Source organism: Psammomys obesus, unplaced genomic scaffold, assembly GCF_907164565.1.
Source record: "Psammomys obesus unplaced genomic scaffold, mPsaObe1.curated_primary_1811, whole genome shotgun sequence".
Taxonomy (NCBI): domain Eukaryota; kingdom Metazoa; phylum Chordata; class Mammalia; order Rodentia; family Muridae; genus Psammomys; species Psammomys obesus.
Genome location: NW_026589826.1, coordinates 60,514 through 131,815, shown reverse-complemented (window position 1 = coordinate 131,815; position 71,302 = coordinate 60,514). Strand labels below are relative to the sequence as shown.

General features: G+C 43.0%; 4 protein-coding genes and 1 long non-coding RNA gene across 5 annotated transcripts in view; 2 read left to right on the top strand and 3 right to left on the bottom strand.

Annotated features, from left to right (window-relative positions):
• Gimap6 (GTPase, IMAP family member 6) overlaps nt 1–4,628 on the top strand; it is a 7,493-nt gene extending 2,865 nt beyond the window's left edge. Inside the window, exons 2-3 of the mRNA XM_055605452.1 lie at nt 275–368; nt 2,384–4,628. Coding sequence (XP_055461427.1) covers nt 275–368; nt 2,384–3,024 — 735 coding nt within the window. The 3' untranslated portion in view covers nt 3,025–4,628. The remainder of the gene's footprint in view (nt 1–274; nt 369–2,383) is intronic.
• Nucleotides 4,629–11,199: 6,571 nt separating this feature from the next.
• Nucleotides 11,200–13,124, top strand: LOC129675434 (uncharacterized). Its single transcript, XR_008719934.1, has 2 exons — nt 11,200–11,456; nt 12,971–13,124. It is a non-coding gene; the product is annotated as an uncharacterized LOC129675434 (long non-coding RNA).
• A 1,015-nt stretch (nt 13,125–14,139) lies between these two features.
• On the bottom strand, nt 14,140–20,492 carry LOC129675436 (GTPase IMAP family member 4-like). Its single transcript, XM_055605454.1, has 3 exons — nt 20,462–20,492; nt 18,688–18,759; nt 14,140–15,858 (listed from the first exon to the last, which is right to left on the bottom strand). Exons 2-3 carry the CDS (start codon nt 18,743–18,745, stop codon nt 14,930–14,932), a joined length of 987 nt encoding a protein of 328 aa, XP_055461429.1. The 5' UTR covers nt 18,746–18,759; nt 20,462–20,492; the 3' UTR covers nt 14,140–14,929.
• Nucleotides 20,493–29,360: 8,868 nt separating this feature from the next.
• On the bottom strand, nt 29,361–34,721 carry LOC129675439 (GTPase IMAP family member 9-like). The gene is made up of 2 exons (XM_055605456.1): nt 34,656–34,721; nt 29,361–30,305 (listed from the first exon to the last, which is right to left on the bottom strand). Exon 2 carries the CDS (start codon nt 30,263–30,265, stop codon nt 29,387–29,389), a length of 879 nt encoding a protein of 292 aa, XP_055461431.1. The 5' UTR covers nt 30,266–30,305; nt 34,656–34,721; the 3' UTR covers nt 29,361–29,386.
• A 17,465-nt stretch (nt 34,722–52,186) lies between these two features.
• Gimap8 (GTPase, IMAP family member 8) lies at nt 52,187–64,871 on the bottom strand. The gene is made up of 5 exons (XM_055605451.1): nt 64,626–64,871; nt 61,246–61,897; nt 59,878–59,920; nt 56,152–56,778; nt 52,187–53,704 (listed from the first exon to the last, which is right to left on the bottom strand). Exons 1-5 carry the CDS (start codon nt 64,712–64,714, stop codon nt 53,028–53,030), a joined length of 2,088 nt encoding a protein of 695 aa, XP_055461426.1. The 5' UTR covers nt 64,715–64,871; the 3' UTR covers nt 52,187–53,027.
• Between the last annotated feature and the right edge of the window lie 6,431 nt (nt 64,872–71,302).

The following is a 71,302-nucleotide window of genomic DNA, read 5'->3' as shown; positions in this document are numbered from 1 at the left end:
CTGGAAAGAGGCAGGCAAGTGCCCCTTAAAACACAATCCATAAAATTGTATGGGCCGGAGAGATGAGTCAATGGATTAAAGTGTTTGCCTCGAGACCTTAACCACTTGGGTTTGACTCCTGGAACCCACTGGGGAAGGAGAAAAGATACTCCTAAAAGTCCTCTAACTTTACATGTGCACTATGGCACATGCAAACCACATCACACGGGCATGCATACACACACATACACAAAGTTATTTACATGTTTTAAAAATGCATTATTGTTTTCTGTAGACAGAAGAGGAAGAAAAAGAAGAAGGTGAACACAGTCCCCAGAAGAAGCCCACACGGCAGCTTCCCCGGGGCTCTGTAGAAGGATTGACAAAAGGTACGCTACTTCCCTAGAAGAGGTGAATCAGAGAAGTACAGGTGCGAACACTGGCGTGCAAAGGAACGTGAGACCACACATTGAGTGTTGGGAGGGGGAGATGAAGGCCTTCGTCACAGGGATTTAACCACTGTAGTCAAAGTAAAGCAAAAAGGCTCTTCTTTACACCTGGAAAAACTAAGGCACTGACAAGTGTGACAGACATAGGAAGTAAGAAATGCCAGCCCCCGGGAAGAGTCTTCACCTCTAAGTCCTCCCTGACGACAGGCTGGTCATGGACGAGATGATATTAACCTTTCCCCGGGCTCAGGAGGTCAGTAGTCCTTGTGTGGGTGACTCGTTGGATCTGACATCTCACACTGGTTGACAGAACCATGCAAGCAAGCAAGAAGTCATCAGTGGCCACTGGAAGGGACTGGGCTCAGCCTTGTCAGACAGTCACCGTTGCCACCTAACCTAGGGAGATGGAATGCAGGGATGCTAGAAACCTACCCCTATTTTCTTTCCAGAAGACATTTTTTTAATGTGTGTGATTCATTATATTTTAACATGATTTTTTCAACATGATTTTTTTTTCTTTATGAATTTGAAGGGCTTGGGCCATTAGAACAAAAAGTCCAGTTATTCTGCCACACAGGGCAGTCACCTATAGTAGGATGTCACCTGTAGCTTTCTTTTTTAAAAATCTCCTTTATTTGGGGTGCTTAGGCCTCTACCTCCCTTCCACCAACTGCACAACCTTAAGTAGGAGAGAGAAAAGGTGGGGAGAGGGGGTCCAGACCCCTTTACTTCTCCCAGCTATTTAGGGTCAAGAGGTTCTTTTAGGGCTCTATACCTATCTCTGTCAACCAGAGACACAGCTAGCAGGCTCCTCCACGCTGCTGTGCCCCAGAGCCTTTCTCTCTGTCTGTCTGCTCTAAACCACCGCACTGTCTCTAGTCTCTTGTCTCTCCAAACTGCTACATGCCACACGCCACATGCCAACATGGAACATCACACTGAACACCACCCAGTCTCTTTATCAGCCTCATATTTATACACGAAGAGTCCTAGACCACACCCCTCTTCATGCCGAACATGGAAGACATTACCAGCTGGCAAAAGCCATGCTCTGCAGGAGACCCGTAACAGTTGTGGACAAACAATAACCCAGATAAAATCCCACACTTGGGATAAAAACAAAAGCATATTTACAAAACTTACAAAGAAACCAAAACTTCCATTACAGTCACTGACATAGGCTAAGCCTTTTTCACTTCTCATGGAAAACAAAGTTAGTCATAACTTGAAAAATCTCCTCTCTGCATCTCATGATGCATTTAGCTTCTAAGTATGAGGTCCAGTGACTCAAACAGGAAACACTCTTTGGCCCTAACTGTGCCTTGGCTAGGCAGGCAGGAATGGACATCCGACTGTCCACACTTAATTGAAACTTCCATGAACCCACTAAAATTCATTTCTATCCCCTTTGGAAAAGCTCAAGAGAGCCAAGGTAGGTGCAGGTCAGCCTAGAGTGCAGGCATGCATACCCAAAGCCCTTGGGTGCTGAGAAGGCTGAGAACACAGAGTTTAGTTGCCTTTGGGAAGGTTAGCGCTCTGTAATCTAATATCTGTCAGTGTCTCCCATGGGGCCCACACTTGGAAATTGTCATTTGCCACTTTATATGGTTTGGGTCTTGGCACCTGCAGGTCCGGGAGAAGGGCATTTCCTTCCTAGCCTCCAGCTCCCAGTTATATTTAAAAATCTTGGCATTTGATTAACTGCTGTTTGGTTGACATCTGAGTCTTCCTTCTCAGGTGATGGCGTTGATGTCCCTCTTGGTAGGAATGTTCACCTCCACCTGTCAGGACACAGGCTGAGAATGTGAGCCTAGGGCAGACTTCAGTGACAGGTGCTGGCCTTTGTCTCTGCTGCCCTGCTCATCTTGGGACATTGTTTCTCAGCTACTCAGATGCCTCTGGTAAACAGAGAGGACAGGTTCTAACCCCATTTCCCTTTTGTAAAACTCCTCCAGGTCTGAAGGAGAAAGAGCTCACCCCAAAGAGACTGCAGCTCCTTCTGGTGGGCAAAACAGGAAGTGGGAAAAGTGCAACAGGAAATAGCATCCTGGGAAGGCAAGTATTTGAGTCCAAAATCAGTGCTAGACCAGTGACCATGACATTTCAGAAAGGGAGCAGGGAGTGGGCAGGGAAGGAGCTTGAGGTGATCGACACCCCAGACATTTTGTCACCTCAGGACCAGCCTGAGGTAACAGCTGAGAAGATCCGTGAAGTCTTGGCCTCACCAGGGCCCCATGCAGTGCTCCTGGTGATACAGGTGGGCCGGTACACCACCGAGGACCAGCAAGCCGCCAGGCACCTTCAGGAGATCCTTGGCAAAGGGATCCTGGCTTATACCATTCTGGTGTTCACCCGGAAGGAAGACCTGGCTGGGGGCTCTTTGGAAGAATATATTCAAGAGAACAACAATAAGAGCCTTGACGATCTGGATGTTGCCTGCGAGAGGCGTCATTGTGGCTTCAACAACAGGGCACGAGGGCATGAGCAGGAGGCCCAGCTGCAGGACCTTATGAAGAAAATTGAATTGATCTTGTGGGAAAATGAAGGCCATTGCCACACCACAGAACTTCCAAATATTCCCAGCAAATCAATTTAACCAAATAGCAAGGTTTGGAGGAGGCAGCCCCTCAGGAGTCCTGGCTGGAAAGGCTGTCCTAGATTCAGATGGCCTCTGAGAAGGCCTGTAGCTACGTGATGGAGAAGGCATCTATCTGAGCCCCGCTTGGCCATAAGCATGGTGTCCTTAGTCAGGGTTCTACTGCTGTGAAAAGACACTATGACCATGGCAACCCTTACAAAAGCAAGCCTTTAATTGGGGCTGTCTTATAGTTTCAGAGGTTTTGTCCATTATCATCCTGGCAGGGAGCATGGCAGCATGCAGGCAGATATGGTGCTGGAGAGGCAACTGAGAGTTCTGCCTCCAAATCTACCAGGCAGCAGGAAGAGAGACTCTGGGCTTCGAAAGGGCTGTTTGAAAAGCTCAATGCTGAGCTCCCCACCACCAAGCGACACACTTCCTCCAACAAGGCCACACCTCCTAATCCTTTCAAATAAAGCTTCTTCCTGGTGAACAAGCATTCAAATCTATGAGCCTGTGAGGGTCATTCTCAATCAAACCAACACAAGGAGCCTCTATCAGCAGCTGTGCCCTGTATCCAGCCTCTGCTGCCTGCTCCCTCTGTCTTTGAAGAGAGCTTGCTGGCCCCTAGGTCAGAGTGTTGGGTGTGGCAATGGGGTGAGGCCTCAGTTAAGGGGGGCAGCTACATTCTGTGTCCAGCTACATAGCTTCTTTGTGCTCCCCCATATATAGTTACAATCCTTGTTCTGAGAATCTCCTGTCTCAATGTTGTGTTAACATTACTCCCCAATTGTCCCCTGCTATGTCAGTAAAGAGGCTTGACAGCCAGTGACCTAGCAGCTGAGAAAATAGGGTTGGGCTTCCTGTCAGCCAGGGGAGGAGGAGGAGGGAAAGTAGGGGATTGAGCAAGATATGGGGACACAGAAATCAGCGTTTGAATTTTTACCCAGTGCACAATAACACTGCTCCTACAGAGGCCCTTCACCTGAGCCAACAACAGAGGGCAATCATATGGGACCTTTGTCCCACTGACATATTTTTATGCTCTGTGTCTATTCTCTGCTACAACCAGAGCTTCTTGACAACAGGACTGGTTCTGTCTTTTGTGTAAACTGCACAGCTGCATAGCCAAGGTAGTCAGAGTTAGTGCAGCCCCGGGGTTGCCATAAACCAGAAGGTTGTACCTTCCTTACGCATGAAGAGGGACAGGCACTGTGTCATTAAAATGGCTGCCCTGTGCAGTGTGCAGAAAACGACAATGAGACTGAAGAGAGAGGCCCAGATCTCCAGTTAGAGTTTTCTTCCCCAAAGTAAGGTATCTTAATAGGTTGTGTTCTACAACCATGTTCTAACCACTGACTTGCTTCTAAGCTTCTGAGCGACTTCTCTGCAGTGGCCACATGTGCACAATGACTAATAAAAACTTTTATGTCTTTCCTGGGGTGGCGAGCTAAGTACATTTGGGCCAAATGTAAAGGACAGACCACCATGCACATGCAAGGGTTACAACAGACCGAAGGTAGACAGGACATGGCAGAGACCCCAAGGAATCAAATCTGAGGGAGCCAACCCAGAACCATCACTTGTGTGCTGTCTCCCCTGCGTTCCACCATAAGCCCCCAATAAAGCCTTATTCTATTGGTAACCTCTTGCCTCTTTATGGTTTTTCTCTGATTTTGGAAAAGAGGCTTTAACCAATTGGTCACCACACTGGCTCTGACGTGCGTGGCAAGTTGTATGCTGGGCTATGGAAGAATGTGAATAGAAACCTAAAATTTAAAAAACGTCACTCAATTCTCTTGAACCATAACAAACAGGTCTCACCGGCACTTCTTTTTTTTTTTATCTCTCTCTCTCTCTCTCTCTCTCTGTGTGTGTGTGTGTGTGTGTGTGCGTGTGTGTGTGTGTGTAAAACAGACATCTGCTGGGTAAATGAGTACAACATATCTTCAGGGACAGCAGAAGGGGAAAGAGGCATGGTTTACCAAAGGTAACAAAGGTTCAAATGGCAACTTAGCAAGTTTAAAGGCAGCATAAAGACTTCATAGAGAACCTGTTCCCTCCAGGTCTTTCTATCTCCCCCTTCTATAAGGTTCCCTGCACTCTGCTCAAAGTTTGACTATGAGTCTAAGCATCTGCTTCAATACCTTGCTGGGTAGAGTCTTTCAGAGGCCCTATGTGGTAGGCTCCTGTCCTGTTCCCTATCTGATTCGCCTGCTCTTTGACCACCTCCCCCTGAGGGGGAAGCAGCCTTACCAGGCGACAGAAGATGACAATGCAGCCCCTCCTGATGAGATCTGATAGACTAAGATCAGAAGGAAGGAGAAGAGGACCTCCCCTCTCAGTGGACTTGGGGAGAAGCATGCGTGAAGAAGGGAGTGGAGGATGGGATCGGGAGGGGAGGAGGGAGGGGCTTATGGGGGGGATACAAAGTGAATAAAGTGTAATTAATTTAAAAAAAAAACAAGGAAATCGTGAAATTTGCAGGCAAATGGTGGAAACTAGAAAATATCATCCTAAATGAGGTAACTCAGAAACAGAAAGACACATATGGTATATACTCACGTGTAAGTGGATATTAGACATATAATAGAGGATAAACATACTAAAATCTATAGTCCTAAAGAAGCTAAACAAGAAGGAGGAAGCTAGAGAAGAGACAGAAACCTCATTCAGAAGGGCAAACAGGATTGTCACTGGTACTTCTTATGGGTCAGAATGAGTGAAATTGGGATAAGAACTGAAGAAGCCAACCTTGACCTAGAAGGAGAACCTTAACCCAGGCTATATGATGTGGGAATGTCTACATCTGTATGGACTTGGGCAGAAAGGCTGAGATGGGGCAGGCCACTCTAGTTACCTCCCATTTTTTCTTTGGGTTCCATCACCTAGTTTTAGATTTAGCTTTGGGAATATTAGAAAGCAAAGGTTGTTTTCATCCTTACAAAATTTCCTTTACCTTGATAGGATGGGGGTAAAGGGAAGGTCTCCATATATAAATGAGCTCTTCAGGAAGATCAGTTAAAAGGGTGAGCAGAGGGAAAGGAGTCTTTAAAAGAAGGGACGCTGCAAAAGAAAACTGACTTCTTACAGGTCATGTATGGTTTTCATCAGCACACAAGCATGTCTTTCTGGAGAGATGTTCCTACAGCTGCTTATCTGCAGGTCTGTGTCTTATCTCATCTGTCTGCCTGGAAAGAGGAACTCCTAACCTCAGTTGCACAGGAAAAAACATCACAAATCACTTCTTTTGGCAAAGGGCAGTAGTGGCCATGGTTTGGAATGTTTCTGGGAAGCACCTGGTAACGGATGCTGCACTTTCTTGTATTGTATTGTATTGTATTGTATTGTATTGTATTGTATTGTATTGTATTGTATTGTATTCCTTTCCACAACAGGAAACAGATTGCTTCCTCTCCCCTGGCTCCTAGCAACCAGATATGATAAATATTTTCACTTCCTTGATCCCCTGCTTCTGCCCCAAAGTAACTTCAGCACTGAGAATTAGGCACAACTAATCAGGTATCTTATCCCCAGACTGAATCATCTACCCAAAACAAGCATCTTCATGAAAGATAAGCCTTGCATTGTGTAATACTATTCCAAGGGTACAATGGATCTGTAGGTGGTGTGGATACATTCTATTACTGAGCAGGGAGGGAAAGGAGTACTGAGCAAAGAGAATATGGGCTTTAAAGTCTCACCAATGTGAAAGAGCTCATTTAGGTAATGACTACTGCAGGACACACAGACAAAATGTGAAGCAGACAGTGTGTCCTTCAGTAGACAGGACACTGTTAATGTCTAATTGTGCCAATAGTAGCCTTTCTAGGAATAAGGCTTTGAGGAAGCTTAAAGGAAGCCACTGTCAGTCAGTGGGTGCCTGGAAAGAAGTGATTTCATGTGCAACCATTGAATAATTTCATCTAAACCTGAATGACAGGTTAAAACATAAACTAGGATTATCATACCAGAAGAAAATTGAACATTTTTCTTTTTTAAATTGTTTTTTATACTTTCATAGTGCTCGCCTATTGCCTTTGTTTAAATCAGTGCATCAGTGCAGTTTGACCTATTGAGAGGCTCTGTATGGTGGTATAGGCATTCTCCAGAGTTTTGTATGGTGGTTGTAGGTACTCTCTGGAAGACAGCTTAGATAGCATGCCAGCTGCCCTGCAGTTCTCTTTGCAGGACTTATACTCAGATGGACTTTTCAGACCACACTTCTGCCCCTCTCCAGTGCTGCTCCCTATCTGTAGACTCTGAGAAGTCAACATGGAAGTCTCAGCTGAGGTAAATCAAGTCAGTTTCTCAGCTCAGGAAGCATCCATTGCAGGGCCATGGTTGGTTCTCCCCATCCATTGTAACTGGTCTAAAACTCCCTATGGCATATGGGGATTGCTTCCAGGCATATCATGTTGGCGTTGTTTGGCTACATCTCTGAGATAATTCACCTCAGTGACTTAGCAGACAAAGGACCTGATTTTGATGTGGCAAAGGGTGGCTCTGAGTCTGTTTGGGACTAAGATAAACGCCATCAGAGACATGTTTTCCTACTCAGTATTCTTTGAAAGCAACTTCTAGCTCTGAATCCCAAGGAGAAAGAGGAAGGTAGCACTGATATGCAAGAGAGCAGGGCCTTTTATTGCCAAGGCAAAGGAAGTGCAGAAACCCACAATACTTCTGCTTTGTTTTCTTGGTCATATGGCTGCCAGTAGCCACAGGAACCTGTGGAATGCAGCACTCGTGTGGGCACTCTGCTTTCTAGGCAATGGTGTAGGTCAGTTCATAAGGAAGGAACGAATGGTGGTACAATAGTACAGTCGACAGTAGGACAGTTGATGCCTATCAGGTGACTCAGCTTGGATTTTTGCTCCTCACACTAGAGCATTCTCAATCTCCCTCCCCCAGATGACTTCTTGCTATAATCCACTGTTCAAGCTAAAGTACTGTTAATTCTACATAGGAGCCAAAGTTGGATCAAGAAATAAATCCTCAGAACATGAGTCTGGTTTCAAACCACACAAGAGCTTATACCTGGCCAAAGTCCCTCAGAGACATTCTGAGTAGAGAGAACTCAACCAAATCACTGGAGCTCAAGGGATGAGCAAAACTGAACTCCACTGTGAGGTCTTAATTCCTGGAGCAACACACAGAGAGATGAAATGTGAGGCACATATGTCTTTAATGGATTCTTTTGCCTTAGCCTTTGGCTCTTTTCCTTGGGAGATGAGAGTTGCTCACATACTGAATGCCTACAGTTCTACTGTACAGATGTTACTTTAAAGTGAAGGGATCTGTGTTAGCGGATGTTAGGTTTCAAGCCTGGGACAAATGGCTGAGATGCCTGTTTAATGCTGGCTGCCAGGTTCTCCCAGCATCCTCATGTTACAGCGCCCTCATGGCTGCTGAATATGGTTTTCTTCTCTCCTCTCTTTGCCCCTCCCCACTATCCTCCCATGACCAGTTCAGTCTGGTCATGTCCATTCTGGACTCTCCCAGATGTCTCTACCTCTGCCAATGTTCTCCCACATATCTACAATAAACCTTCTCCTTCACCACACCTAGAAGCAGTTAGTTATGTCCCTTCCTTCCTTCCTTCCTTCCTTCCTTTCTTTCTTTCTTTCTTTCTTTCTTTCTTTCTTTCTTTCTTTCTTTCTTTCTTCATCTGGTGCTGAAACTGAGAACCAGTCCTGTTCCTTTTTTCATTTTTTTTATTCATCTAAAGCAATTGAAAAATCCATAACAGAAACAATTAATTCTAAACAAAATGCCCACACTAAGAAGGTTTCCATCTTTTGTTAAATTTGTGTTAATATTATACAGTTTAGAAGATAATCATTTCTATATACTTTCTGAGTGTTTTTATGAAGTGAACACTGCATTTCACAAAATATACAGTATTTGTCATGTTTATTTCCAAATACCTGGAAATTTTTGAAATATAACTTGTGGGCCCATAATGCACTTTCCAAACACATGTTTGGGTGTAGCTGGTATAGAATTTCTTCACCATTTTAGAATACCTGACCTGAAAATGAGATCCTGTGCTGGACAGAGAAAAAGGCATTTCCCTTGCTTCAACTACAGGAAAATACCAGGACATCAAAGACATGCTTCCTGGAGAACTCTGTAAGAAGAGGATACACACAAAGGACTGGGTCAAATAAGGCAGAGAGAGCATCTTTTTTGCCCACTTTATTGCTCTGCCTAGCTTGTGACTCTCTGGTCATTAATGGGAGTCCACAACAGGGGCCTGTAGCCAAAGTCTGTTTAACAATCTCCCTCTTTTGCCTACATGGGAGGAACTCCATAACAGACTGGCATAATGAGACCAGAAAAGGCAGACTGTGCCACTGCCCAAAGAAGCCCTTCCTTGGGACTCATAGAATGGAAAAAGGAAGAGAAAATGCAGGTAACTTCTGCTCACCAAGAGCCCAAGGGGGGATCAATTTGTTCTCTGCTTTTAAAAGTATAAATATGAACAGGAAATGTGGTTCAGTGAGTCCCTGGGCCTGCCCAGCAACAAGAGCAGACCCAGCCACTGCCTTTCCGGAGCAAGAGAACATTAAAAAGTTTTTCGTAGCAGAGTTGTTTCCTTTCCTCTGATGTGGTTCTAGCCACACTTCCCATCTGGCACCAGCCAAAATTACTTGCTCATTTTATAATTTTCAATCAGCCAAAGGTTTTGTTTTGTGACTTCATGGGAGGTCTTTCTTGTATAATAAACATTTAAATATTAAGAAGCCAGGTATAGTGGCACACCGGAGGCAGAGGCAGGTGGATCTCTGTGAGTTTGAGGCCAACCTGGTCTACAGAATGAGAAGGACAACCAGAGCCACACAAAGAAATGCTTTCTAGAAAAACACAAAACAAACAAAATTTAAGTATTTTCCCCCAACTCCCTAACACTGAAGCACTGCTTTGTAACATTTCTCCAATTAGCATTTGAACAAATGAGTTCCTGGGGCTTCCTCAGAGCCAGTGTAGGTGAAGCTTGCAAGATCCAAATTTTAGGGAGCAACGCTGTCTCAAGAAAGCAAGAAAACAACCACGAAAAGTAACAAGGGTCTGTGCCTAAAGGTCTCTCTACCAAGCCTGAGGACTTGAGGCTGGTCCCTGAGACCACATGGTAGAAGAGCACCAAAACCCACAAGTTGCCCTCTGATGTCGGCGTCCCCATGCCCCATGTGTGCACACATAAAGGAACACAAGAGGGTAGAGAATGATTGAAGGAGACTCTTGATTTCCACATGAATGCTTACACACATACTTCTGTACCAACCCCCCCCCCCCACACACACACACAAAATACTTGTGAGGAAAAAAGCTCAAAGTAGAACTATGTGATCTTGTTCTATCAATAATGGGCATGTGCCCAAAGGAAGCAAAGCAAGCATAAGATGCAGATCAATATATGACCTCGATTATTATCACCCCACTCCTTCTAGGAGCCCGTAAAAGTATGAATGGATGAAGGAAATATGAGATATACACGTATATCTGCTGAAGAAAGCATGCTGTTTTATTTGTAATAAAATGAATGGAGTTAAGCCAGATGTGGTGGTACATGCATTTAATTCCAGCACTCAGGAATTAACATTCAATAATAAAAGGATTTTTTTTCAAAAGAAGATAAATGCATCGTTTACTTTGTTGCTGTAATAAAATATAATGACTAAAAGCAATTTATGGAGGAACAAGTTTATTTTTGGTTTATGGATCTTTATGAAATGTCCAAAATGGGGAGGAAATTGTGGCAGCAGCTGCCCAGAGGCAGTGAAATGGGACTTGTGGGTAAGGCCATAAACTATCAAGTCCCGTCGCTGGTGATGTACTTCCTCCAGTAAGGCTCCATCTCCCATAATCTCCACAAACGTGTCTCCAACTGGAACCAAGTGTTCAAATGCTTGAGCTTCTGGGGACCTTTCTCATTCAAAAATCAGAATAGCAATAAAATAGACTTGATTGAATTATATAAAAGTAGAAGAAAATATGGATGAAATTGTAGATCATATTCAGTGAAAGAAATCAGACTCAGAAAACCAAATATTGCTAATTTTCTCCCATATATTGAAGCTAATTTTTTAAAGATATATTAAGCATGAGGAACTATATTTAAGAAGAGAAAGGGGACCAGAAGGTGAGCAAAGAGAAGAGAAGATAATGTAGAGGTGTGAGTGTGATCAAAGCATGTTTATTTATATGAGAATGTCATAAGAAAACTCTTCATTTTTGTGTAACCAAAATATGGGAAAAATAAATGTGTAGAGATAAATTCTGTAACTTTATACTCTTTAGGTTAAAAGAAAATGAGTATTCTAAAATTGAAGGTCTGCTGATCGTTAAGAGAGTGAATGTCAGACTCTTACTTCCCTGGGAGCTCTGGAGATATCCACGAAATGAAACATGCCTTCCATCACCACTGACTTTCACTATTCATGGCACTGGTAATATTAACTAATGTACTCAGACATGATAAAGAAATTAGGTAGTGAACTTGTTAGATTTTTGTCAATTTGACCATACAAGGCAGAGTCATCTGAGAAGAGAAAACCGCAGGTGGAAAAAGTGCCTCCATCAGACAGGCCTGTAGGTTAGTCTGTGGGGCATTTTCTTGATTAATAATTGATATGGGGAGGAGGCCCAGCCCACAGTAGGAGGTGCCATTCTTGGATAAGAGATCCAGGATGTATTAAAAAGAAGTTAAGCAGGGGCCATCCGGAAGAGAGAGACACCCAAGTACCTACCCCAGCAATGCCACTATGATAGGGGAGAGGTGGGGGAGAAAAGAGGATGTGTGGAGAAATGAGAGAAAAAGCAAATCTTTGCGCCTGGTGCACTGTGGAGAGAGGTGGAACTGGAGATGTGAGGGTAGTGAGGAACAGGCAGATATGAGGAGCCTGTGTAACCACCTGGAGCCATGGTGATGTCTGGGCCTGAGCTGCTACCAAAGCCATGTCTGGGTCTGTGGCCCTACTGTAGTTGGGGTCTGTACTGATGGCTGTAGCCTGTGTGGCCACCCAAGGCCAACTGGATATCAGTGGTCTGGGTTGCCTGAGACCATGTTGATGTCTGGGACCTTAGCGATGGCAGGGGCCAAACTAATCTGAGTGGCTTTTGCCCCCAAATGAGGCCATGGTGACATCCAGGCCCATGCTGACATCGGAGGACATGTCTGGCTTCATGGTCTTATCACAGCCTGGGTCTGTGTTCATGTCTTAGGCCCATGCCACCAAAGGCCATGTGGATTTTTCTGGCGCTGCCAGCTGAGGCCATGTAGATGTCCCAGCACTGTGCTGAATTGGCCCCACCTGTCACCTGCATTGGGAGAGCTGGCCGTGCTCCTCATCTGCCATGTGTAGAGGGACTCAGGAGAGATGCACCCCTCCACCCTTCCCACTCCCAGCTCTACCCCTTTACTCCCATACTCTACTCGATGCCTGCAGCAGATGAGTGAGCTGGCCCTGAAGGCAAGGATGCAGGAAAACTGGTGGGTTGACCAACTCAGCTTCCACTTAGGCCTAGAGCCAGGGCCTTGAGTTGGTCCACCCCTACATCCACCCCATCTATGAACTGCTAGAGACTGTGAAGGGACTGGTCCTGCAGATGCAAAGCTTCAGGATCTCCATAACGCAGGACAACAACAGGATTCTGAGAGGGGTCCCCCTGAAGACTGATAGCACAGCAGAAGCTGGAGGCCTCAAACCGGACCAGTGACTCATTGCAATTAACATTTGCAAGTGAAGATGTTTGGGCAAAAGGACTGCAGTGTGATACACCATGACACACTGCAGCTTCCACCCTGAGATATTTGTTTGTTGGTTGGCAGGGAAGGGGGAAGTTTGCAAAGGTGCCAGGGGGGTATGGAGGGACAGAGATGACGGGGATTGGTATAAATGATGTGAAATTTATGAAGAATCAATAAAAAGTTTTTCTTTTTCTTTTTTTTTTTTTTTTTAAGTTAAGCAAGCCTTGTACAGCAAGCAAGTAAGCAGCAATCCTCCGTGGCCTCTGCATCAGTTCCCGTCTCCAGTTTCCAATCTCGAGGTCCTGTTCTGGCTTCCCTCCATGATGGATTCTAAGCATTAAGATAAAATAAACCCTTTCTGCTCCAACTTGACTTGGCCCATGGTGTTATCACAGCAAACTGCACTGCCTTCTTGTCACTCCCTCTTACACGATGTCCCCTAGCCTTGGATGCAGCAGTTGAGTTGTGGTGTGTTAAGTAGGGCTGAGCGCCCCACGGTGAGTTGTTCTCTGCATTTTGACTAGCGACCTTCTGTAACAGCCACCTGCTGCCAAAAAAGTTTAGAGACACCAATCTAGAGATACGAAAGAACAAAGTGAGCTGTCACAGGTGACACCAGGAAATGTTGGGACTAAGCACTGAGGATTCCTAGAAACTAAGTGAGGATAATTCAGAAGAAATGGAGTGAAAAGAATAAGAAAATAACTATTGCTGTCTCCATATTAGAGGGAATGCATGCACCAGGAAAATCTCAGAAACCTAAGACAGAATTTCTACCGTAAAATAATAAGGACCCAAAAAGGCTGTGGTCTATTACCAGTGAAAAACTGAGAATGTGGCTCAAAGATTTCAGAGAAAAGAAGAGGATGGGACTAGGGGAATGACTCATTCAGGAAAATACTTGCCATGCATTCTTGAGAACCCAAGCCTGACTCACAGAATCTGTGTAAAAACTTGGGTGTGGTGGCTTGCACTTGTAACCCAGGGCTGGGCAGGTGGAGGTAGGAGAATCCTCAAGCCCGTCCAACCGAATTGTGAATTCCAGGCCAATGAGAAGCACTATCTCAATGGAGATGAGTGGCATTGCTGAGAACCACACCGGTGATCATCCACTACCATCCAGATATGCCCACGTAACTACACACACAGAAGCGTGCACAGACACACACACACACATGCACACATACATATGGACCCACATGCCTGAGAAAAAACAGGAGATGAGGTGCCGTGGTGATAGAGCAACTCTGGTTCAAAAAACAAACAAACAAAAAACAAAACAAAACAAAAAAACCTTTAAACTTTTACCAATAAAAAAAAAATTCATCTCTGTGCTGGTTTAGCACCATTTTTCAAAACAAAACAGATTCCGATTCTGAACATGTATGAGGCAATGAAAAGTTTATTATAACAGCAGCAAGAAAATTAGCTCAGTGGGACAGAAGCAGTAAAGGCTGGGTGTATGGGGGCTCAGGGTAGACTTTGCAACAGCCAGATCATTTCTCAAGGACAGACCTGTCTGTTCACCAAACTGGTTAAAAGGCTGAGAGAGCTCCTAGAGGCATACCCAAACATACCAGTCACTGCGTCGTCACCTACTGGATGGCTATTTGTACTCACCCTGGATCAGTTGACTTTTAACATTTGCTTTGCCTTCAAAAAGCAGGTAGAGAACAATTTAAGGCCATTAATTAAAATGTAATTAAGCAAACTGACTTTCATTGAGAATGGTACAGCCATCTATTGCTGTCTAAACATTACCTCATGCAAAGAAATGAACTTTCTAGTAAAACATAAAAGATAGCCATCCAAAAGATGAATATAGGTGTCTAGACGCTTCAGGTGAAGATTACTCTTGAGAATCCAGAAAAGGATGCCTGGGTACATCTCACCCTCTTTTCTTTGATCTCCTGGGTAGCTTCCTCTGAGAAAGAGAACAAAGCAGTATAAGCAATGATCCATTCTGCTTGGAGTTTCACAAACTGAGGATTGGTCACTTTCTTGTGAGTCGACTGAACAATTAACAACTGCCAATTGCAACATTTCCTTCATTCCTTAGTCCTGGAAGACAGAAACTACAGCATTTGGATATTGAGGAGTAAGTTCTGTAAAGCAGGGTTGTCATGGAAAAATGCAGAAAATACAGCTAAGGTCTACTCTTACAGAGCAGATCTAGTCTTGCATAAACTGACTGAAGAGAAAGGAAGCTACCTCCCATGCTTTTACAATTAATTCAAGTATCATATTTCCATTCTCAACTTCGCTCCTAGCATTTTCTTGTCGCTCTGCAAAGGCAAATTCTGTTCTGGTGAATTCCCGCTCCATACATGCCTTTCTCCTTTCCCTCTCCAATTTATCTTCCAGGTCTCTAATCTGTTCTTCATACTCCCTTCTTATCTGTGCGAGCTCTCTCTCCAGCTCCTTTTTGTACCGTTCTTGCATTTCCAGGGTCTGTTTCTGAATCACATCCTCAGCAGTTTCATACATCTTGTTGGTAAAGCATCTTCCACCATTTTCCCTCACCATGCTCTGGACCAAGTTCAACAGTTCTGTCCTCTGGCCTTCTTGTTCAGCTCTTAAGGCTTTGTTGTTGAACAAACAGTATCGATTCTCAAACTCATGGATCAGCTCTTGAATGCTTCTGGGAGCTGTGTCTAAGTACTCATGGATATCAGTGCCTTCCAAGTCATCCTTCCTGGTGAGCAGGAGAATCATGAATCTTCTAGCCTTCTTTCCAAACATGCTCAGAATCTTCTGTGTGGCCTTATGTTCTTCCACAGTGTAACGCCCCAATGGGACCACCAGGAGCAGAGCATGAGGCCCTGGGGAGGTCAGGGCAACACAGCGAGTAATCTCCTTTCTTGTGGCAGCCTCTGGGACCTCAGTGTCAAAAACACCAGGTGTATCCACAACAACAAGCTCTCTCCCTTTCCAGGTGCTCACCCTTTTCTCACACACCTTGGTTATGGATTTTGCACAAATGCCAGAAGAAAACACTTTCTTTCCAAGAATGCTGTTTCCGGTTGCACTCTTTCCTGCCCCAGTTTTTCCCAGGAGGACAATTCTGAGTTGGGGATTTCCTTCATCTTGTTTCCCAAGATCTAGAACATCAAGGAAACAGAACCAGGTGTGAGACTCAGCCCCCAAGAGAGAAGTTCTGTAGTGTCTCGCTTGTGATCCCCACTCTCTGGATGTGTAACAGCTTTCTCCTTGCTGTCACCTCTGCCCTCTCTGGGTCTGTAACAACCTCTGGGTCTAAATGGCCAACTAAATGGTCTAAAGGAAGGACTTGACAATTGGTACCTTCTTCGATCTCCTTTCTTTACATCCTTCTTTAAATATTATTTTGAGATCCTCATTCTGACCTTTTGTGGTTTCCAAACACTCAGAGGAGAAAACATGAGTTTCAGAAGCCACTTATGATAGCCACCTGACTAACAGAATCCAGAGTGGAACATAAAGTGTGAGTTTGGGCGCATCTGCAGGGACAGATGTATTTTCTTTTGATTTATATTTAAAAATGGCAGATATAGGTGTGTGTGTGTGTGTGTGTGTGTGTGTGTGTGTGTGTGTGTGGTATTTTCTTCTTTCAACTTTCAGGCAAGTGGGGAGGTATACAAATATTAATATAGTCTCCCATGTTGGGGAGCCAGAATTCCAGGATGAAAGAAATACGTGACTGAGGACAGACAGTCTGAGATAGTCTAAGAAAGGATGTGGGGTAGTTCACATCAGCATTTACTTGGCTGCACAGTGGAGTAACCCATCTGAAAGATTTGTTGGCATTGGCTTCTTGGTCAAGGTACCAATGGTAGTTCCTATGCCATAATTAGCCAGTGTTGAGACCAAGTGATGATGACCCATGTCTAGGCTACAATACAGACCTAACCTTCCCCATCCCTGAATGCCTGCCTCTTTGGGATGTCGCGTTGTAGCTCTCCCCAGTAAAGTGTAGCCGGTAAGTCTGCTTCTGACATGCTTTGGAGGACAAGCAACAAAATTTCCAAGAACCCTTAAGCACTGTGGCCTCCCTGCTCCTTTGGCTCCTCTACAGCTTCCATGTGAAGATACTTGGACGATCTTGCTTGATAGTAAGAGCCAGGTAAGATCCCCACCATCCTGGCCATGCTAGACTACCTGACTACATCAGAGCTCCTTAAAACACAGGTTGTGACTTTGTGTGGGGCCACAAAACCGAACATAGGGAGGAAGAGAAACAGTAAAAGATTAACAACAGTAAAAGATTCTAAATGCCCAATGACTACAAATGATTTCAAAATCAAAGCTGTAATGAATCTGTAATATCTCTGATAGCACTTGCCTGTTTTATGATAAAATAGCAACCTTGCTACTGACCAACAATATGAACACTTCATTTTGCTCATACCATTCAGTATCAATAAACACTACCTGAAATATCTTGACTTGGATTGAGACTATTGCCACTTTGTATTGTGTACTTAGTGAGTGGCATTCTTACAACTGATTATTATGAATTTAAAATAGCTATCAACCCTAAAAAATGTTTGAAATGCTCTGTCCTGTGAGGTCAAATATTTAATCAAGACTTACTTATGCAAAACTAAACAAAACTAAACACAACCTGAGCACATCCATCTCACTAGTATGTAAATGTGTTTTTTTAAGTTGAAGAAAGACAATACATTTATTAACTTTAATTTTCTTGTTTACTTTTCTTGTACATGGCATATGCTTCTTCAGTGTTGTTGAAGAGAAGCTGTTAAACACAACTTGTATGAAGTTATAGTGTACAGTGAACTGCTTGAAAGAGGCTCTCACAATGTTTAACATTTCCATTGCTCATATAACTATGTTTTGTGGTAAAAACACTTAAAATCTACTTTTTATCAACTGTGAATTGAGTATGTTAACTCTGTTATGCAACAAGTCTTAAGAATGTACTCATCCTATATAACTGAAACTCCTCATGATATGAAAGGGGCAAATATACTTTAATCTTTACAAAACCTTAAATTAAATATATATATATATACTATATACATACATATGCATATATACATATCAAAATTCAGTTCAAATGTCATATGTTTGACTTGTGATCTATTTTATGTATCTAAGTACCTAGGGTCACATAAAAATTTCCTGAGGACAAGGCAGCAAATGTTTAAGAAGCCCTGAACTGCACACATCTGTGAGTCTGTTAAGACTCTGGCAGGAAAACCCTAGCCTACAACAGGTGCAGGAGTGACACATCTGTGAGCCTATGGGGACTCTGACAGGTGCATGAATGACACATCTGTGAGCCTATCTGCACTCTGACAGGTTCATGAAAGACTGCCCAACTTTAACAAATATGCTTCAAACCCAAGAAATGCTTGACTGATGATCCAGAGAATCTGGAGCAGAGATATGGTAATATTTTAAACTACTATGCTATAAGGTAGTTTAATAAAGGAGCAAAATCTCAGCTGACACAGTGAACATGGCGGTGGAGGACTGGAGTGTTCACTGGCAGGTTGATTCATTTGTTGATCAGAATGAGGCCCCTGGGAGCAGGGACTCAGAGGAGACTCCCAGCAGTGGAGAGACAGGAGCAGGATGGCTGTCACAGGTTCCAAGCTGGCCTGGGCCTCCGTATGAAAACCCATGTCAAGACAAACCATAGAGGGAACAGAAAGAAAGGATGGGAAGGGAGGGCCATGCCAACTAAGGACTGGGCCAGTGGGAGGCCATTTGGTTTCTCCTGCTCGGCCTGATGGACATAACCCAAGAGAACATAAAATCAAGAAATTTGGGAGAGCAGAGACATGAAATGAGGACAGCATAATGGTTTTCTCCTGCCCAAGTGGGGACTAATGGTTATCACAGGAGGGACTGAAGCCCTCCCTGCCTGCTTTCCCACTTCTGCAGTTTGACTCTCCTCTGACCTTGACCCCAGCTCCTCTCACCATGGCTAGTTCTTGACTGTCCCAGGATGGACTCCACACCATGGTACTGGGCTGCCATTGTAGCTTGACTCCCTGAAGATAAAGAAACAACCAATGCAAGTGATGAAAAACAGTGACCCCCACCTCCTATAGCCAACACTAAACTTTCTCCCATGAACTCAGTGCTTTGATTTCTCCTGCCTTGTCCTCCAATGCTCATCACAAATTCTTTTGTTGTTGTTGTTTCAGGCTGTAATTTTTTTTTGCACAGATTTAATTTCTTCCAGCACTTCCTTGTACTGTTCCTGGTCCTCTCCTTCTCTCAGGCTAGTGAGTGACTACTGTAGTCTCTTTTTCACGATATTCCTTCAGTATTCTCAACTTCTGGCTCAGCCCTCCACTGTGGCTTTCATGGGCATCTCTAACAAAGGCTGACCAGGATAGAACCCTTGACTTCTGATTCCCCCAGGCATGAGTTCTTGTCAATCCTCCTTTAGGAAAAGACAGAGATGTGACCAGAGAGGCCACAATCAGAGGGCCCATAGGCAGCCTTTCTGCTGTCTTCATTGTAGAAAAGAGGAAGTAAGAAGCTGTGCTGAAGGCAGTTGTGGTGGCTCACACCTGTCACCCAGCATGATCATCTCTCTCTAAAGGCACGGACCTCCCCTGTGTGTTCCCAAGATCCTAGAAGCACTTTTGTCTCTTAGACCTTTTCAGAACTTCCCCTTCCTGGGGGCACCCTCTCTAATGCCTCTCTCCTGCAGCATTGCCAACCGAAGGCTCAGGCTCTCAAGTTCACTTGTGCTTGCTGTAGCTTCACAGCAGCATTTCTTCATCAAGGACATGGTTGTAAGGTGAAATTGTTCTCTAACATTTAATTGTCTCCTCTTAGACTATATGGCAGGAAACTCTCCAGGGATAAGCACAGCCCTGGACAAAAGTGGGCCTCAATTTATTTCTTAAAGAAGCAAAATGATCCTCTTGGGTCTTTACTTCTCTCTTCATGCTGGTGACCCGTACACATCGTCATCCCTTCCTTGTTAATCAAGACACAGGCGTGCAGAAACATCAGCTCATTCCTAAATCTTCCTGTAACTAATGCCCATTAACATGTTTTCAAACACTGGAGCCACTGTGGTCAAGACAGGCTGGAATGCTCTCCTTTGAAATGTCATGGGCTGTACAACCAGGACCTGTATTTCTATAGGTACTGATTTCATTGACTAAGAAGTCCCCCCTCTGCCTAAGACCAAACATCCAATATTGGCTTCAGAACTGTAGTCACAGTGACTGTAACCTCCCTACTTAGACCCACCTAGAGGGAGGTCAACTCTTCTATGAACACTGGAAAGAATGGCTCCCAAGAGGCAGGTTCTCTAGGAAACAGCTTAAAGGAAAAAAATAACAGTGACTGCTGATCCTGACCTGTATGCCAGCTTGGTGGAGGACATATGACCAGCTGGGCCTGTTAGGAATCTGCCATCACTACCTTCTCCCTGCCTGCTCTCTCCAAGCCAATCTATTCATTTTCTTCCTGGAAGAGTCAAGTTAAAGTTTTTACCAGTGACAGAAAACTTTCTCTGTAGAGAAAGTGCAGTGAACCCTGAAGCACACATGAATTCGTGGGGCTCAACCTTCAACATGGATTACAGCCTAATGTCAGCAGGCAGGAAACAGAAAACATCAACTACAACTTCCAAGAGCAGGTTTGTCGGGAGGTTTACTACACACAGACAACAGACAGGCACCCTTCTCACCAATTTCAGCACCCTACCTACCACCCCTGTTTTCTTACCTGAAAATCTGGGTCCTGTGGCCTTCTCTGATTTTGCAACAATGCTAAAACCAGAAAAGAGAGCAGAGTGGCGAGAGGAAGCCAGGGGGAGGAACTGTGGAAAGAGGAGTGTGTGAGAGACCCACCCACCTTCCTAGCTAGCTGCTCTGCAGAACTTCCTGCAGCCCTCTTGCTCTGTGCCCTCTAAGGGGTACCCAGGGGCTGCTGGTAGCTGCTGAGCATTTGGAATGTGTTAAATCAGTTGCATAAATAGAGCTTTCATGATAGCCGCTTTTCTCAGTGTCAGGGCTTTGTCCACTACAATATGCTCCATCTAGTAACTAATGGGTAGTCTGCCCTTGTTTGGCAGAACATTCCTTAAATACGAATGACAATGACTTAGTTGGCAGTGAATCTCCTGTGTGCTTACTTATTTAAGCCACGGTGCGGGGGGATTCCTTTTCAATAGCACATAATAGAATCTACTTTTAATTTGGATTTTAGACATTTTATACTTCATGTTATTAGTGATACCGTTGGATTTAATGGGACATCTATATCATATCTTCTCCCCTCAGGTCACAGGTCTCATTGCAGATGAGGATATGGAAAGGAGGCAGTGAATATCTGCAGTGAGACAGTGTTTGCTGGACATGGTAAGGTCATTTCACACACAAACATGCACAAACCAAAACCCTAGCACTGATGGGCAAAGGTTCATGAAGTCATGAGCAATGGGCAAATGACTGCAGCTAGTGTGTGTGTATGTGTTTGTGTGTGTGTGTGTGTGAGGGAGAGAGAGTTGTGAAGCTTTTCTAAGAACAGTGGCCCTAAAAGGCTACCCATATGCTAGTAGATGAGCCCACATGCAGATTTAAAAAAAAATGGATCAGAGAGGGTATATGAATTTGAGAGGGAAAGGAGAGGGCTAGAGAAAGAATTAGAGAGGAAACAAAGGGAATGTAATTGATTAAACACATGTGGATACATAAAATTCTCAAACAACAAAAAAAATTATCATCCTGCTACCAGTTTTTTCTCTCTGCAACCTGCTTTTTCTCTTCTTTTCTCTATTATTCTGCCTACTTTGGGACTGATCCTTATGTAATTTCACTTTTGTTTCTTCTTGGCTTATTCAGGACAACTTTCTCTCTCTCTCTTTCTTTCTCTCTCTCTCTTTGTGTATGTGCACGTGTGTATTTTCTTTGGCCTCCATGCATACCTCTTCAACTTGGGACAGTCTCCTTTCAATTCATATTTAAGCTCTCCACATATATACCAGAAGAACCTCATGTCTCCACACTGTTGTTTTCATGTACTTGACATCCACATAGTTTATAAACCCCAAGGGACCACCAACTCTGGATAGTCACATGGGCAGAGTTTAGCAGGAAAAGCCTAGAGTTTGGATCCCTAACATAAACAATAAAGTGATGTAGGGGAAAATATTGAGTTGGATTAGCACATCCAAGAAATCTATCTATAGTTACTTCGATTCTCCAGGTTCATCTGTGAAATCTGCTAACTTGCACAGTCACCACACTTCAAAATGATGATGAGAGAGGCCCTGACAAACCTCAGTTTCTCACCATAGGCCTTCTAAACTCTCTTTTCATCTTCCCATGTACTGCAAAGTTTACTGAAGGGTCCCCTGAGTTTGTAGCCGTAACTGTGGTGCTGGGACTAAAAATGTCCACATGCAATCATAATTGAGAGAAGAGTTTGTGACAGATGACACTGGTCAGCCGTAAAACCTTCTAGCCATATGCCTTTTTCTTTTTTACAACAATTTGTTTTTTTTTATGTTTCCTCTCTGCTATATAAACTGATATTGTTCTTCAATTCTTGTGCTCCTTTCCCAGACTTAGACAAATTTCTGATCCACCTCAAAGTTTTATGGCAAAGAGACATAAGGGTGATTTTTTCATAGCAATTTTCAAGAGATTGTCAACTTGACAGCTGATGTCAGCCCATTTCCCAGAACCCTGTGTCGAAGATAGTTAGTGTTAAATGTACTTGTGTGCTAAAACACTTCCTCCCTTGCTAGAGCTCACTGGCAGAGCCAAATAGTTCTTGAGTGGGGAGTGAGGATTGAAAGAAAATTTAAAAACCAACACACTACACATGGGATCAGTTTTAGAGAGCCGCCAGTAGAAACTATCACACTGATCCCTTTTTATAGTCAAAGCAAAGCACCTTGAGGCAATGAACTGGTTCAAGGAGAAGTCAAACTTGTTTACCTTGACCACCTATATGTGTGATCCTCATACAAACAAAAGGAAGTGAACTTGGCAAAACATCCTGTCTATCCCTGTCAAAACATGCTTTTCTCTGAGAACTCAATAACAAAGCAGCCTGACAAACAAGTGGCTCTCTACACTCCTTGTATCAGCCACAGACATTTCCTGTCCTCTAACCTTCACCTTTTGTCTTAAAAACACATGAGTTGTAGTCATCTTACAGGGTGGAAAGGTTAAAATAGAGGGGCCATTACAGCCTGTAATTAACATGAGATGGAACCTGAAAGAGACTGTGGGGAAGGGTTGAGAAATGGAGAAACACCTCAGGGAGATATCAGCTTGATAGATGGTATTGAGAGTTCTCCTGGGTGTCACTTTGGACTTGTACTGGCCCAAAGCAGAACTTTCCTCTGTCTTCCACCTGAAGAGGAGACTTAGTTTTGGCCACTCACAGCTCAGTCTTGAGTGGGTGTGATGTTTGTACAACATCACAACCTTTTAGGATCATTTGTAGTAGACTCTAAAATGCCTAAACTACTAATAAAATACTTGGCAAATTCATTATAAAAGTTATCAGAATTGTCCTGGAGAAATGGGCCAGTAACTAGGAATGCTGGCTGCTCTTCTTGTGGACCTAGGCTGTCTTCCAGCACGCCTGTGGTGGCTCACAACCACCGTTAGTCCACTTTAGTGGCTCTGACATTCTCTTCCAGCCTCTGTGGGATCCAGTCACACATATACATTCAAGCAAAGCACCTGTACATGTATAAAACTTTTAAGATAATCTGAATAAAGTTCACAGCTGGGAAAGACCATGATGCCATCATTCCCTAAGTAAAGAGATTCTGGAAACATGTGGAAGAGGGACATAGTCTCCAGCTGTGTACCAACTAGTGAACTCAATTGGCTCTAATGTATAGTCTCAAACTCGTGGTCACATGAGCAGCCATACTTAAAATCTGTGAGACACAAAGCAAAAGAAAAAGTCATAAATTTGGAGAACAGATTTGTAGGGAAGAAGGGAAAATGGGAAGTATGGGAGAAAAAAACAAGTATAGAGAGTAACCAGAGTATGTTATATGCACAGAATTGCCAACAAAAATTATTACTGAAAACAAACAATAAAAATATTTTTTATAGAGGAGATTCAAAATGGCAGAATTGATCACACACTGTGACTGATCAGCAGGAAAGCAGTGACTGCACAGAAACTAAGAGACTGAACTGTGTGCCTCAAAACACCAGAAACTGTGTTTCCCAGATGATATCAAAGTAAACTAATAAAAATCCATAAAAAAAACACAGGAAGATACATTCAAACATATTGAGGCCATTAGATAGGCTGGTAGAGAGGAAATGAATAAATCACTCTAAGAAATACAGAAAAATTCAATCAGGTGAACAAAATCAATAAAACAGTTCAAGATTTTAAGATGAAAATGGAAGCAATAAAGAAAGCACAAACTGAGGCAATCCTGGAAAGAGAGAAGTTATAGAAGAAAATAAGAACTATGAGGTAAGCATCTCCAACAGAGTATAAGAGAGGGAGGAAAGAATCTCAGGTGTAGAAGATACAATAGAAGAAATTGATGCCTTGTCAAAGAAAATGTTATCTCTAAAAAGTTTCTGACACAAAACATCCAAGAAGTCAAGGACAACATAAAAAGACAAAACCTAAGAATAATGAGAATAGAGGAAAAAGATTTCATCTCCAAGGCCCAGAAAATATTTTCAACAATATCATTGAAGAAAAAAATTTTCCAATTTAAAGAAAGAGATGCCAATAAGCATACATGAGGCCTACAGAACACCTAATAGATTAGACCAGAAGAGAAAATCCTTCTACCAAAGAGCTGGAGAGGACAGGAACTCCACAAGGAGAGCAACAGAACAAGATAATTTGAACAGAGGGAACTTCCCAGAGACTCATACTCCAACCAAGAACTATTCATGGAGATAACCTAGAACCCTGACAATGCAGCCACTTCTGATGAGAACTGATAGACTAAAATCAGAAAGAAGGAGAGGAGGACCTCCCCTATCAGTGGACTTGGGGAGGGCCATGCATGCAGAAAGGGGGGGAGGGTGGGACCGGGAGGGGAGGAGGGAGGGGCTTATGGGGGAATACAAAATGAATAAAGTGTAATTAATAATGATAACAATAAAGTAAAAAAAAATAATCAAAATATTAAATGTACCAAACAAAGAAAAAATATTAAAAGCTGCAAGGATAAAAGGCCAAGTAACATATAATGGCAAACCTATCAGAATCATAGCTGACTTCTCAACAGAGACCATGAAAGCCAGAAGTGACTGGACAGATGTTGTGCAGATCTTAAGAGAACACAGATTCAACCCAGACTACTATACCCAGCAAAACTCTCAATCATCATAGATGTAGAAAACACTATATTCCATGAAAAAAACAAATTTAAACAGTACCTATCCAGAAATTCAGCCATACAGAAGATATTAGAAGAAAATATCCAACCCAGGAAGATTGCCTATACCCAGGAAAATGTAGGAAATAAATAACGTCACTACAGCAAAACTAGAAGTAGACAAGCACCCAAACACATTATTACACCAACATCAAAATAAACAGAATGAACAGTCATTGGTCATTAATCTCTCTCAACATCCATGGTCTCAACTCTCCAATAAAAAGACAGAGACTAAAAGAATGGATGCATAAATAGGACCCAACATTCAGCTGCACACAAGAAACATACCTCAGCCCCAATGATAGACATTACTTGAGAGTAAAGGGCTGGAAGAAAGTTTTCCAAGCAAACAGACCTAAGAAGAAAGCAGGAATAGCCATTCTAGTATCTAATAAAATGCACTTTCAACCAAAATTAATCAAAAGAGATGAGGACTATGATACTTCATAGTCATCAAGGAAAATTCCACCAAGATGACATCTCAATTCTGAACATCCATGTCCCAAATAGAATGGCACCTGCATTTGTGAAAGAAACATTAATAAAGCTTAAACCACATTCATTCCCACACATTAACAGTGGGGGACTTCAACACCCCACTCACATCAAAGGACAGGTCAATGAAACAGAAGCTAAACTGAGAAAAAATGACACTAACAGATGTCATGAATCAAATGAACCTAACAGACATCTACAGAACTTTACACCCAAACACAAAAGACTATCCATTCCTCTCAGCATCTCACAGAATCTTTTCTAAAATTGACCATATAGTGGGTCACAAAGCAAGCTAAACAGATATAAGAAGACTGAAATAACACCTTGTATTCTATCACACCATGATGGACTAAACAACCAAACTTTGGCAGAGTGCAGGGAGTCATAGGAAAGAGTCAGGGGATAGAAGGATCCAGAGGGGACAGAAGCTCCAAAGGAAGACCAAGAGAGCCAGTAAATCTGGGCCCAGAGATACCTGCAGAGACTGATATGCCAACCAATGACCATGTGTGGAGAGGACCCAGAACCTCTGCTCATAAGTAGTTCAATCTCCATGTGGGTTCCCTAGTAAGGGGAGCAGGGGCTGTCTATAACATGGACTCTGTTGCCAGCTCTTTGATCATTTTCCCCTGTTGGGGGTCCTTGCTAGACTACAGAGGAAGAGGATGTAGGCAGTCCTAATTAGACTTGATAGTCTGGGGTCAGATGGCAGGGGAAGAGGGCTAATGGGACTAGGGAAGGGGGTTAGTGGGAAAGAGGGAGGGAGGGGTCTATAATCAAGAACCGAAGTGAATAAATTATAAAACTAAAATTATATTAAAAATAAAGTGACAAGAATTATAAAAAAATATTTTTGTTATTGACCATTTTCAACCAATAATACTTAAAATATCCTCGAGGTATAAGAATGGGCATGAGTGAGACTTTCTGAAAATATTCTGTGCATTTGTTCTGCCATATTTTATTTCTGTTTAACAACATATCAGAGATTTCAAAGTGAAGATAAGTTGGCTTATAGAAACTACATGGTAACACTGTGGTCAAGCACCTATTACATACCACATTGGCAAAACACCAACAAAAGTGATCAGAAAGCTCTCAAGACTATAAAATTGAAAGTGTCTGTAATAATGAGATGTTTGAACAAACAGTTTGAAGACAAGAGTACAGTGGACAAGGTACCGACATCCAACACAAATCCAGACAGGCTGGAGGTGATAGTGACAAAGACTGGACCACAAAAGGGGCCTCAAGTTCAGAAATGCCAGGTAAAAAGAACTAGGCTACTAGAGGATGAAGTTGGGGCTTGTCGAAACAGCGGGCCCCAAAATCCCCTCGGCCCCCTAATTCAGAGTACTGCATTTCATCTTCTCCTAAAACAATGGTCAGAGGGTTCTTTTGTGAGGGTTAGAACATTTCTTGAAAGCCTTGCACATCCAGTACTTGGGGTTCATTGCACATGGTCATCTGTGTCTGCTCTGGCACCTGTAGTGGAAATCTGAGGCCCATGACAGAGCTTCCAGCCAGCTTTCCTAATGACTAATTTATTTTAAATCAGTAAATGAGGTGTGTGTGTGTGTGTGTGTGTGTGTGTGTGTGTGTGTGTGTGTGTGTGGCCTCTGAGTGCAGATACCAGAGGAGGGCAGAGGTACTGGATCTCCCTGGAGCTGGAGCAACAGGTGGTTGTGAACAGGCTATGGGAGCTGGGAACAGACTTTGGATCCTCTGTAAGAGCAGTGCAGGTTCTTAACTGCTGAGCCATCTTTCTAGCCCCTAGTAACTTATTCTGAGATGAAAAGGCAAGCAAGCAGAACTCACATTTGAAGGAAGACTGCAACCCAAGAGAGATAAGGACAAGAACATGTAGCCCTGAAAGAAACGGCCATCTCAGGATTCAAAAGTGAGAAAAACTGACCATGCATACTATCATTTGCAGTAACGTGGATGAGTCTGGGAGACACTATGCTAAGAAAAGACAAATACTTCCCCATCTAATTTTCACATACAATCTAAAGAGGCCAATTAGTGATTAAGGGATGCTCAGCCACATTCCACAGACACATCTCCAACAAAACTCCTGTACCTAAGGCTCAGGGAACATATCAGAGGAGGGAGCAGAAAGTTGTTAGAGTCCGAGGACCAGGAAATCTGGTGTGAGAGTGTGTCTCCTAGAAATGACAGGAAAACTTCATCTATGATAACTCAACAACATGTAGTACCTGAAGAAGACCTCAGCAGGCATAACACCAACAGAGATGCTAACTTAGAAGGGGGAAATCTCATGAGATCCTGTCCCTCATGAGAACCACATGCAAGTAAGCAATGCTGCAGCAGGAGAAATTGTGTCCTCAGGGATGAACAATACCAAGTGGTCAGCACCACAATCTAAAAACACAAGTGCTAGTAAATAGACTGAGCAAGTTGTATTTACATATTCATGTATACATACCTGTGTTATGATAACAACTAAAGAAAAGGAGGCAAGGAATCTGAAAGGGGGCAAGGAGGAACATGAGGGGGTTAAAAGGAGGCAATATAAGGGAGAAATTATTTTAATTACAAAAAATTTTAAAAGTCAGTTGGGGATAGGGTTCATGTCTAATAATTGCCTCAGTTTAATTATATATGTGTGTGTGTGTGTGTACTACATATATATGAAAGCCACAATGTCCACATTCAAAGTAAGAAGTTTTATTTATCAATTATGCCTTAATCAATCAAGAAATCTAAGATATTGCTATAACCACCCTTAGAAAATTCAATGTACTACATTAACAAATTATGGCAAATTATAAAGAACCCGCAGAACTTGATGATAAGACCTTATTGCTAAAGACACTTATACTATGTTTGTGAGATATGAAGAAATTAGACTGGAACTGATCAGGAAGCTTCCTCCCCACTGGCTAGCTTTCATGTTGCTGAAAATTGCTATGTAGGTTGATGGGGAAGAAAAAAAAATCATCAATATCCTTAATTATGTACAAACCTATAAACTACAGTGCCAAACTGTGCCAACCTACCAGGCAAGTGGGCCCACTTGTACAGTGCTGATATGACTATTATGGGCATAACCAAAGGCTTTCTGATTGGATTTAAGGCCCTATTTCATAGGAGGGAACTCATGTGTGGTACTGTAACCCTAATCAAAAACCCAGTGCTGGGGAAGCCACAGGCCACAGTGGAGACTCCCTAGTGTTTAGCTAAAATTGACATGACACTAAACTGCAGTCTATTTACTTATACCCACAGCAAATGCTATTCTTACCCTCCATCAAAGAAGCCCCTCTTTGCAGAGAATACCAGGGAATGCAGAGACTCATGCCTGCTCAAAATGATGAGAACAAGTGATGACTGAGTGCTCAACCCTAAAGGGGACACTTACACCACTTCTTTTAATATTCAGGAAACAGTCATTACTGTCATGAGCTCACAGTAGCTATGTTCCTGCCAACAATTAGTCACCAGATGGATGGAAGGGGAGGAGCTCATGGGAACCTAGTCCATCCTGCTCAACTGGTAAAACTACTGCTGGAAAAGGTAGAGTCATTGTCCTCCATTGTATTCCTTCTGGTGAGCGCACTACACTCTGATAGATTATGCTAAACTTGTCACAAACATGGACCTAGCTAAATTTTTTTGGATCCCAAAGCAAAAGATACCAAAACAAAAAGATATGAATGAAATTAGAACACATATGTGTGTATGTATCAAATTGTCAAAGAACAAATGCCAGTAACAAAAAAAAAAAAAAGAAATTTACATCAAAGCACCAACTTGTTCCAAATATTTGAAAGTATTTTTTTTATCTTTTCGAAAATATATGTAAATATATCCTTTTCAGCTGCTTCCTTTATATTTCTCATTTTTTCTTCATAATCTCTCCTTGCAGAATCAATTTTTTCTATCTTTTCTTTTTCTGATTTATTAGCATATTCCTTTTCTATTTTGTCAATTTCAACACTGAATTCTTGAGCATAAGTTTCCATCAGAATCCTTTGATTTTTGTTTAGTGTTTTATCTATGTCCTGATATATGTGGTCAGAAAAGTAAGACCCTCCGTTTGTGTCCACCATGTTCTCTATCAGTTCCACCAGCTGCTGCACTTGGTCTTCTTGCTCAGCCGCACCTGCTTTGTTATTGAAGGCCAGGTAGCGGTTCCCACACTGCAGGATGATATCATTTACCTTTTCTCCTGCTTTAACTAAAAAGCTGTCAAGGCTCTGATCTTCAAGGGCATCTTTGTTAGTAAACAAGATAATCATGTACTTCATGGCTGCCTTCCCAAAAATACCCTTGATCAAATCAACAGTTTTCTGCTCTTCCTCAGTGTAGCGGCCCAGCCTCAGAACCAGGATAATGGCATGAGGCCCAGGGCAGGAGTAGAGGACACAGCGGCTGATTTCTAAACATGTAGTTGTCATGGTCTCCTTGGTGTCAAAGAGCCCGGGAGTGTCGACCACAACAAGGACTCTCTTCTTCCATGTCCTGGATGCTCTCTGGCAGGTCTTGGTAACAGCATGGGCAGCAATCTTAGACTCAAACTGGCGTCTCCCAAGGATGGTGTTTGCTGTAGCACTCTTTCCATTTCCGGTTTTCCCTACCAGAATGATCCTCATATTAGTGTTCGCATGGCCAGCCATGTTGAGGTAAGCCGACTCTGAAGATCAGGAGTGCAAGTATCTTAAGGGACAGAAGGAAAAGAAAATAGCCTATTAGATAAGTGGGAACAACCCCCAAACCTTCCTTTTTTGCCTTCCCTCCCTGAAATTTTGCAATGTTCTATTGTCTTTATGCATCTCTACAGAGACACAAAGGTGAAACATTACTATGGAGGAAATTGAGTAATTAAAGTTTCTCCACAGAAAAATCATGCTCTATGTGATTCCACAGGAAAATGCCACTGGCATGTGTATAGCAGTGTTCACATAGAGGTCAGAGGATGACTCTGTGGTTTCAGCTCTATCCTTCCACCTCATGTGGGTTCTGTGCATGGAACTCCAGTTGCCAGGCTTGCATAGGAAGTACCTCTATATGCTGAGCCCTCTCATTAGCACCCACTCACCCAGCTTTCAAACCTTTCATACTTTCAAACCTCTGATAATCTGGATGACATTTAGACTGATCTTGATAGCATGGAAAAGCTATTCCTACTCTTGTTACCAGTGTCCCTGGCAATATTGGAACAAGTGTGCCTGGGCCAGTCCAGTGCAAGGTCTGAGACTGAGTGCAGCCAAGTCTCTACTGTGCCAAATACCTGAAAGCCCAGCCAGGAAGAACAGTGGGATGAGTATAGTGTTCAACAATTTGCTATATATTTTGTGACAATCTAGGAGAGGCATTCAAAGACTCCAAACATAAAGAAACAATAAGGAAGACTGAAGCAGGTGGATCTCAATGAGTTTGTGGCCAGCTTTTTCTATAGAGCAAGTTCCAGGACAGGCAATGGTACATAGAGAAATTCTGTCTTACATTAAAAAAAGAAAGAAGGAAAGGAAGAAAGAAAGAGGAAGAAAGTGGAGTTGCTTTGTATCCAGCCACTTTGCTGAAAGTGTTTATCAGCTGAAGGAGTTCTCCGGTTGAATTTTTGGGGTTGCTCATGTATACTATCATATCATTTGCAAATAGTGATACTTTGCTTTCTTTCCGATTTGTATCCCCTTGATCTCCTTTAGTTATCTTATTGCTATAGCTAGGACTTTAAGAACTATACTGAAGAGATATGGAGAGAGTGGGCAGCCTTGCCTTGTCCCTGATTTCAGTGGGATTGATTTAAGTTTCTCTCTGTTTAGTTTGATGTTGGCTATAGGCTTGCTGTATATTGCCCTTACTATGCTTAGGTATGTGCCTTGTATCCCTAAGTGAAGAATCCCAGAATCAGAAAGACACACACAATATATACTCACTTATAAGTGGATATTAGACATATAACATAGGGTAAACATACTAAAATCTGTATTCCTAATGAAGCTCAGCAAGAAGGAGGACCCTGGGTAAGATGATCAATCCTCACTCAGGAAGACAAACGGGATAGACACTGGAAGAAGGAGAAAACAGGAAACAGGACAGGAACCTACCACAGAGGGCCTCTGAAAAATTCTACCCAGTAGTATATCAAAGTAGATGCCGAGATTCATAACCAAACTTTGAGCAGAGTACAAGAAATCTTATGAAAGAAGGGAGAGATAGAAAGACCTGGAGAGGACAGGAGCTCCACCAGGAGAGCAACAGAACCAAAAATCTGGGTCTTTTTTAAGACTGATACACCAACCATGTACCATTCATGGAGATAACCTAGAACACCTGCTCAGATGTAGCCCATGGCAGCTCATTCTCCAAGTGGGTTCCCTAGTAAGGGGAATAGGGACGGTCTCTGACATGAAATCAGTGGCTGGCTCTTTGATTGCCTCCCTCTGATGGAGGAGCAGCCTAGTCAGGCCACAGAGGAAGACAATGCCAGTCCTGATGAGACCTGATAGCCTAGGGTCAAATGGAAGGGGAGGATTGTTGGGATACATAAGCAGGCATCTCTACAGCCAGCCCCAAGGGACCTGACAAACTGGATATCAGGCATCTGTGAAGCCACCTATGGACCACCTGGAACCATCTGCATATGCTCTGGGTCACTTTATAAGAGAACTCAAAGCTCCTCCTCTCTTTCTCTCCTGCCCTGACCAGAGATGGTCTCTGTGACCTTTTTCCCCTTCCATTTTCCCTTCCCTTTTCAATTCCTTTCCCCCATTCCTTAATAAACCTCTCACGTGGAACCAGTGGTGTGATTTGTGAACCTGCCATGTAACTCTGTTGCACAATCCTAACAAAGAGAACCTCCTCAATCAGTGGACTTGGAGAGGGGCATAGGAGGAGATGAGGGAAGGTGGGTAGGATTGGGTGGGAATAAGGGAGGGGGTTACAGCTGGGATACAAAGTGAATAAACTGTAAAAAAATAAACACAATAAAAAAGAAAGTGGAGTTGCTCATTCCTCTGATTTGACAATTACAGAGTTTAGTATGTCTTTAAATATCACTAAAATCAGAAATATGTTCACTTATCACATGTTACTAAAAAAGAAATAAAAACCCAGGACAGTTAAAACAATCCTGAATAAGGAAAGAACTGGTGGAGATATTGAAAGAATAAGATTAACTTTGTAACCTATGTTTCTTTTAATTGCCTTATAACTTATATTTTCAAGTTTAAGGCTCATGTTAATTAAAGCCTCTTAGTGCTTCTCCAGAGAACAGAGGAATGTAGAAGTTCCTGACACTGGCCATCTGTGAGGGCAGAGATAAGGAAGAGAACAAGCGGAGACCTCCACTAGGTGGAGAAAATCACTGGCCGGTGCCTGTGAGATAAACTTTGTTTGTAAACTGGGCCAAATGGCCCCAATCCTTCTCCTGAATAGCTCCTAACCTTTGACCAAAAGCCTGCAGCCCCTACTCCTCAGAACAGACACAGTATGAGTTAATCACCCTCCCATCTTTAACTGCAGTTATATCTCATATGGCAGGAAATTTCAAACTGACTTGAAGATCATATACTCCCCAGATATTTATGGCAGGGCTGACCGGACCTAAGGGTGCCCAGAACCAATTATTTTAAAAGTCAAATACTGCATCCAATCCTGAATTGCCAGGACTGCAACCCCTAAAAATTCCCGCACCTTTTCCTTTAAAAAACCCAAGGCCTTTGTCTCGCAGTGCCACTCTTTCCTGACCAGCAGGGGTGACCCCTTTGCAGGATGGTTAAAATAAACCTCTTGCAATTGTATCAATTTATCTAGTCTCCTAGATTCCCTTCATCTACTTCCTCCTGGAAATTAGGCTCTTGCTGGGCTTAACAATATCACCAGCTCAGAGCTACAGCTCTGTAGCAATAAATGAAAACATCAAGCAGGAAGGAAACCAGGGCTCTGAGGCACAGGCAACTGCAGGTTCACCCTAGGCTAGGCTGTGCCTTCAAGGGCAACTAATCTGACCTCAGCAGCCCTCCTCCATCCAAAAGCTACACATGCAAATCTGTCTGTTGTACAGGGGGGAGAAGTCAGCACACTGAATTCTATCTCTCCTCTGCCCTGGATGACCAGGCTACCTAAGGCAGTAACATTCTGAGGTAAGAGAAGTGACTTAGACTGATGATCTGAGTTGTCCCCCAACCCTGAAGACCCTGTCTTGGGGACAGGGAACTTTCTATGAAGGTTGTCAGGCTGCACTCTGTGTCCTACAGTAACAGCCAGCTATGGCTGGAGCACAGTGCAATATGCTAATTCATCTCCCTACATCCCTTGGCCCCACCACTCCAAGCAGCAGTGTAAGACCTGGGGTCTCACAGCTCAGGAGTTCAAGATCGCGCCCTTCCCAGAAACTCTCCCATACCAAGACTCGTTGCAAAAGCAAGAGGTTTATTAACCATTGTGCAATGGGGTCACCCCTGCCAGTCAGCAAAGAGGGGCGCCCAGAGACAAAGGCCTTTAGGTTTTTAAAAGAAAAATTGTGGGAGATTTGAAGTTGTAGTCTTGGCAATTTAGGATTGGATGAGGAAGCTATAAAGTAAGATAATTGGTTAGTTTTAGGTGCTCAAGCTTGGTCAGTCCTGCCAAGTGTGGATGCAGCTGCAATTTAAGGTGGGGGTGGTTAGCTCATCCTTGAAGATTAGGGGCTTCGGACTTTTGGCTGCAGGTCAAAAGCTACTCAGAACAAGTCTGGGTTCATTGCTAAGAAACACTATCTCAAAGACAAGGGTCTGGTCCTTTTTTTTGCTGAGTGAAGGTCATTGCTTTCTTGCCTTTTTTTATATCTGTCCTAACAGATAGGGTCACATTCCTCCATTCTCTGGAAAGGTACTAAGAGGCTTTAGCTTAACCTGAACCTAAAACTCAAAGTTACAGGCTTTAGAAGACATACAGGTTACAAAGCTAGTCTAACCCTTTCAGCAGCTTCCTTCCTGTGTTTCTTCAGGCACAATTCCTCCACTCCCATGGATGCCCCAGCCCCTCTGCCTTTCACTGCAAGCTCTCTGCAGTCAGACTCACCTACTGCTTCTGCAGGAACTGGCGAGGGGTCAAGGTCTTGTGCTTCTGCTTAACTATAAAGCAAAAATGCCTGCAATCCTCAAAGCCAGCAGGTCAGGAAGTTCTATGGGTGGAGCCAGTGAAGACACTGTTTGCTTTTAAAGAAACTTAAACACCATCCTGTAACTTAATGGGGGCTGTAGCTTTGTCAAGTTGAGGCCTTTTCTTTGTCTGTCTGCTATAATGTCAAGAACTTATAAATGTTTTTCCTGTTTTGTATTATTTTTTTGTTTTTGACATTACAGCCTTAATGTAGCCCAGGCTAGTCTTAAACTCACTATGTGTTGAGGGTGATCTTAATTCAAAGCTGAGACCCATGCCCCAGACTTGCCCATGCCTCAGACTCCTCTTAGCACAGCAGGAGTGGGCAGCTCCCTACCCAAATCAGGCCTAGGCCTACTCAACTCCATAGAGACCAAGGCCACCTCCTGTTAGAGTCAGTTAAGCTTCTGCATCCTGCCAAAGAACTGGCTTCTCAGAAACCACCTGACTGGCAGTCTGCTAATCTGACTGATAGGCTTGGAAAGCCCCAGCCCCAGCTATAGCACTTCCTCCTACATGCTTTGGTATTTGAACTGGTGAGTCAGTAGTAACACTGGCCTGTCTTCCACCAGGTCAACATATGTAAATTAGGTGCACTTCCTCCCTTGTTCCTTTGTCTCCCCTCCCTTGACTTGAGCTATATAAGCTAGCCTGCTTACTTCAGGAAGTGAGCTCTCTCTGGAAGCAGTGTCTGGGGTGCTCATACCTGCCACACTCACCACAGACCCTGCTCCCAGCCTCTCTGCATCCTGAGACTGCCCATGCACAATGGCTAACTGAGGTTGGGAGACTCACATCTGGCACTGGCACTGGGACCCTCTGGGACACTAGGAAGAGGGACAGTACTCCCCTCCAAGGAGCGTTACTGTTTGCCCTTGCATCCCCCTGGGGGTCAGCTGGTTCTTCCTCCTTTTTACTTTCCAACTATGAGGAAGGGGCAACTGACATCTTTTGGCTGGGGCTACTCCCTGGCATTGACTGAAGACCTTCAGTCCTCTAGTCAAACCCTGACAGCCCTTCAGACATCAGCAACAACCACCTCTCTAAATCTCTGAAAGAACCCAGTAAAGCAAGGACCAGTAAAGGCCATTAGAGCAGCCGCAGGTTTTCTTCAAATTTTGGGCAGGCTTGCATGCCAGTCTTGGTTGAATCTCCTGAAATTCCTGCAGTCCTGGAAATGTTTCCCCTTTGACTGAGCACTTGTTTCCATCCTTCTCTGTCATGGAAAATTTCACTTCTCACCAGGAGTCCCAAATTAGGGGTCTTCAGGCCCTCCTCAATCTGCAGGGGTTAAACTCTACCATAAACAATTATCTTCTGGAAAGAGGTCCTACAATTAGCTCCTTAGATGATCTCCAGCAACCCCTATGACACCCAGTTCTGGCGACTTACTTCTCACCAAGATGAGAAGTCCAAGAAGGCCTCCAACTCCTTCACTATCACTGCAGCCACATGCAAGGTGTGAGTACCTCTCAGACGGAAATTAAGGATGAAACCTCTTACTATCAGAAATGATTCTGACAAGGAGAGGCCCAAAGGTCACCCCATGGCAGACCTCACTGACCTTGAATGAGCTACTGAATATACTAGACAGAAAGTGACCCCTAACCTCCCCATACACACTCCTGTTTGCTCCCCACTGTTCTCTTATGCCCCTCCTGCCTCCTCCTCTAAGAACATGCATAAAATTCTTGAAAGCTCCATACCTTCACACCCCCATCCACTACCCAACAATTATTGGAGATTAGAAACTCCTTCAGACTTGTCCATTATGAAAATAAGGCCTTGTTACTCCCTGTTAATGTTCACCTTACTCATTCATGGCCCCTAGATTGATATCCCTATTAGGCCAATGATTTAAAAGAGCTTAGATAAGTGTTATGAGAAGGTGGTATTCATGACCCTTGGATCAAATCCATTTTTATGAGCCTTTGTGCCTCCCTTAATAAGTCACAGGTCTGGCATGACATCTGTCAATCCTTCTTGCCTAGGATTGTCCACTGTTCTTTCAGTGGGAGCCTTTATATAGGGATGAATGCCTCCAACAGAACAAAAACCCAGAATCAAAACCAACAAAATATCCTTTGGGGCTTTGATGAGTTTTTTTGGCTAAGGTGATTTCTGAACAGGAGCAGAACATGCTATGCAACCTCTGAAGTACTTTGATCAATTATACCTTTATGCTCTTCAGGCCAGGGATCTAATAACCTCCAAATCAAGACAGGCATTTCTTGATTCTCTTCTTCTGGCAGAAACCAGAAGAAGTCCTCTCTGACTTTGTTCTTAGAAAAAAAATGAGCCTAGAATGCATGCTGTGGGACCCTACTGTTAAGGTCAATGTCTGGCATTTATAGATAGCTGCTGAGCTTAGTATAAGACTATGAACTCCCTTTCTCGGTTGGGTTCTCTCTCCACCTGATCTGGAAAACCCTAGATCTTCTAGGGAGTGTGACATAGCCTTTAGGGAGATTGCATGCCCAACCTTTTATTTATATATATATATGAAACCAATTCAGCAAGTACCTGGGGATTCCTGGATACATCTGCCCTATGCTAATGAGATGTCTTGGTGTCTTGGCCTTCAACTAGTGACCTTTAACTGTACCTGGAATTTTTACCCCACCCATAGGATAATTAAGTATTGCTTTCTCCCTCTAACGAAAGGTCTGTTTTGTCACATGTAAATCAAATATTCCTAGCATCTTAGCCCCAGCAAATAAAAAAAAATTCACCTTTAAAGCTCCTTCCACTGCCCACGGGCTATAAGTCACTGATTCATGCAATAAACTCTCTCTCTCATTCCATTTCTCTACCATGACCATCTGAGACTCACCATTTATTCTGGGGAAGGAAAGGCTCCCTGAAGAAATGCTGCTGAACACTGTGACCTTGGCTTCCAATCAGGCAGCCATCCACCTGGATGCTGTGAGCTTCTGAACCAGCTGGTTTGACTGCCTGTCAGTCATCCGCATGCTCGTGTTCCGCTGTTCCGAAGGTTCCGCTGTTCCGAAGGTTCCGCTGTTCGATGGCTCCGCTGTTCACCAGTGTGCGGAACTGCATCAGCAGCCCTTGAAGCCACCCCATCCCTTAAGCTCCGTGCTCACCAGACCTGCATCCCACCGGAACTCCATCAAGCTGGACCTGTCTTCCAGTCAGGTTCTGGCTTTCCCCTGCACCCCTTCTGCTGATACCGGGGCTTAACTAAAGGACTGTAACACCGCAGTATCACCAGAGGCTTCTGTACGCCTGAGTTTCCACTGCTGTCTGGTACCAGCAATCTTATTTTAAAAGAGCCAACAGTAACACCCAGTGGAAAACTTGTTTCCACCTCCCCCGGTGAGACCAGGAGCCTGGCCAAGTGCACAGGCCTCACCCTGAGTGCTCTAGACATTCCTGAGAGAAAGAAAACTTTTGACTTCAGGGGTTCCTCTGCTCCTGTACTGACGTAAACAGAGCCTGGACTGGCCTTCAGTTTCCTGCATGGCAGCCCAGCACTGGGAAATGCAGTATGATAGTCAGGCCCCAGGAGAGGCCAGGCTACCACTAGACTCAGAACCACACAAAATGCCTGATTTTATGGCTAGACAAATCTTCCATAAAAGCATAATTAGAGAAGGCGTGACCTTGGAACACTGGCTGGTATGTCAGGGTTTAAATAAATGGACATCATGAGGAATAGATAGTTGCCATTCAAGATATTGGGATGCTTTCCGGAAAGGCCAGTTCCCTTGCCCAGGCCTTTGCAATGGCCAGTAAAACAAAAGGAAAATGTTTTAAATGCAAAAAGGAGGAATGCTGGAAGGCCAAATGTCCTCACTCCAGCTCATCTAAGGGCTTGAAAGCTGTCCCTCCTAAAACCATCTGAGCCTGATGGTATAAGGGATTCCACTGGAAAAAGAATTGCCTTTCTATATTCAATAAAGGTGGTAAGCTGTTGTTTTTAACTAAATTTTAGTTATTCGGTTTTACCAATGAAGACACTGGAGCCAGATGCTGAGATGAAAGCCTGCTAGCTCAGAGAGGCAGAGAAAGCACCCAGCTGATCTTCAGCTGATTACTTCCAAAGGAGAAAAAGCCTTCTTCCCCACAGCATCTCCCAAACCCCCTCAATATAAATGTTCTCTCCCATCTACCCCCTGTGCCTTTCTCTATCCTTCCTCCTGACTTTCTCTTACTCTGTATGTTTTTTTCTATTTTTACTTCTTGTCAACTGGCGGCTTGCTCTGTCTCTTGACCTAAGGTTAATTTTATTTAATCCTGTTTCCAATACTCAAGCAGAAAGCTATTGGATTAAACATGTGTGCTAGGGCTGAGCTACACCACAGCTAGAAACAGGGTTTTCCAATAGACAACACAATGTTGGGGGTCACAGAATGATCAAATACCCTACAACATTTCCCCCTTTTCTTTTCTTTCTTTTTTTTTACATTCAAATTAATTACAGATTTTATTTATTTTTTATTTTTTTATTCTTTTTTTAATTTTTCTTATTAGTTTGTTAACTCTGTATCCCATCTGTATCTCTCTCCCTCATTCCCTCCCCAACCCCACCATCCCTCCCTCATCTCCTCCCTGCCTCTTTCCAAGTCCACTTGTAGGGAAGTACCTCCTCCCCTTTCATCTGTCCCTCTTTTATCAGGTATCTTCAAGACTGGCTGCAACGTTCTCTTCTGTGGCCTAACCAGACTGTTCCTCCCTTGGTGGAGAGGTCAAAGAGCCTACCCTTGAGTTCCTGTTAGAAATAGTCCTTGTTCCCCTTACTATGGGAAATCAATTGGTTACTGAGCTACCATGGGCTACATCAGAGCAGAGGTTCTAGGTTAAATCCATTCATGGTCCTTGGTTGAGTGTCAGTCTCAGAAAAGACCCTGTGCCCGGATATATTTGGTCCTTGTGGAGCGACTATCCTTTCCACCTCATAGTAACTCTCCTTCTTTCATATGATTCCCTGTACTCTGCAGAAGGTTTGGTTATGAGTCTTAGTATCTGCTTTGAAACACTGCTAGATAGAGTCTTTCAGGTGCCTTCTGTGATAGACTCTTGCCATACTTTCAATGCACATCTGATCTGTCTTTCTAAACGAGGATTGACCATCTTACCCCGTGCCCGATTTCTTGATTATCTTCTTTAGGTGTACGAAATTCATTATGTTTGTCATATCTTATAGGTCTATATAAGCGAGTATATACCATGTTTGTCTTTCTCCTTCTGGGATATTTCACTCAGGATGACCTTTTCTAGATCCCACCATTTGCCTGCAAATTTCATGATTTCCTCTTTTTTGATTGCTGAGCAGTATTCCATTGTGTAAAAATACCACAGTTTCTGTATCCATTCCTCCATTGATGGACATCTGGGTTGTTTCCAGGTTCTGGCTATTACAAATAAAGCTGCTATAAACATGGTTGAGCAAATGTCCTTGTTGTGTTCTTGAGCAAATTTTGGGTATATACCTAGCAGTGGTATAGCTGGGTCTTGAGGAAGCACTAATCCTAATTGTCTGAGAAAGTGCCAGATTGACTTCCAAAGTGGTTGTACCAGTTTGCATTCCCACCAGCAATGGAGGAGGGTTCCCCTTTCTCCACAACCTCTCCAACATCTGTTGTCCCTTGAGTTTTTCATCTTGGCCATTCTGATGGGTGTAAGGTGAAATCTCAGGGTTGTTTTGATTTGCATTTCCCTGATGGCTAATGAGGCTGAGCATTTCTTTAAGTGTTTCTCTGCCATTCGATATTCCTCTACAGAGAATTCTCTGTTTAGCTCTGTTCCCCATTTTTTAATTGGATGACTTGGTTTGTTGCTTTTCAGCTTCTTTAGTTCTTTATATATACTGGAAATTAGTCCTCTGTCAGATAAAGGGTTGGAGAAGATTCTTTCCCAATCTGTAGGCATTCGTTTTGCTTTGATGATGGTGTCCTTTGCTTTACAGAAGCTTTTCAGTTTCATGAGGTCCCATTTATTGATTGTTGCTCTTAGAGCCTGTGCTGTTGGTGTTCTGTTCAGGAAGTTGTCTCCTGCGCCAATGAGTTCTAGGCTGTTCCCCACTTTTTCTTCTAACCGATTTAGTGTATCTGGTTTTATGTTGAGGTCTTTGATCCACTTGGACTTTAGTTTTGTGCAGGGTGATAAATATGAATCTATTTTCATTTTTCTGCATGTAGACATCCAGTTGGTCCAGCACCATTTGTTGAAGATGCTATCTTTTTTCCATTGAATGATTTTGGCTTCTTTGTCAAAATCGAGTATTCATAGGTGTGTGGATTTATTTCTGGGTCTTCTATTCTGTTCCATTGATCATCCTTTCTGTTTCTATGCCAATACCATGCAGTTTTTATTACTATTGCTCTATAGTACAGCTTGAGATTGGGGATGGAGATACCTCCAGATGATATGTTGTTGTACAGGATTGTTTTGGAGATTCTGGGTTTTTTGTTTCTCCATATGAAGCTGAGAATCTTTTTTTCAAGATCTGTGAAGAATTGACTTGGTATTTTTATGGGAATTGCGTTGAATCTGTAGATTGCTTTTGGAAGGATGGCCATTTTCATGATGTTAATCCTACCATGAGCATGGGAGATCTTTTCATCTTCTGATATCTTCTTCAATTTCTTTCTTCAGAGACTTGAAGTTTTTCTCAAACAGGTCTTTCACTTGTTTGGTTAGTGTCACCCCAAGGTACTTTAAGTTATTAGTGGCTATTGTGAAGGGTGTTGTTTCCCTAATTTCTTTCTCAGCCCTTTTGTCTTTGGTGTACAGGAGGGCTTATGATTTTTTTGAGTTGATTTTGTATCCTGCCACTTTGCTGAAGCTGTTTATCAGCTGAAGGAGTTCTCTGGTTGAATTTTGGGGGTCGCTCATGTATACTATCATATCATCTGCGAAAAGTGACACTTTGACCTCTTTCCAATTTGTATCCCTTTGCTCTCCTTTAGTTGTCTTATTGCTCTGGCTAGGACTTCAAGTACTATGTTGAAGAGATATGGATAGAGTAGGCAGCCTTGTCTTGTCCCTGATTTCAGTGGGATTGACTTAAGTTTCTCTCCATTGAGTTTGATGTTGGCTATAGGCTTGCTGTATATTGCCTTTACTATGTTTAAATATGTGTCTTGTATCCCTGCTCTCTCCAAGATTTTAAACATGAATGGGTGTTGGACTTTGTCAAATGCTTTTTCAGCATCTAGGGAGATTATCATGTGATTTTTCTCCTTCAGTTTGTTTATGTGGTGGATTACATTGATGCCCTTTTATTTTCTAAATAAAAAAGAAAGATTTTAACTCTAACCCTGTAAAACTACTTAAAATAATTTGGCTCTACATTTTACCTTATTTTTTAGTGTTAGTGGTAAATTAGCAAGTGTTTTGTATGTGTAATCTACCATCCTTTTTGTTTTATTCTGAATTTGTTCCCTGGTAAATTTTAATATTCCAATATTAATCAAACATGATGCTAATTTGCCCACTGTCATTATTTTCAATGTTTTGGTCTGTCTTGTCTGCACTAGCTACATAAGATGTGATGTCTTTGCTGAGTTTTTGCTAGGTCTTGCCACTTTTATTTATGCTTTCCATGACCATTATGTCTTTGCCATTTATCTCCTAGTTAGTGTTTTTCCATTTTGATGACCATATAGCTATACCATTGCACACATACCATGAACTGGGGAAGAGAGATTTTTCCTTTGCTTTTCTAGGTGTTTGTCTTAAAGCCAATTGTGCTGCTCTGATTTTGTGGTTTCCTCCTCAGTGTTGACCATTCCATCCCCTAGCTGCTCCTTTCCTTTTGTTTTTGTTCCATCAATGGTTGACGAACCATCAGTAAACTATAGGTTAACCAAATGTTGTGACCATTCTTTTGGGTCCAACAGTTCAATAGGTGCCTTTTTTGAGGGAGCAGTGAGCAGTTTAGGGAATGAGATTATAGGCATCCGAGCTATTTCCTCATTGCAGGAAGGCACAGAAACCTTTGCTACTACATCCTGGTCATGAAGGAATTTAGACGGGTATCAGTTCCACTGTAATACCTTTCTTTCCATAGCTAAGCCTGGAGGGACTCTACCTTTGAATGGATCCAATCCATTATTGTAATGGGCATCCTTATGACCACTGGGGGTTGGCAATGATTGAGTATAGGTTCTCCACGCCTTGTAAAATGTCCAGATTTATTTCTCAAAGAAATAATATTTATTCTCTGTATTTGAAAAGCATTTGCAATAGAAGCAAACTGGTAAGTGTTGGTGGACTCCTTTTGGCTTTATGAAGAGTTCCCAGTTGCCAATTCACTAATAAATATAATATACATAATTAGAGTATTATCTGATTCAATATTGGTCAGGTTTGCATGCCCAGAGATGAGCTTACCAGTAATCAATGAAGCTGCTTTTTGTTCCTGTCCTCATTGGAAATTAGCTGTCTTTCTACTAACCCTATAGAGGGTTTTTTTTTTAAATAATAATCTGTAAATATGGTATGTAATTTCTCTAGTGTGCAAACATAGCAATTAGGAGCTGTATCTGTATGTTGTTCCTCGGTGGCAGGGTTAGAGGGGTGAGAGGTGTGTGCCATCATCACTTTGTTCACCTTAACTCTAGAATTTAGAGATTCCCTCTTTCTGCTGAGATTAAAGGCCTGGGCTACAACTGCCCTGTTCAAATATTTTATTTTATCTCCAAATCACTCCAACTTTTAGAGAAAACAGGTTTGAACTGTAGTAACCCCTTGAATTTACTTAAAATATTTAAAATCTCTTAATTGTGTTTTCAGTACCAAACAGCACTACAATTCTTTTCTTCTTTTGTAAGAAGAAAAGCTGAAGTCAAAGAAGGCATGGACCATGTGGCAATCTACAGTCTAACATTCTAATATGGAATTAAGAAGTATGGTTTAAGAGAACCCATTTTTCCTTTCGTGGCAGTAAGGTAAGTGTGCCTTTGGTAAATTGTCATTCAGTAATCTTATTTTGTTTCATGCTTGCTCAAAGAAAAAGCATCTGTTAGTCTTTATAAGTTAGTTTGGACTGAATGATGAAACTCGTTGATGAACAATTGCTTCTCTTTATTCAGAAACTCTCTCCTGTTAGAATCTAATCTTTATCAATTTTGATGGTAACCACAACCTTTCTTATCCTGTGGAAACAAATACAAAATATCTTTTTCAACGTAACACATATCTTAGTTTCCATTCTGAGGTCTATACATCTTTAAAATACACAGGCTGATTTAATTCAACAGTTCTTTTTTTCTTTTCTTTTTCTTACAATCTGAATGGTCTGTGACTATTCTTGATAATACCTTTTCATATTTTTTTCTCAGAAGCATTCTTTATTTTATGGTTGGTTTCTGAGATCAGAGGAATGTTAACCTGTGTGTTCTGTTGATGCAACAAATCATGTCTGCATAAATTCATGGGTAATTAGCCACATAGAGCTTTAATTTTGCTATTTGTACTTCTGGCCCTATACATTTGACCCATATTACACTTTGTTTTACCAGAGATAAAGTGCCACTCCCTAGAAGCTGAATATTTACCTCCCAAAAAAACCCATTTTGGATGCCAAGATTTTGGTATAGTTACTGTTACATGTGTTCCCATGTCCCTTCAGTTTCAATGCCATTTATTTGTATTTTTAGCTTTGGTTTCTGATCCTCTATAACAGTTCGCCAAAATACTTTTTTTTTTCTTGTCTCTCTTGAATCTTTTGCTTTATCTACTGAAGCTGTTCTGTCCTTGATTCCATCTAGAACATTGTTGTTTTTAACAACAGGCATTGAACCTTTTAATTGTTGTGTGGATGAGATTCTCTGGCGCTGACAGGGAACAATTGAGTTGAAGTTGATATTGGGGGCTTCCAGAGGCCCTCTAGGGTCCCAATCGCAAAGGGTTACCTTAGCTGTCCTTTGTTGATCTGCATTCAGTAGTCCAATGCTAGCCTTTGCCACGTGTTCTGCATGCTCCAGAAGTCTGGGGCCTTCTTTTTTAACTATCTCTAGATAAAACAGTATCTAGGAGTGCCTTGCCTATCACCCCTTTTCAAACGACCTTGCTTACCACAGTTAAAAATCTTACATTTTGATTTTGCTTAAAACTTTTGAAAATTACTTCTCCTATCAGAGTGGATCCAATGCCAGCTGTATTTCTAACCCATTCATCTCCTGGTGGTGATCTTGCCTTTAAAGGTCTGATCCCTCGTTTGTACTAGGAGTTATCATTTTCAGAAGCCAAGATTTGATTAATATTTGTTTAACTTCTAAATCTGATACTGCTCTATTTAAAGCTGACGTTAATCTTTGCAAAAACAAGAAAAATCAGTGAAGGCTTCTTTTGTATAATTTTAGTAAATAACTCAGACCTCTATCCTGATTTTTCAGCCTTGCCCCAAGCATTTAAAGCTGCTAAATGACATAGCACCAAGGTATGATCATCAGATTCAAGCTGCAGCATATTGACCTTCACTTAGCAACTGACTTTTGGAAATATTAATACCTCTGGCCCTATCTTTTTGTTCCATGGCCCAAGCTTCATCTTTCTGCCATGTTCACAACTGTAACTGAAGACCAGCTTCCAGTATGGCTGTTGCCAATTCTTTCCAGTCTTGGAGGATAATTCTCTTCTGAGTTGCACATGAATTTAATAATATCTGCTTCACATGAGGTGAATGCATAGCATATGAAATGACTGATTCCTTAAATCTCCTCCCTGTTTCTCACAGTTATAGGTGATTTCACTAGCTCTCATAATGTCTGAGAGTGGAAGCAGGCGCAATCGTAGATGACTAGATTAAGCCTTGAAATAAGGATTTCAATTCCAGGGGCTGGGGGTGTGGTTCAGTGGCTAGAGTGTATGTATAGCATGAACCAGGCCCTAGGTTACCTTCAGCACTTCATCAGACAGATATAATGGCATATGCCTATAATCTCACCACTCAGGAAGTGGTGAAAATCAGCCCAAGCCATTCTGAGCTAGGTTGCTAGTTCAAGGCTAGCCTGGACTAAAGACATCCTGTCTAAGAAAGTCGGGGGTGGGGAGGAAATGACTGCCATTCAAAAGCCCTCTGTAATTCCCATCCATTTGAAGTAGGCAGAAAAGCGTTTGAGGGTGAGCAGGTGATGAAGCTGGCGGGCTCCTAGGGGTAGCCTCCATCGTGATCAGTCAGGGAGACTCTTGAGAGAGCATTGTTATAGGAAAGTAGCTACAAATCAAAATGTGCCTTGGGGGAGACTCATGCTCAGAGACCTCAGAAACCTATTATGATAGAACTTCTTCTGGGGTCAAGATGTCACTCTCGTGTGACAAGATGTCTTATGTCTTGACTTTAGACCTAAGACAGTGAGTTTTGTAGTGGAGACATTTTGCCTACTGCCACACTGGTAAGAATTCCTCTAGCTTTAAGTCATTAGGCTTCCTCTGAACTTCCTGAGCTCGGCTCTGAAAGCTGGGACACTTCCAGAGGGCTCTGGGAAGAAGAAGCCTATGCTCACTGCAGGAACAAAAGCAAGCAGTGGGGGCCTCTGAGAGCCTGGTCAGAGGAAAGGCGAGTCTGCACCAGGGAAGGAAGAAGTACCTGTGGTGAGAGAAGCGAGTTGTACCAGTGGGTGCTGAATAAGGCAAGCTGGCAAAGGAGGAGGCTGCTCTCAGCAACAGGAAAGGGGAGCACACCTAGAAGGTGTGGCTTCACACTGCAGCATTTTAAGGGCGCCCTGTGTTTTAGAGGGTCAGTTAGAGATCAGCAGCAAAAGCAAGGCAGCTTTGCAGGGCAGGCATTCCTATGGAAGATGATGCCTGTCCTCTGTGGGTCAGAAAGATGCTTGCTAGAAGTACTTGAGGCAAACAGTAACAACAAGAAGCATATCACAGACTCTCCAAATACAAAACACCAAAAAGGAAAGCTATTTCTGAGGTGGTGTAAGATAGTCTAACCTGGGAACTAGTTGAAAAGTGACAGCTCTGTGACCATGGCCTCTTCAGCTCCAGGCACAGTGGTGTCTCTCAGGAGACACTAAAGGACACCAACTTGGTCTTTGTGCTCGGTTAATGTTCTTCCTAAACCAAATTGTTCACGGTCCTCTGATTACTGATGGCTGTGACTTTTCTTATTCGAATAGTGACGGGACAAAGACAATAGATTCCCAATCTGAGGTTTCTGGTCCAACTGCATCAGAGACACCAGTAAGCAAGAAACATTTACTAAACACACAGCTTTGTAATGGCTGTGGAGAACAAATATAAGGCATGAGAGAGGTCGAGTTAGGAGAAGCAGAAGTTCTTGGACAATGTAGGCTATCCAGTGAAGCCCTGCTCAAAACCAATAAAACAAACAAACAGAAAAGCTTTAGAAACATGTTTACGCATCAGAATCTCTATGAAAATTATTTTAGTTGTCCATAGATAATTCCCAAAGACATTGGCTTGGAAGCTCTGCACTAGACAAATTTGGAGATGCCACATGGAGATCCCACATCGTTACATCTTACATATTCGACTTTTTCTAATAGCTCAGGTTTTATCATCTATGAATTCAACTGTTTTCAAGCAAAGCTCCTGGCTTAGCTAGGCACATCCTGATGTGTCTGTGCACTGGAGAAAGTGCAATGCTTTGACTGGACAGTGTTCCTCCTTGCAAACCTGTCCAATGTCCACTCTAAACTCTGATGTGCCCATGGCATTTTGGATCCCTTAAAGCACACTTTCACATTTACCTTTAGGACAGGAACTCCAAGGTTCTGCTGGATTCTCGTTCTTTGCTCTGAATCTTGTCTCCCCACCCCCTACCCTCACATTTCTTTTTCATATCTGGTGTCATTTATTAAAGTTTGGTAGTTTCCACATTCAAAATAGTTAATGACACAGGACTATGAGGTGAGTCCTACTGAAGACTTTGGAGAAAGAGAAGAGGTGTAAATGCAGACTGGTAACTTAGGTAACCTTAGGTAACTCCCTAAGGTTGAGTGCTAACATTGGGTCCCTAAGGTTGACAGCCAGAGGCAGGCTGTCAATGTTTCAATAAGCCCCCCCCCATATTGTACCCGCTGGAGGGACAATGAGAATGAGTGCATCACTCAGCCTGAGCTGAGACATAGAGGTGGACTCTCAAATGACAGAGAAGCACACACTGAAGAAGGCCATGGTCCTAGGATCATGGAAAAGAAAACTGGAGAGATGCTGGTCTGCTTTCAGCTGTAGTTGGCTGGGTGAGATTAGGGGAGAATGAGGCTGGAACAGCAGAGTGACAGAAAGTGTGAGTTTGTGCTCACGGACTCCTGGAATCAGGCATCTATGACCAGGGAATGCTCAGCTGTGTCAATGAATGTGAGAATCAGGCAAGATCACATCGCTTCCTGAAACCTCGGACCTGGGAGAAAGAACAGAGGTGGGGAACAAGTGCTAGTCCCCCCAGCACACACCACATCCAGATGTGTCTAGACAGGACAGCTTTGCTTGAAGACACTGCTCAGAGTTCTGTCTGTCCTCCAGTCCCACAGAGGGGGCGTCCAATTCTCTTCTTCCTTGTTTCCCAGACATCTTCGGCTCTGAGGACCTGAGAACCAACCCAGCGTTCATGGAGACTGCCTGCTGCTTTGTGCTGCTGGTCGCCCAGGTGGGTCACTTCACCTCACAGGACTGCCAGGCACTAGCTGAGGTGAAGCGGGTGTTCGGGGAGCAGGTGATGGCTCGGACCATGGTGTTCATGTGTGAGGAAGACTTGGCCAGAGGCTCCCTGTAGATTACGTTAGCTGACCCCCAGGACCAACTTGCCAAAGTAGCAGAGATGGTGGAGGCATGCATGCAGAGAGCCCTGTGCAGCAGGCTGCTAACCTAGCTGGGGGAGTGGCAGAAAACCCAGAGGACCTCTTTGAAACTTGATGTGGCTGTCCTGCCAGGGTCCTCTGTGCTGTCCTATTCCCTGTCCTACTGGACCCTACCCAGACCTTTACCAAGATCAGTGCTGCCTGACAGATTACAAACCTCCTCTGATTAGTTTGACCCATCCACTGATGATCATCTAGTGTTTATTTTGCATCTCAGAACTTGAAGACTCTTTTCCTCCCTCCCCTACTAGAATCATTCAACTGGAACTCTCAGCCAAACCCTCTGCCCCCAAGACTTCAGTTTAGCGACTGAAACAGCCTGCCCTCTATTGTTTCCTCTTTTCTACTGACCTCAGACTGCCCTTTCCTGTCATGGAGTTGTCTTCTCTCCAGAAGAGAGAGGAGGAGGATGCTTTGTTCTCCCACCCTCTTATCCCCCAACTACCTAAGACTGTTTGCGGTGTGAGGCTTTTGCTCAGACTTGTTTCTGTTCAACTTAGCCCTTTCATCTGTGGGAAGCATAAGCCACCAACACCATCTGTGAAAACAAGGTAGTTAAAAAAATAATAAACAGGAACTCTAAGGGGCTGAGGGGAGAAATGTGTTATGCCAAAAATAGCTGTATTTTAACATGCAAGAATGGAGGCCACCAGAGTGTCTTAATGTACGTCATCCTGCCTCTCCTGGGATGTGAGACCTGAGGCACACTTATGTCATCTTAAGGAGAGGATAGTGAGGCAGTGGGAGAGGCTAGGCTAATGGTGTCAGGACAAAGGTGGGCTGACAGGATGGAAGCAGGAGTCTTTCCTGAAACAGTGACAATTGTATTTGAAGTAGCAAAAAAGGACTCATAATCAAGTGGCCTTGAGATTCTTCTAGATTGTTTTCAACCTGTACGTCTCAACCATCAGGAAACACACGTTTCTGATGGTCTTAGGAACCCAACCATAAATTTATTTTTGTTGCTGCTTCATAACTGTGATTTTGCTGCTGAGCTGTGTCTCCAAAGACCACCGGAAATATGTGTCTTTTGGGTGGCCGTGACCCACAGGTTGAGAACTGGTGTTCTAGAGTCTTCTTGCTCGTAGGTTCATAGGCCATACTCCCTTTTAAGGATGTGGCAAATTTTTAAAGCCTCTTTAAGCTATATAAAAGCCAGCATCTTCAGGGTGATTTTCTCAGGGCAGGAAGAGAGAGAAGTGAAGCCAAAGGGAATTGAGGAAGGAGAGAAGGATCTCAATGTGAAGAATAAGCTCAAGCCTTGTGTATCAGCACAGCAGACAATGACACACCTTTCACTTCTTGCACTCTTTGTTCAGGAGAGATCTACCCTGTATGGCTGTTCTGCAGCACAGCGCATGACTCCGTCTCATCCAAGTATTTCAGCATCAGTACTTCTGACATTGAGGATTAGGTGGGCTTTTGCTATAGAGGATCACTCAGTGCATTGTCCAATGTCCTCTATGAGCTGATCTACTCCTGAATTCTACCTTCTATACAACAGGAGCATCACAAGAGAAATGTCTCTAGGAAAGGTTTGATGTTTCCTGCAGGACAAAACCTGCTCCCATTTGAAAATCACTGCATTACAGTGATGCTATCATTTTCAAGAGGTAGGATGGACAATAGATGGTCAGAATTCTGATCTTGAGAAAGTGTGAGAGCAACTCAGACTGCCAGCTCAAAGTGGACCCTTAATAAGGATGGGTGCTGCCTATATAGATGCAGTAGACACCAAAAGGAAGGCCTGTGCACTGCTGTGTCCACAGCAGGAAGAATACCTTGAGAACCAGAAAGCATCAAGAAAAGGACACATCTACTATCATTGGCAACTGCCCACTGTAATTTGTGCTTCCAGTGTCCAAGCTCTGTGGCCTAGATTTTCCAGCTGTAACAATTAATATTGATTACCAGCTTGACAGGATCTAGACTCATGTAGCGACTAACCTCTTGACATAATGGTGAGAGAGTATATAGACTGGGATGAGGTGGAAAGACCCACCCTAACATTTTATTGGCTGGGGCTTCAGGTTGAATAAAAAGGGGAAAGTGATCTGCCCACCACTGTTCGTCATTCTTTGCTTCCTAATCACAGTGGAGATGTGAGAGTTGCCTCCCACTCCTGCCACGATGCCTGCTCTGATAGTAATAGACTGTACTTTCAAACTATGAGCCAGAATAAATTCTTCTTTCTCTCCCTTCTCCCTTCCTTAGTTATTGTTGTCATATGTTTGATCACAGTGAAGGGAAGAAGAAATAATACAGTCCCATTGAACAATGAACTATGGCTGCCACCTGGACACTGTGGCTTTCTTGCGTTCACAAACAAGGAGTCATGAAGAGAAACCTCATCTTGGTGGGGTCACTGGACAGAGAGAGAAGTCATGAAGCTGTGCTACAGCAGGCACAGAGAAATATATGTGGCTTTCCACCCCAGGGCCAACTGCCCCTAGGAATGGGCAAAGGTAACTACCTCAGCCTAGGAGGATTAAGGTCCCAGGAGCTCATTCTAATCTTCAGCAGTGGTGACTTTGTCACACTAACAGAAAGTACCAAGATGAGCAAAGTTGAAAGCAGGTGAAGAGTTGGGGAGGAGGGTAACTGGAGCCAGCTGTAGTCAGAGACAGGTGAAATGCAGTGCCAGAGACTGCAGTTCAGCCTGGAACTCTTTCCTCAGTTTCTCCCAGGAAAAGGAGAATTCTGAGAGAGGAGATCCCTAGACATACGTGGGCAGTGAATGTTCATGGAGCATTTTAACTAGCAGAGGCAGCCTGAAATGTTCTTCAGAAGGAAACCTGTTACTCAGCTCCCAGGCATACAGCTAGCTGGGAGTCAGCAAAGGCAATGTTCTCAGGCCCCGCCTCAGCTTTTAATATGAAGCCATGCTCTTCCCAGGAAGTTTCTAGTCTGTTGTGCTCAGCACAACAGAGACCTTAATACATCTTCAGTGCAGGACTCATGTCTGCCCCGTCTGCCCAGAAGAGCTCCTTGTGGAGCTATTATGGGCTTTGTTAGCTTCTTGCCCCTCTACGTGCCCTTCAAGAGAACATGGTGCTATAGCCTAAAGCTTCCCTGGATCTGCTCTACTCACCCCTAATCTGTTCTCTATAGGTATCACCTCCTTGTAAACCTCTAACTCAACTGTCTCTTCCCATGTTCTTCCCAGAGCAACTGGCACAGCGTTATTGCTGCCCCACCCAGAAACCAACCTAAAGGTCTTCTGTAGTGTACGTTAGACCCTGCCATGAGAATATGCCACACTGCTTATCCTGTGCATTCCTCATCTTGTCCAGGTTCTAGTGTCACTTGCTCAGCCTGAGGTAGCTAGCGAGGCCGTGTGAACTGCCCTCAAACCAAAGGGAACCTCAGGGCAGAGGCACAGCTATCACCTGGGCCTGAATCCTCTTGGTCCTGCAGCTGAGACTCTCCCCACTCACTTTTTCTGGGTATAGGAAGATATCTAGGGCAAACAATCCCAGAGCTGGCAAATGTTTGTCATACAAGTGACTGTCACTAATTTAATAGACTCTCGGGCACCAGAGATGAGAAAACTCACATTGGTCAAAGTACATAAACATTTCAGTGGCCTCTTCATGAAATTAGAATCTTTTCCTAAATCAGAAAAAAAATGCCATCAGATGGAGAGTATAAAGTCATAATCCAGTTCATCTTTATTGTCTGATTCAACTCAATATTTACACATACATTTTTCGAGAGATTACAGTGTTAAAAAGTATGGGGTATCCAATGGTAGTTGGATCACTTCTTAGCCTCTCAGCTAAAATAAAGTATAATATAAAAAATATACATTAATTCTCAGACTTTACCAGTAGATTAATATTGAAGGTAACTAAACACATTTATCCTCAATGGACATATGAAAGCAGCTGATCTTTAAAATGTCTGACCCTTAATAGACTTTTGGAGAAGATTTCATACTGTTCATTTCACCTCAGGAAACTTCCAGTAGATCTTCTCAGCCATGTACTGAATACCATGAAATAAATTTCACATACCAGTGAAGCTGGGCACAAAGACAGAATGATGTTGGAATGTTGATGCTCACATCCACTTTCTGCCATGCCCAAGGGCATGCTGGGCATGCCTGTGCTGTGTGTGTGTGTGTGTGTGTGTGTGTGTGTGTGTCTGAATACCCTGGTTCTTGGGGTACTGTCTTATTTGGATCAATATTGATCTGAGCCTTGGCTATTGTATCAGTCCTGACTTTATCTGAGCAACACTGTTGAAGTGGTTTTGACCCTTAATATCTTGATATTTAAGACAATTTCCAAATTCTCTACCTTATTCTCTTTGTTCTCTAATTCCTTACTGCTTGGCCTCACTTGACAATTTATTTACAAAATTCCTATATCCAACATGAGACACATTTATCCCTCAGCATTCAAAGTTATGAACTTTGTCCTGCCACCCCTATGCAACCCACCTCTGTCTAACGGCATCCCTAAATTGTCCCAGGACTTTTAACTGCTCACTTGGGCTCATTGTTTTGATGGCCTAGCAATTTGTTGGCTAGTGTTGTTTTTAATTGATAGCCAAAATTCACCCATGAAAATGGATGCTCCTCATATGTCTTTCTGAGACCATTGGCTATTGTCAACAGATTTTTCACTTGGGTTTCCCGGTTTTGACCAGTTTCTTTGTTATTAAAAGCACAAACTCGCCCCTTACACCTTTTGAGTATTCTTCTAAGGGCTTTGTTCTTTGTGTTATTAGTATAATCATGAAGGTCCCCATCCCCTAGATCTTCTTTCCGTGTAAACAGAACAATCATATATTTCATAATGTCAACGTGTTCTTTAAAAATGGCCTCCAGTTGCTCCACTGCTTCCTCATCTTCTTGGATGAACCGTCCCAATTGGAGTACCAGCACAAAAATCTTCATGCCTTCTTCACAGAGAGACAGACATTGGATGACCTCCTCATTTAATCTGGAAGGATCCTTTTGAATATCAGGCAGCTGGATGAATGATGGAGTATCCACAACCACAATATCCTGCCAGTCCACTGTGGTCCTGTCACTCTTAATTTTACTGGTGACTGGCTGAGCTCCGAGCTGAGAGACGAAGGCAGTTCTCCCCAGGATAGTGTTCCCAGTTGCACTCTTTCCAGTCCCACTCCTTCCCAAGAGGATGATGTTTAAGAGTTCTGTTGCAGAGGAAATTGGAAAGAACTCATGACTATGGGATGATACAGAACTCATCTTTCCAATTTGCTCAGAGCACTAGTCTCATTGTTAAGCTCAAAAGGCCTCAGCCAGCAGGTTCTCCCCACACATGAGTCTGGCTTCCCAGTTCATGTGGCCTAGGAACGCAACATTGGGTCCTGGACAACACTCTGCTCAGTGCTCATCTATAAACATAACATGTCTCCTATCTTTGAATCTACTCAGCTCCCCTCTCCAGTACCTCTTCTTAATCCCTGGTATCTATGAGAAACAATGGCCTTATCTTTGCCTCTTATCTTTGCTGAGTCTAGTCCACACATTTCATTTCTATCTTCTGCTCCTACTGTGACTAAGTCTCCCTACAGCTAACACCTGATAACCATAAAGTCTTTGCAAAATGTCTTTGAAGTAGTTGAAAATCTACTCTATACAATTGGATTTTCAGGGGAAAAAACCAATCATATTCTATCAATGGATAACCTGTAATGTCGGTTGTCTCATACTACAATTCATTAAAAGCACGATAAGCCTTATTGCATATTTCTCTGAGGAGCCAAAGAAACTCTCTGGTTAGAATAAATGTCCAATAACACTGTTCTTTGTGGTTTGGGTGTTGGAGAAGGTTTCCTATAAATGGTATTTGCAGGTGCTGAGATCTCACTATAGTTACTCTTTTGGGTGCTCTGATACCTTTGCAGTACTTAACTGTGTCCTTCTCAGAGGACCTCTAGCATCAATTCCTTGTCAAGTCACTAATGTCTGCCTCAAACCAAGAGTAGAAAAGCCCATCTTGCTCTTCCTTCCATGAACAACTGGTGGGCTACTCATGCTGAACCAAGTTTCAGAGTTTTGCTTAAAGGTCAAAATAGATCAATGATCTGTACCAACATATGCACACACATGTGAGTGCACATGTGAACACACACACACACACACACACACACACTTAGGCTCCTGCACTCATGTCATATGTTCCAATCCCTGCTTCTGAGAAAAAGACTCAAGCTTCTCTGAGATCTGATCCAACCTTCCCATAGTTTGAAGCCCTCTTTCCATCAAGAGGCATGTTCAGCCTGTCTATTTTTCTTGAAGTTGCCCGCGTACTGTCTGTGGTGTTTCCCCTTTCTTCCCAGCCATCTAAACCCACCTATTCTCTAAAACATGTTTCAAATTGAGTATCTAGACATGCTTTCTCTTGGCCCTCCCACTTCCCTGCACTTCTTTAGGTGGCTCCCCAGTACCTGGCCCTCCTTGGGGAATGTGAAAGGGTCTTGGGTAAGAACATCTTAGTCAGAAGAGAACAGATGAGTAGAAATGGGAAAGATCTCAAATGAGGTCAATAGAACAGGGAGAACTGAGAAAATGGGCTGTCCTTTCTCAACAGTTAAAAGTTGGGATCACCTCGCCTAGTGCCACATGGTATCCCTCTACCACAAACATTCAGACTCTCTGTCCTTGTTGTGTCTTAGCTCCTAAAACTCTTACTCTATTTGTTTCTTTTACTTTCTTAGTGCATGTATATAAGGGTGTTCATGTATGTTTAAATGCAAATGTGTGTTCAGGAATACATGCATATGCATTGGGATGCATGGAGAGGCAAGAGGACAACCTCAGCTGTCATTCCTCAGCCAGAGTCTAAGTTGGTTTTTGATATAGAGTCTCTCACTAGCCTGGAACTTGCTAAGTAGGTAAGAATGGCTAGCCAGCAAGTCCCGGAGATCCATCTGCTCCCAGCACCAGAGTACAGCATTTACCACCATGCCTGACTTTTTTGACATGGGTTCTGGGAATCAAACCTGGGTCTTTATGCTTGTAAGGCAAATGAGTTATCTTCCAAGCCCTACTTAATGCTTTATTATAGTTTCCCATCTCCAGAGCAGTGAAGAATAAACAATCCAGAAAAGGTTCTGAGTGAAGAGAACAGAAAAGCAAACCAATGATCTAAAACTGTCTTTGCTGAGCTGAAGGCTGAGTCCCATCAGCAGCAGACTGGAAAAGCAAGAAGACTGGGAAAGGGTTCCATGCAGGAGAGGTGGGATAAGGGTCAGGAAGGAATTAAAAACTGTCTCTGAGAGTGTACATTAAAAACTCATAACTTTCAGACAATTTGAAGATGAGACCGTGGAATACATCTACTGGTTGGTTTGAGATAGGGTCTCATATAACCCAGGCTGACCTTGAGCTCATTACTTTTCCAAGATCTTGAACTTCTGGTCTTTCTGACTCTACTTCCCACATGTTGGGGCACCCACCACCATGCCAAGTTGTTGACATACCGAAGGTCAACCCTAGTGCATACTGGGTAAGCACTGCCCTGAGCTACAGACCCAGCCTCACCCTTTTCACATCCTTCAGAAAGCAATAGCTCTAGATTGTACCTTATATCCCAAGCACTGAATATAAAACAATTTTCTATGCTCAGCCATACCTTTCTCTCTGAAGATGCAAGGCTTGTTACCATTGTGTTGCACCATGCTCTCAATGTTGTTCAGGAGTTTGTCCACCTGGCTCTGCTTCTCCTCTAGAGTTGCCCGGTAGTTGAAAGCTGTGTATCTTTTTTCAAATTTAAGAACGAGATCAAAGAGAGCACTCTTTTCCTTTATTAACGTATCTAGAGCCTGATCTTCAAAATCTTCTTTCCTGGTAAAAAGAATAATTGTGAACTTGGTGAATTTTTTTCCAAAAATATGTTTGATGATACCAAACACATTGTCATCACTCTTTATGGAAGAGCCCAGTGGTGTCACCAGTAGGAAGGCATGAGGACCAGGGAAGGTATGCTTCTTGACATCAGACTCATTAAGCTTCCAAGATGAGATCTCTGGAGAATCAATGATCAGAAATTTCTTCCCATTCCAGATCCTGCTGTGCGATGTGAAGGTCTGGGTGACCTGATGCTGCTCTCTGAATCCAGTCTTGAAGGCCTGGTTCCCCAGAATGCTGTTTCCTGCTGCACTTTTCCCAACACCTCGCTTCCCTATGAGGAGGACCCTCAGTTCTGGCACCTCTGAATCCTGATCAGGTCCTGTGATCTGAGGCTGCCTCTTCTCTGGACCTGTGAGACAAGAAAAATATAAAAAATAGATACAGTGTCTCCTCCTACAGTTGAGTACAGATATGAACAGTCCTAGAAGATCTCATCTCAGAATCCAGTCATCCAGGTAGAAACAATGGGAAGCAGGAATGAACTAAGAGGAATATGGGAAGTCCATTATTTTCCAGAAAAATAAGTATGCTAAATTGAGCTTCCATTGAACCTCACCCTTCAAAGGTAAGTATTATAGCATGAGGTTATTGGCTAAGGCAGGGATGTGACAACCTGATTATAAAATGTCCTTACTCTGTGTTCATACAACAAAATACTCAGTTGTTGGCTCGGGTTTCTTAAACATGTATGAAACTCAAAAGCATGTTGAGTAGAAGAAACCAGACACAAAAACCTACATTCTGTATGGCTTATCTTAAGTTCAGAATAGGACAAATTAATCTCCGTTCCTAAGAATCTGTGGAGGGGTTGTCTATGGGAGGATGCTGTAAGAAACTAGTGTTCTTCCACAGAGAAGAGGGCATTATTTCTATATTAACTCTCTAACTAACAAAATAAATGCTTCACCGTTTGTGTTTACTGTTATGTTATTTACAATAAAATAATTATCTATCGACAGGTAAATGAAGAAAATGTGATATGGAGTCGAGGGAGATAGCCCCATTGCTAGATTTGCCCTGTAAGCTTGAGGATTCTAGGTCAATGCCCAGAACCCATGAAGAAAATTGGAAATCCAAGCATGGTGGTGCACAGTTGTAACCCCAGCACTGCAGAGGGCAAAGACAGGTGGATCCCTAGGAGCACTTTGGCCAGATATTCTAGTCTACAGGGTGTTCTAGGCCAGGAAGAGATCTTGTCTCAATTAAAAAAAAAAAAGTGCATGGTGTCTAAGGTGGCACACAAGGTTGCCCTCTGCTCTGAACATTTACAAATATACAAATATACATGTTCACACCTACCTACCCATATCCATGTGCACATATACAAGTGAGAACACTCACCCACAAATGTGATGTATATACATACGTACGTATATATACACGCATATATAAGATTAAAATGTATATATACTGTATATATTACAGTATAATTTGTCTGTAAATAAGAATAAAATTATGTCTGAATAGAAATAATAACAACAAGGAGTTCTTGTTATGTCCTTTCGGACAAATTTTTCCCTCTGACTCTCAGAGCACACAAGAGTAGAATGCCCCAAGCTGTTGAAAGGACAAGAGAAGATGACACCTGGACACCTACTAACTTGACAGGCATAGAGTAGCTGTGAAGGGTTTGTGGGAAACGGAAATCTGAGTCGGGTTTTGAATCCTGCACTCCCACACTTCCTCCTTGCTCTCACACTTTGCACACACAGCTCCTTCCCCTGCTGACCATTCGTACTGTTTATTCAGGTTTCCACACGGAGGTGACTGCTTCTGAAGGGCTCCCCCTTCATATACACAATAGAATATTATTCAGCTACAAAAAAATAAATGAAGTCTACGGGCAAATAAATGAAATGGGAAGTATTGTAATTCAGGCCAAGGAGGCTGCAATTCTGCTTGTTTGACATGGAGCTCCCATGGAAGCAGAAAGTTGGGAAGGCTCGTGGGGGCAGGTTTCCTTATAGAGTCAGGGTGGTAGAACATGGGTAGAAGAAAAGTAGATAAGAGTAGAGAAGTTCAAGGAAGGAGAAAGTGTGCATGATGAGGAGATGAGGGAGTGGAAAGAGGATCAGACAAAACCCAAGGGCTGTGAAAAATACCTTACACACCTACTGTCTTGTAAACTCTCCCCAGGAAAACACACACAAAAAATCATACTATTCCACTTGTTATTTCTTTCAAATGAAGGCTCCTTCAGTACAGGAGAACCCATATAGTTCAGGGATAGAAGCAGGTGCTGAGGAGGAAGGTCTGAGGATGTTGTCTTCTTTCTTAGCCTGTCATCAGTGAAACACGGTAAAGGCAGCACTCCCAGACCATGACCATAGGCAGCATGTTTGATGCAAACTGAGTCAACAGTTACGAGATATCCCTCCACTGACTGAAAGGACTGCAGCAGTCTCTCTAACCTTACCATCCTGAGCGAAAAGAAAACAACGACAACCATAAAAATTCCTGGCCCTGAAATTACTCCCACTGCTTACTACCACCCAGTCCAAAGACAGCCTGGTTTCCTCAGAATCACCGGATGCAGCAAACACCCCAGTGAGAGCCCCTCCCAACCCTGGCCTGAGGTGCCTTCACTGACTTTGCTTAGTCACATGTACGTTTCTGAAGGTTTGTACTAAAGGGCATTGGCTGTGCTTTGAATCCCAAGGTCTGTAAAATCAGTGCATTGATAAGACATTTTCACTCTCTTTTCTTACAAAAAAGAACGCCTTCCGTGGCCACTAGTGTGCCTGCCAAGATACTACAAGCTGTCCACATGTTATACATATAATTTTATATACGTTGAGGACTGAAGTACATGTATGCTATTTCCTAGCACACGATGCCAGCTTCAATTACTGTTACTATCACTAAACTTCATAAATTACTTGTTTTTTACGTTGTGGAGCTTCAAGAGGAAAGGACTAGACCTTGTCTGTGAGAGTCATTGTGAGATTTCCTATTCTTACACAGGGCTGATCCAGAAATGAGCCAAAATGCATCTGTGACTTCATAAGCCTTGCATACCCTCACTATAGGCATTCTGTTTACTATTGTGCAATGACCTGTGTTGCTGCATGGTAAACACAAACAATGCGAGTCAGTACAAAGATGCTCTGGGCTGGTGCCATCCATAAGGAGTATTTTTTGGTCCCCATCGAGAATACTAGACTCATGGCAAGGAAAAAGAAACTGAGTTAAAAGGAAAGCTGTGGAAAACAAAGCTGGCCCCACAGACCCACAGAGGAAGTCAGGGACACCCACAGTGTCCATCACTGTGACTGCCACTGCTATTCTGACTCACAGGAGTCCTTTAGGAACAGGTACAAATACTCACACAGAACAGGTCACCGTGGACATTTTGTTTCTGATTTGTTAGTTTTTCCACTTTACTCTGGCTGGGCAATGCATTGAAAGGATGTAGATATGAATCTAAACGTTTAGGTGACCAACTTACCACACAGATCGTCTCCTTCACATGTCCCTCTATTCTCACAACCCTAGAAAATAAAGGGGAGAATAACACACACATGCTAAAAGAAGATAATCTTTTCACACAGTAACAAAATGGAGATACAATTGGAGACAGACTATCTGCTGTTTAGGGCGTGGTCACAATAAGGTCACAGTCCTAGACTTCCTTTGTGCACCTGGTCAATGTCACTGACGTTGTTGGATAGAGATGGAGGTCTTTCCAGTACCCATTATTCCCTTGCTGCTCCCCAGGATGGGTATGAAGCCTCTGACATGAAGCGAAATGGCTAATACCTCAGCAGGTGTGGAAAAATCAAACACTTAATTAACATGAAAACAATACCTTTCAGTCTTGCAAATGGGCTATCCTTAGAGACTTCCTGCACTCTGTTCTAACCTCATCTCTGTTAATGCCCAGGCCAACCAGAAAAACCTGCCTTTGCTTCCCTATCTGTTCTCACCAACGTCGTTAATGCATTTGAGTCGCTCTCTCATTGTTTCAATGTAAATATGCTATGCATAACATAAAAAAATAATAATCTTCCATATCCAACTCAGAAGAAAAGTGACAGCCATTAGTGCTTACATGTCCTTCTATATTTCTGTGTTTATACAAATATGCACAAACATCCACGCACACAGGAGAGACTCATCTGGCTTCCTGTTCAGCCATCTGCGTGGTATCATGAATTTCACACTTGCATTAATATAGACGGAGCTACCCCACTCTTTTCAGTAGGTACAACCTACCCTAAACTGTGGATGCAACCATTCTCTGTGAGTCATCAGTGTAGTCATCCTCTCACTGATGGGTCTATTTCTGGTTTTGCTACTTTAAAAGACACTGTGGTAAGAATCTTTGTACAGGCATCTATCTGTCTATCCAGCTGTCTACCTTCCCTTTGGATTGTGGAAATCCTTAATATTTTTAAAGATTAACTTACCAGTTTTATTTTACACGTATGAGAACTTTGGCTACATGTATGTATGCAAACCATGTTAAGCTCAACTTCTCCAGGCTGACACTCAAGTAGTTTGACGGCTCCTGTTACTCTAGAGCAGTGGATCTCGACCCTTCCGGAGCTGCAACCCTTTAACTTATAGTTCCTCATGTTGTGGTGACCCCCACCATAAAATTATTCTCATTGTTACGTCACAACTGTAATTTTGCTGCTTTTATGAACTGGGATGTATCTGACATGCAACCCCTATGAAAGGGTCATTCAGCCCCTGAAGTGGGACGACCCACAGGTTGAGAAACACTGCCCTGGCGCATCTCTAAACAAAACACATCTGTAAACACAAAAGATAGAGTATTGATTTGGGGTTATCTTTCTCCTACCAGTCCTACCTGCACTCCACTGCCTTCCATTTTCAAGGGCACGAAATATGGCCCAGGGTTTTTTGCCATCAAACTCTTGATCCTATCAAGAAGCCGGAACACCTGCAGTTCCTGCGTCTCCTCGTCTGCCTTGTTGTTGAAAGTACAGTATCGACTTCCAACATTTTCAAGCAACTCCTTAAGAGACTTCTTGCTGTCGATGTAGTCTTGCAATGAGTCCTCACCAAGCTCGTCTTCCCGAGTGAAGACCACAATCATGTGTCTGTAGGCTCCAGGGCCAAACTCATCCTGGATGCCCTCAATGGTCTTTCTGTCCTCCTCTGTATAGTGGCCAATGGGAGTGACGAGGAGCAGCGCATGGAAACCATCAGCCGAGAGCTCCAAGATCTGCTGCAGGATCTGAGGCCTAACCTCCGTACAGGCCAGTGAGAAAAGAGGCGGGGTATCGATGACCGTGACCCACTCCTCTCTCACCAACACATTCGCACTCTGGCACCTGTTGGTTACCACAGGATCACTGAACTTGGACTCGAACACGGCTTTGCCCAGAATGGTGTTTCCTGTGGCGCTTTTGCCTGCACCATGTTTCCCTAGAAGGAGGAGCCGCAGTGTGGATGGTCCCTGGCTCCAGCTGAAATTGTCCTCCTGGCTCCTGCGGTCGCTGTTAAGACAAGAGCAGCACGTCAGTGCTCCATCCATGGTGAGTGGAGAGGGGACAGCAGGAAAGCTGTCCTCCTCGTTCCCTGTGAATTTAAACTGCTGGGTTGGGAGGCAGCTCAATGGCTGTACTAGCACAAGGCCACTGGTAGCACGAGCCTGTGATTACAGTCATAGAGAGCAGCAGAGACAGGAAGTCCCCCTGAGCTCACCAGGCAGCTAGCCTAGCCTACAGTATGGACTGAACCAAGTGCTCCACGCCTTCTAGGCACTCTACCCCTCAATTCCAGCCCCGTGATCCTGATTATAAAGTCTGGTATTTATTCCAAAGGACTCCGGTATACTCGGAAAATTTTAAGGAGGAACACAAAATCCCCATAAACTCATCTCAGAAGTGGCTATTGCTAAATGTCTGTTTACTTCGTATAATTCCAAAAGCTAGGACAACATGTTAAGACTTCAGGAGTTATTGGGATAAAATGAGTATATTCTGTGTACAATTCAGATACAAACTTGAGGTCTAGAGGTAGAGTTTTGTGATTTTGATGCATCTCCAAAAGTTAGAAACCTCATTCAACATTCAGCAGTATTGAGGGACAAGACCTAAGAAAAGATGACAAGAGCATGGGCTTTTCATCCCTCACAAGCACATCAGTGTCATCTGGTGGCAGTGCTTCCTTAGTAAGTATGAGGGGAGTGATTCCTTAAGTGAGTGTGAGTTTGTAGGGTGGGAGAGATGGCTCCTGGCTTCGGTTCCCAGCACCCACAGGGTGGTTCACAACCATCTGAAACTCCAGTTCTAGAGGATCTGATCCTCCCCTTTGGCACAAACATACCTGCAGGCAGAGCAGTCATACACATGTTTTTGGGTAAACAAAACTTTTTATAGTGAGTTTGTATGCCTCCTGCTGCCTCTTATGCACCCACCGTGCCCTTCTCCCTTTCAACTCAGTACAACACAATATGAAGGCCTATGCCAGGGATGGGCCCCTCTACCTTGGACTTCCTAGCTTCAGATGTTTGATGACACCATGTCAAAAGGCACTAAGACAATCCACCAGGCCATCAAGTAGATGGACAACCAGCCCTTCATCTTCATGGAAGTGTTACACATATGATAAGAAGGGTGATCTGGTTTCATGAAGCAGTACCCCCAATGCCCTTGCTACAACTTCACCACCTTCTCTCTACACGCCAGAGTCTGTGACCGCAGGGGGAGTCCCCTGCAACCAGCTGACATAGCAAAGGAAGACTTGGGTTTCTACATATGGTTCTGTATAACATGTAGGCACCACCAGCAGAGGAGAGCTACCACACTGGCCCCATCTTGGGCATCTCATGATGACAGTGTTAGAAGAATATTTTATCCATGGCCAGAATTTTGTGCGGTGAATCTTGTTGATTTCACTAGAAGAAAAAAAAATGGTCAGATTCGCAATTATTACCAACCTGTGAGCTCCAGCCAACAATTTGGCTGGGAAGTATGGATTTAGAAACAACATAGCTGGGAAATCAGTGCTAACTTTGTGTGGAAGAATTGTCTGGAAGGACCCAAGAGAGAAAAAAAGAATTGAACGCTTATCAAAAACTGACTTCAGTAAAAGAAGATCTTGATCACCAAGTTGATAGAATGAACCATTTTCTTGATGGCAGCCTCGTCCTCAGTTACCTAGTCATTAGCCAATGTACTCATGAACAGAGTGGCCACAGTAATGGGGATAGAGGCTACACATGTGCCTGGTTAGATGAAAGTATACAGTACCATCTCCCCGCAGCCAAGATTCACAGGTCGGGAACCCATGGGTAGAAATCAAATGTTTGCTTCTAATCCCCAAGGCCTTAAACTCTGCTGGCACAGAGGTCTTGGCTACAGAGAACAGGATGTTTCCACCAGGAGACAATCATTGGCCTGTACTGGCAATTAAGACTGTACATAAGTCCATCTCTGCCTTCCCAGGATGCAGCCAAAAGTTTCATGAGTTCATCCCCTGGAGATGCTTCTGTGATAGAGGGATTCATCCCACATCAGGGGGCAAGCAGTCACAGATAAAGGAGGTTAGAGAGGCCTCTAGACCCCAGTAGGGAAAGAAATTTAGTTCTAGCCAGTGGGTCAATCAGGATAAGAAAGGGGTTGACCGGGGATGGCCAGTTTGAATTAAATGTAAAGACAAGACTTCCTTCAATGCATGGCTAACTGGATCTTTATGTGCAAGGACTGGGGAATGTTAGAAGAGAGAATATAGAATCTATGTATTCCCATTTGCTTCTCCTGGAGACCATTCGTCCCAATAGCACCTGCTGACTTCCTCATGGGAGCCCAACTCCTGAGACAACCCCCTGCTGGACTCTTGAACCTCCCCATAGGCGGCACTTTTGTTCTCTACTTCCCCCTTGGTTATGAAGCCCTCCCCCACAGACCACCTGGCAGGAAGCTGTTCCACACACCTTCTTAGGAAGCATACTGTACATCCCAGCTGTTTGGAGTGGCACGACACCTGCCAGGGGGAAACCTTTCCAGTGCTCTTGAAGTCAAAGCAACACAGGGCAGTCTGCCTTTCATGGTCCAAGCTCATCACCTCTGCCTTGCGCTCACTGCCTTGTGTGCGTGCACATACATACACACACACACACACACACACACAGAGGGAGAGAGACAGACAGTCAGACACACACACAGAGAAACAGAGAGAGGCACACACACATATGCTCGCACATACACACCTGAAACATACCTTGGTCCTTCCTCCTGTCCTATTGATGTTTCACACCTGTGTGCCCCCTGACTTCTTCCAAGTGCTTCTTGGTGGGGCAAAGTGGCCATCTCTGGCCATAGGCCGGTGGAACTGATTCCCAAAGAGAGCCAGGAGCCACCCAAGGAGAGTCAAGGATTCACCAGGTCACTCAGAACCCAGTCTGTCTGGCAGGAGGATTTCCAAGTGTTTCTGGGAAGAAAGAGGTTTATAGAAGCATATCCTACATCAGCAGAGTCTGAGAATACACTCAGAACACAGGATGAACACGGAAGAGGCTTAGGGAGGGGCCAGTGTGAACATTCAGGCACAGCTTTTCTGGAGATGCCTTGGGGGCCACCATGTGGCAAAAGGCTGTGAGAGCACAGATGTTCACACTGCTACAGACAGAAGATGATAACAGAAAGGCCAGCTTGGGCCTTGTCATAGAAAGCTTCATCTGTGAACATGACACAAATCTAGAGTCATCTAGGAAGAGGAAATCTCAACTAAATGGTTACCAATAACAGACTGGCCTGTGGCCATGTCTGAGAGACATTTTCTTAATTGCTAATTGATACTGGAGGGCCAATCCATGGTGACCTGTGCCACCCCTAGGCAGGTGGACATGACATGTATAAGAAAGGTAGCTTAGCAAACCCAAATTAAACAGCATTGTTCCTTCATGGTCTCTGTTTTAGTTCCTGCCTCCAGTTTCCTCCCCTGGCTTCTGCCCTATGAATTATAACTTGTAAACTGAGATTGAAGGGGCCATCCCTACTGGGAGGTCTCTCGAATTTGGTGTGTGTTGTAAGACATCCAAGGAAAGTCTTCTGGGGTACCGTGAACATCCCCTTTCTCCCCCTCCTGTTCCTGTCTTAGCATTCAGTGCTCCTTTTGAGAATGGGCACAAGCTTAGCATGTGGCTACGACCTTTGTCCTGCCAGTTTCCTTCTTGGCAGCCTACTTATCCAAGGGAGTTGATTTATGGCCAGGTTGGGTTCCTGAATATTTTTCCAGATCAGTTCAGCTTGACCAACCAGATGACTTTTAACTGCAGAGTGAGACCATTGCATCCCCACAGGCAGGAAAGCTTTCTTTCCTTGGGAGCACCCGGGAGGTTAGGGGGAAGCACAACTTGAATTAGAGCAGTAAGGTTGCCTCTTTTTATCCTCCAAAAGCCAGCTTTGGAGTAAATATCTGCCTCTGGTAGAACCTACAATGCAACTTTTGTCCCTCTATTCCCTTACCTCAGGCCTAGAACTGGCCTGTGTTTGGGTCTCCAGACTCTGACCTTAAAATACCATCAAGCCTCTCCCCCGAGCATGTGTGAGCCCCATCTCCAGGTTTCTTCCTGATTTTTCTTATTGACACTACCCAGTTCACTTCTGTTACCTAAGTGGAAATAGCCCTCTCTACTTTGAACTCTTCACCTGCACTTGGCTGTTCTTAATACTTAGGTTAAGATTTGTGTTGTTGGGTCACAAATTTTGTATCTTGGGTCTAAGCATGCACTCTTATTAAATGTAGTCAACTTGTGTGTTCTTTGAGTTTCTTCTCAGAATGTTCAATATTGTCACTCCATGTAATTGCTTATGTGTCATTTTGTATGCAGTTGCAGTGGTTAGCCTGTATCTATGACTTGGGTTTTAAATATTTATTTACTTAGCATGTGGGAGGAACATATGAATATCGAGGTCAGAAGACAGCTTCCAGGATTTGTTTTTCTCCTACCATATTGGTCCTGGGAATTGAACTCAAGACATCAAGGCTGGCACCAAATGCCTTTACCAACTGGGTTATCTTATCAGCACTAATTCAATATGCTTGTTATCAGTATTTATGTCCTGAATGCCACAGTGAAGTATTTGTTAAGTGGTATAATTTTATGATAAAATTTCTCCACCCTCAAAGGGAATTTGATTCAAAGTGGCCTTAAGAGTACATGAGATTTTCAATCAAGATGAGCTACCTAGAAGTTCAGATTACCTGAGCTGCCTGAAATTACCCAAACTGTTGAGCTGCCTACAGGCTGTGAAGTGAGCTTCAAGTTCCAAGCTTTCATTAGCTGTCACCCATGCTGGGGTGGGCTTTGGTGATGCAGCTGTCTTTAAGACACTTTTGATCCTGTAAATAACTCCTCATTCATATGCCTATAAATAACCCCAACAGAACTCACTGGTTCACCCAATTGGCTTCTGGTGGTATCCTTACTTTTGGTCAATTAGTCAGCAGCTACCTATATGGAAGCAAACATTTGTCTCTCAGGAAATAGTATCACATAGCAGGCGGTATTACAAAATGATTCCTATTGGAGTCCCATTTTGCTTTGAGAAATGAGACATAACATTTTAACCTATGGAATTCTGAGTTCTCACAGGACTGGTCTCTCTTTTCTACTCCTGTCATAAATAATAATTGGTACATGAGGAAAGAATCATTCTGTTGGAAGGGAATTCAAAGAGAAGGGGATTCAAAGATAATGTATTTTTTTCCAACATCTTCTATAATGTGATTGTTCATTTACTTCCCCAAACTGTAATTGGATGAAATCCCAAGATAAAATGACAGATCAAATCATTATTCTCAAACAAAAGATACAATTAGATATAGAGGACTAACCTCTTCTAGAATTGTAGCTAGCCATGTAATATGAGATTATAGCTATAGAATCAAACTGGACAAAAAAAAAAAACCCTCCTAGAATTAAAGAATATATTATTCAACTTTCTGTTGGTGTGATAAGATACCCTGACCAAAGCCACTTGGCCTAAAATTGCAGAGAGGATATATGGGGGTTTGAATGAGAATGACTGCCATGCGCTCGTGTTTGAATACTTGATTCAAACAGTTCATGGAACTGTTTGGGAAGGGTTTGGTGGGTGGTCCTTGAAGTTTCAAAAGACATATGTCATTCCTGCTCTGTTCTCTGACTCATGCTCACTCAAAATATGAGTGCTTACAGTTCCTGTGGTCATGTTTTCATTCTGCCATCATAGATTCCAACCCTGTGGAACCATAAGCCTAGTTAAACACTTTCTTTTATAAGTTGCCTTGGTCATGGTGTTCTGTCGCAGCAATGGAAAAGTAACTAATACAGGACATCTTGGTGAGACAAAGCCATAAAGCCTCAAAGTTCACCCTCTGCAGTGATGTACTTCCTCCTTCAAGACTCCACCTATTGAAGGTTTTGTGATTTTCCTAAATAGCCCCAACAATTGGAAACCAAGTGAAACCATTGGAACCAATGCTGAACATATGTAGAATGTTTCTTTTTGCAAGATATGTGAACCCCATGATTGTGAACTGTAAAAATCCTGTTTCTAGTTGTGGTGTGGCTCAGTCCTTGCACAAACCTTTAATCCAAATGTTTTCTGTATACAGGATTAAATAAAGTTAACCCTAGGTCAAGAGATGGAGCAGGAAACCAGCTGACAGGGATTAAACAGAAAGGAGGGATTTTGGAGGGTGTTTAAGACATTGTGGAAGTCAGGGAAACTATTAGGTAATATTAAAAGGAAAGATCTTTCCCACATTAAGGATGGAAAATATAATACAGGGTACTAGGAGTCTGTATAGTGCTACTTTAGATAGCTTGAAAATAGAAGCAGAAAATGAAAATATAATTGACTTCACTGAGATTGATACAATACCAATTATTATTACCATAAGTCTGGTAATTCATATTTTATCCTTAATAAACACAGTGGGTTTTGTGTCAAATATGAAAAATGGATTGATTAGATACAAGCCTAGAAAGACTTATAAATGAAAATAAGAAAAATACTTAGACACAGACAGAATTTAGACAAGAACCTACTGTACCTCTGCATGATTAAACTCAAGAGGGTCTGTTCAAGGTTGTTAGAAAACAACCAGTTACTATACTATGCTATGTTACGCTATGCTATGCTATGCTGTGCTGTGCTATGCTATGCTATACCAGCAGATGATAGGCACCCCCAAGGTTATGAAAAAGTTAAATGGAATACTACAGAAATATTAGATTTGAGCAGATCTAAGGAAATGCTTGTTTTGTATGGTCTGTATTCATCCTATGTGTAGCAGAAATTAAATTTATGGGTAATTCAGTACACAATTATCCCCCAAGACTGGGAAGATTTGGCAACATCAATATTGGAAGCTGGTCCTCAGTTACAATGGCAAACATGGTGGGAAGAAAAAGCTAGGGCTCTAGAGCAATGAATTTAAGCCAGAGGTATTAATATTTCCCAATATCAGTTACTAGGTGAAGGTCAACATTCTGAGTTACAAAGGCAGGTTGAATTTGACAATCACACTTTGGGACTATGCCAATTTAGCAGCTTTAAATGCTTGGGACAAGGTTGAAGAATCAGGCCTGAGTCATTTACTAAAATTATACAAGGCCCCAAAATTGTCTTCACTGATTTATTATTGTTATTATTCTTTACACAGCTTGAGTTCAGCTGTAAGTAAAATAGTATCAGATTTAGAAGTCAGACAAATTGTAATTGAATCCTTGGCTTTTGAAATTCAGAATGCAAAAGGGTGATCAGGCCTTAAAAGGTAAGGTCAGAACCAACAGTTGAACGGATTGAAAATCCAATTGATATTAGATCTCACATCTATGATGCTACTCTAATAGAAGTAATTTCTAAAAGTTTTTAAAAGCTCAAAATGTTTTAATTTGTGGTAAGCAAGGCCATTTGAAAAGGAATTTTAGCAAGGTGTTCCTCGAATTTATCTATCATCTATCTATCTATCTATCTATCTATCTATCTATCTATCTATCTATCTATATTGCTAGAGATAATCCAAACAGAAGGCTTCAGCCTTCTGGTATGCAGAAGGTATGGGCAAAAGCCAGCATTGACAGATCAGCAGCTGACAAGAAAGGTAACCCTGTAACATTGGGACACGCCCAGTCACATTCAATTCAACCTTTCCCTGTCGGCATCACAGAAACTCAATCATCCACAAGGCAATTAAAAGAGTCATTGCTGTTGTTAAAAATAACACAGCTATATGGATGCAATCAAGAACAGAACAGTTTCAGTAGATAAACCAAAATCTTCATGAGAGATAAATAAATAAATAAATAAATAAATAAATAAATAAATAAATGACTGAATGAAAAGATAAATAAATAAATAAATGAGCAAATAAATGAATGAATGAATGAATGAATGAATGAATGAATGAATAAATAAATAAATAAAGTATTTGGCAGACTTCTATAAATGACCGGAGACCAAAGCTAAAAATATAAATAAATGGCATTGAAATCAAAGGTTTAGTAGACACATGTGCAGATGTTAAAGTAATTTCACCAAAATCTTGGCATCCAGATCAGCCTCTTCAGGAGGTAAATATTAAGCTTCTAGGTACTTTATCTCATGTAAAACAAAGTGCAAGACATGTCAAAAATATATAAGACCAGCAGAACAAATAAGAAAGTTAAAGCAATATATGGCCAATATAGCCATGAATTTATGGGGATGCGATTTGTTGTGGCAATGGAAAACACAGATTAACATTCCTCCAATCTCAGAAACATATAGTTAAAAAAAGCTTGTGAGAAAAGTATTAAAAGATATTATCAAGAACAGTCACAGACCATTCAGGTTGTGCATAAGCTGGACACAACAGCTATTGGTCTTTTAAAGGCACCAACTGCCCTACCTTTAAAATGGTTAACTCACAACCTGTGTGCATGAAAACAATAGCCTTTGGCATCAGAAAATTACAGGTACTATGACAGCTGGTTCAGGAGCAGCAACATATTCAACACACTGAAGAACTGATCAGTCCTTGGCATTCTCCTCTATTCGCCATTAAAAGGACATCAGGATGTGGGTCTCTTCCTCTGTTTTCTTTGGCTTCTGGGTGAAGCTGCTCAGATGACAATTATGCTAACCTTCTGTCTGCAAGAATTTCAGCATATTATTAATAGTGTCAGGGGTAGGCTCTCTCTCATGGCACATGACTCAAGTTGGGCCAGTCAGTGGCTGGCTGGGTCGAAGGTTTTATAGATGGGTTGGTGTCATCTTTCTTCTACTGGAAGTCCCTTGTGGCTAGAGGAAGTGGCCATGTCAGGCTCCATATCTTTCGCTATTGGTCTCAAAGCTCAGGGAATCTAATGGAAGAGGGGGGAGAAAGATTGAAAGCGCCAGAATGGTCAAGGACACTACAAGGAGACATACAAAATCAACTAATGTGGGCCCATAGAGGCTCGTAGAGACTAAACCGCTAACCAAGAGCATCCATATGATGGACCTAGCCTCTCCCCACGCCTCCACATATGTATCAATTTACAGCTAGGTCCTCATATAGAACCTCTAACAGCAGGAGCAGGGCCTGTTTCTACCTCTGCTGCCTACCTTTCAATTCCTTTCACTTAACTTGACTGTCTTGTCTTGCCTCAATAGAAGAAGATGCACCCAGTCCTACTTGGTATGCCAAGGTGGGTTGACATCCATGGGAGGTCTCTCCTTCTCTTAGAAGAAAGAGAGGGAAGCATAGGGGAGGTGAAAGGAGGTTAGAGGGAGGGACTGGGAGAAGAGGAGGGAGGGGAAGTTCTGATTTGGATGTAAATGTAAAGTAAATTAATTAATTAATTAAAAAATCTGGAAAATGGAGAATGTTAACAGATTTAGGAGGCATAAACATTCAGCCAATGAGCTAATTCAGTCAATGAG

Excerpts from the sequence above, each read along its gene's own strand:
- LOC129675436 (XM_055605454.1), bottom strand. The coding sequence starts at position 18,745 with ATGGCAGCCCAGTACCATGGTGTGGAGTCCATCCTGGGACAGTCAAGA. Across the intron at positions 15,859-18,687 it reads ACAGTCAAGAACTAGCCATG|ATCTTGGGAAACAAGATGAA; the intron begins GTGAGAGGAGCT and ends TTGATGTTCTAG.
- LOC129675439 (XM_055605456.1), bottom strand. The coding sequence starts at position 30,265 with ATGGCTGGCCATGCGAACACTAATATGAGGATCATTCTGGTAGGGAAA.
- Gimap8 (XM_055605451.1), bottom strand. The coding sequence starts at position 64,714 with ATGGCCACTTTGCCCCACCAAGAAGCACTTGGAAGAAGTCAGGGGGCA. Across the intron at positions 56,779-59,877 it reads TGAAGGAGACGATCTGTGTG|GTCCAGAGAAGAGGCAGCCT; the intron begins GTAAGTTGGTCA and ends CTTGTCTCACAG. Across the intron at positions 53,705-56,151 it reads TTGCATCTTCAGAGAGAAAG|AACTCTTAAACATCATCCTC; the intron begins GTATGGCTGAGC and ends CCTCTGCAACAG.